Source organism: Haematobia irritans, chromosome 5 (assembly GCF_050003625.1).
Source record: "Haematobia irritans isolate KBUSLIRL chromosome 5, ASM5000362v1, whole genome shotgun sequence".
Lineage (NCBI taxonomy): Eukaryota > Metazoa > Arthropoda > Insecta > Diptera > Muscidae > Haematobia > Haematobia irritans.
In genome coordinates, this window is record NC_134401.1 from 67,589,322 (window position 1) to 67,661,410 (window position 72,089).

Sequence of the window (72,089 nt, forward strand, 5' to 3'; positions counted from 1 at the left end):
AGTTGCGGCTATTCTTGCCATCTTCACTTTCCCACTTACGTTGTAGGGTTCCGTTGACCAGACATAGACTGTCCCATTGAGCCCAGTATGATTTCATAAGTGGCCTTTCGGCTGCGATGTCTTTCTTGCTAGGTTTCTTATCTTCCTCCTTTGCCGAAATAATTTTTCTCAAGATTGGGTCTTTGTGTTGTTCTGTTGGCCAGTCCGCTCCAGATTCGACGTGCAACAGCCGGATATCAACGATTTCTTCCTTATGTTCACCTTTCGAGCAGTGTTTGCATTCGACATTACAAGGTCGACGTGACAAGGCGTCCGCGTTGCCATGTTTGCCACCTTTCCTATGCTCGATACTGAAATCATAGCTTTGGAGTCTTTCGATCCACCGTGCCAGCTGAGCTTCCGGATTCTTGAATTGAAGCAACCATCGTAGAGCTGAATGGTCAGTTCTTAGCAAGAAATTCTGTCCATACAAGTATTTGTGGTAATGCTTTACGCTTTCTATGACAGCAAGCAGCTCTCTTCTTGTTACGCAATAGTTGTTCTCGGGCTTGGATAGCGTTCGGCTAAAATATCCGATGACCTTTTCTTTACCGTCAATCTGTTGAGATAGTACACCACCAATTCCGTACGCACTAGCATCTGTATCCAAAACAAATTTTTCGCCAGGAATTGGATACGCCAGAACAGGAGTTGAACATAAAAGTTCTTTTAGATGATGAAATGACTGTTCCTGTTCTTCACTCCACTGGAACTTCGTACCTTTTTGCGTTAACTTATGGAGGCTTGCGGCGATGCTGGCAAAGTTTGGTACGAAACGCCTGTAGTATGTGCATAAACCAAGGAAGCTGCCCAACTCGTGTAGATTCCGTGGGCGTGGCCAATGCTTGAATTTTGTCTTCATCGGTGGATATGCCCTCTGCTGTAACATGATGACCCAGGTACTTAACTTCTCGCTGAAAAGCGAGCACTTCTTAGCGTTAAGTCGTAGACCAGCAGCTGACAGTTTCTGGATAAGGTGCTCGTCAAATGTCTTGCCCATAACTATGATATCGTCTAGGTATATCAAGCAGGACTTCCAATACAACCCCTTTAGCACCCGCTCCATCAATCGCTCGAACGTAGCCGGAGCATTGCAGAGCCCGAATGGCATTACATTGAATTGCCAAAGACCGCCATTAACGCCAAAAGCTGTCTTTCTTTGTCTTTCTCGGCGATCTCTACTTGCCAATATCCACTCTGCAAATCAAGCGTGGAAAACCATGTTGTTCCGGCTAATGTGTCCAACGTGTCATCAATGCGTGGAAGCGGATAACTGTCCTTTTTGGTAACATCATTCAATTTTCTGTAGTCCACGCAAAATCGGGTACTTCCATCTTTCTATTTGACCAGCACAACTGGTGTGCACCAAGGACTTGATGATGGTTCGATCACACCACTATCCGCCATTTCGTTAACGAGCTTTTGAACCTCATCTCGTTTTGCTAGAGGGACACTTCGTGGTGCCTGTTTTATGGGTCTTTCTTCTGTGGTATTTATTTCATGCTTCACCACAGATGTTCTCCCTTGATTTTTCTTCTCAATGGCAAAGGCGGAGGCATTTTTCCATAACAATTTCTTGGCTTTATTTTTCTCGGACGGTGATAGATGACGTGTCCAAGTTTCGACATAGCCTTCCAGATGTTTCATCACTTCATTATGCTTCTTTGGCGATTTGCTTTCCAAGTTGACTATTGCTTCGGCAGGAGTACATTTGCCAATATCCGAAAATTTTCCAATTTGCTCTTGATGGTCAGATAAATTCAAAACTCGAACTGGTATAAGTCCCTCTTCATTTGTTGTTACCAGGACATTTGCTATCAAGATGTTGTTGTTTTTATTTTCTGCTGGTTCAACAACCCACAATTTGCCGACTTCACAATCTTCATTCATAGAAACCCATATAATTGCTTCGGCATTTGGTGGTATTGACTCTTGCTGGCTCATTGTCAAACATCTGACAGGTGTATTCTCACTGTAGCCCACGTTTACCGGTATTTCGATATCGCACCAGGTCATTACACGGCGCTTCATATCCAAGTTGAGACCAAAAGCAATCATAAAATCCGCTCCAATTATAACTTCGTCCACTATATCGGCCACAATTAATTCATAATTAACGGATTTGTTTGCAATGGTTAACTTTACAGGAACCTTTCCATATACAGTTGCGAGTTCATCTGTAGCCGTACGTAGACTGACTCCAATTAGTGGTGTAACTTTTTCTCTTACTAAATCGGATCTAATAATAGATTTCGATGCACCAGTATCCAACGTCAAAGTTCGCTTGTATCCATTAATACCACCCGCAATAGTCAAATTGTTATTTTTCTGTTGAACTATTGCTATAGAGATTGTGGGGCCATCACATGTGGGAGCCAGCTCTTGCCCCGCTGAACTAGCTCGATTTAGTTTAAATGTGAATCACTGGACTGTGGGTTCACCCACATATGGCTATTGTTTGGTGGTGAAGGCGATTTCGATCTTGATCGCTTACGACGTGCTTTACATTCACGAGCAAGATGTCCAGGCTTATCACAGTTATAGCACTTTATTCTGGATTTAGTTGTCTCCTGCTTCATTTCTTGCATTACCTGCTTAACTGCTTCTTTCATTGAGTCAATCACGGAATTTGATTCATCTTGCTCGGTCTCCACTCTGCGTACCTTGTGAATTTGAGGTCGTGCCAACAATCTCGCAGTTTCTTGTGCAAGTGCAAATGTTACTGTTTCTGCGAATGTAGCCTTTTGTGACGCATATGTTGCACATTTTATATCAGGGTCTCTAATTCCATTCACAAAGCTCTCGATCTTGATGCGGTCCACAAGTGGATGACTTTCTCCCGGATATGTCAAAAGCACCAACCGCTCAACATCTGCTGCAAAGTCTTGTAGAGTCTCATTTGACTTCTGGACTCTTCCTCTTAATTCTATTCTGAAGATGTCTTGCTTATGTTCTCCGCCGTACTTACGTTGAAGTGCCGCTATTACTTCATTATAATTATTTCTAGAGACAGCGGGAATGCTTTGTATCACATCAGCGGCATTGCCCTTTAATGCCAATAGAAGTTCAATTGCTTTGTCATTGTCGTTCCACAAATTTCTACAAGCAACCATTTCGAATTGGAATTTGAAGACATCAAATGAAGTTGAGCCATCGAAAACAGGAGGTTTGGTTTTCGAGCCCTCGATAACGCGCACTGATCCACCTTTAATTTCCAGCTCTGACATTTTTCTTTCAAAGCTGATTAAACTTCATTGTAGATTTTTTCCGTTATTTCACTTCCGACACCAATTGTTACGTTTTTATATTGAGGCGTATTTAATTACCCGATAATTAAAACACAGTTCTTTTCAAATATCGACAATCTACAATTTATTTGTTTAACTGATTGGTTTCACTTATTTGCTCTACGATGTGTACTGTATAAACTTTAGCTTACGACTGACTTCACTGCTCTCTCCGCTAGGGGTTTATATACCGAGATATGACGATTTCGAATGTTCTCGCTAATTGGCCTACAACCTTCGAGATTAAGCTACTACCTTGGGGATGTCGCACGGCGACATTGCACATATTTATCGACTTAGGTTAGGTTAGGTTATGTGGCAGCCCGATGTATCAGGCTCACTTAGACTATTCAGTCCATTGTGATACCACATTAGTGAACTTCTCTCTTATCACTGAGTGCTGTCCGATTCCATGTTAAGCTCAATGATAAGGGACCTCCTTTTTATAGCCGAGTCCGAACGGCGTTCCACATTGCAGTGAAACCACTTAGAGAAGCTTGAAACCCTCAGAAATGTCACCAGCATTACTGAGGTGGGATAATCCACCGCTGAAAAACTTTTTGGTGTTCGGTCGTTGCAGGAATCGATCCCACGACCTTGTGTATGCAAGGCGGGCATGCTAACCATTGCACCACGGTGGCTCCCATTTATCGACTTATGTTCATTGTCTCGGCTATGTAGAACTTTCTATGGGGCGTTATTTTACAGGTTATATGGCACACATACTTTTAGGCTTATTCTTATCTTGGCTAGTGCATTCTGGTCATATTACCGATAATTATAACAGTAAAACAAAAGGTGTTACTTTTACAATGAACGATTGGAAAAACTAAGAACACAAAAGATGTCTAGAAAAGTAGTAGAAAATAAAGAAATGACTCTAACAAGTTATGACGTAATTTTATCGTTACAATTCGAAATTTAAATTAACGGAAACTAATTTAAATATACTTAAATCTAGAAATATCAAATTCGTAACAATATTTAATTTCAGAGTAACCCCAAATGAATTTCGATAACTGTTTAACCTCAGCGTACAGTTTAATAGAGAATTGGTAAGTTTTATGTTAAAACTTTGGCTTTCTTTTAAGAAGAATATTTATTGTATGAAATCTTATTCACGCACGATATTTTTTGGTAGGACTCACGCTCACGAAAAGGAAATTCACGACTCACGCGTGAGTCACGAAAATTTTCGTGAGTTACGACAATTTCGTGTCACGTGCACAACTCTAGTTAATATATTACATTAATTCTCTAATTGTTTCAGATACAAACTTTATGAGGTACGTTTATCTAAGAAAAGTTGAATTTCTTAGACCATTTAATAAAATGTCCCCAAATATGGTAAGTTCCAAGCTAATTTAAAGAGCTAAAAAATTATATTTTATTACATGTTAATTTTGAACAATTTTCATTATTCCTTCCATTTTTTTCAGCAATTTATGTGAAAAATATACTTACGATGAATAAAAAAACTAAGGAATAGTCAAAATGTCAAAAAAGCGAGTGTTAAATCACCATGATTTATTGTTTTTTCTTATGTTTGTTTGTTTCAAATAGTATACATGAATTCAAATTACCAATCATTTATTTATTTTAATTCAACATGAAAATTGTTTGAAATTACTTTGAATTCAAGTCTTGATATTGAATCTCTATTTTTTGTATCTCATACTGGCATCCCTACTACCAATATCGTAAATGTCATTCTTGATTCTCTACTTACAATATTTTCGTTTTTGTTGTTGGGGCAACATCACTTTGGGGCAACGATCAACATATACATAATGTAAACACAAGCTGACATACATACATATGTACATATATTATAACTGTCTCTTCTTTTTGTATTATTAGAAGTTTGAAGTTTGGCAAATAATAAATTATTATTGAAAAGTGTTGAAAGTGAAACGATCGTGTTTTATTACAGTGGAATAAAAAGTGTGTTGAAGACATTGTTCACATAGAGACATTCTATGTAGTTGGAGCAAATTATAAATGAATCGAGACAGTGAAAATAATATGGAAATTATTTTAAAATTGGTTAAATATTGAGCCAGTCAGTTGTGGTAAGAAAGAGACATTAACTTATTGGAAAGTGACATATCTGTGGGTCAAACAACAAGTAAAGTAAAGAAAACATTTGTGACGTAAAAATAAACTATAAGGGAAATTATTAAAGTGAACTGAACCACATTTCTAGAACCTTTAAAGATTTCTTTAGACATTTTTAATACAAATCAAGTGTAGTGTGGCAATTCATAGTGTTCCATAATAAAATTAAATTTTTGGAAAACGTGAAAGTTGGCTCGATTACCTGTGGTGTTTCAAAGAGTAAATATATGCAAGTTGTGTGCTCCCAGAAATTGTTGATGCTTGTAAGTTGGAACTTGGCCCAAATACAAGGTAACGTTTTCTTTCATTATTACTACAATTTGCATACCCAAACCGAACCATTGGGTACGGAATTTGTCCCATCGCATATTGGACAAATTCCAGGGCTGTCAAAACAGGCAGTCCTCAAACATTGGCGACCGTGACAGGACAATTATTCAGTGGCATTGGACCCTTTTTAAATATTCTTAATTTACTAAAATTCAATAGCGAGTGTCTCAATACCACGAAAAAGCATTTTTTACAATTCGTGTGGTTACATAATAGCTAAGAACACATTATTGGAATACATTTGTTTTTGCCCCTGGAAATTTTACACCATTTTTAAATTGCATTCTGTAATATTTTGTGCCGCGAATAAAATCATTTATGTTATTGGCCCACATCGAATTTCCACCATTTTCTTAATTTTGATTTTTCACATATTGGATTGTTGTTGGAATTTCAAAGGGCAATCACATCGCATACATTGCAATCCTCACATAGGAAATAAATTGCCTCGGTGAATTTTTTACAACAACATTCAAATTATCAACCATATTATATTGATTCTGTCTCAAAATTTAAATTTATTGGGAAGTAAATTTTCGGAGTTTTTGTATAAATAATTTTGAAACAAAAAATATACAATGCCAAACAGTGAAGAGATTACACAGCCAAGCCCATCGCTTGAAGAATTAAAACAGCGTCGTGCCTCATCGAAAGGTAGTATGACCCGGATCAAAAATGTTGTTGAAGGGAAAAATACATTGTCTCATACTGAATTAGAATGTCGATTGGGCATTATTGAGTCATACTACAAACAGGCTTCGTATTATCAGAACCAAATTGAAAGGCTGTCTCCTCTAGACGATGGTAGGGCTGATATAGACGAACTTTACATCACTATTAAGACTAAACTTTTAGATCTCATTGGTAGTGGCAGGCGGCATAGTATTACTGAACAATCTTTTTCTGTCCCTCAACACTCATCAAGTCGTCTTCCTAGCTTGAAACTTCCTAAGTTTGATGGAAAGTATTTAGAATACAAAAATTTCATAAATACTTTCAACAATTTAGTCCATAAAGACCCAAATATTCCAGTGACGGAAAAATTCAACCACTTGCTTTCGTGCCTCAGTGGTGAGGCCTTATCAACAATTAAAGCGTTTCAAGTCACAGATGAAAATTATCAAAGTGCCCTCGATAGACTAAAAGAGAGGTACGATAATGACACACTGATATTTTTGGAAAATGTGACATCAATGTTTGAAATTTCTAAATCAAGTAAACCTGTCCCAAAGCAATTAAGAAATATTGTAGACACTATATCAGCCCTTTATAGTTCTTTAAAATCACTTGGCCCATATGAACAAATTTGTGACGCATTCATAATTCATTTGGCGATGAGCAAAGTTGACCCTGAAACAAAACAGAAATGGGATGAGTTTATTGATTACATAAAATTACCTTCGTGGACTGATTGCTGCTCTAAGTTGGACAGACGTTGTCAACAAATCGATGCACAGTGCCGAAGAACATCCAAACAACAAAACCCATCTACCTCATCGAATTATTCGCATAATAATCAACCATCGAAGCAGCACTCATTGCTGGCGAAAAATATGGCTCAAGAAATAATTTGCAATCATTGCTCAAAATCTGGTCATTTTATAATAACTTGTCAACGATTCATTGTTTTGACTCCAAATCAACGAATGGAGCAAGCAAAGCAACAGAAACTTTGTCTCAACTGTCTGGCAAAGGGACACATGTATATGCAGTGTCCATCTCGATATTCATGCAGATTTTGTAAACAAAAACATCACTCGCTTTTACATAAGCAAGAGGAGCAAGAAGAAACTCCGACTACGTCATCTGCCTCAACTCACGGTACATTTCGACAAAATTCTGACTCACAAATAAGTAATGTTATTTTAGCGACTGCTTTGGTTTTAATTCGAGATTCTGAGGGGAATTTTAGAATGGGGAGAGCACTTCTGGATTCTTGCTCTCAAGTGAATTTCATAACGGAACCTTTCTCAAATTCACTCAATTTACGGAAATCGAAAAATACTATAGATATTTTGGGAATTGGTGCTTCTGGTGTAAAAGTGTCATACAGAACGCAAAGTACTGTCCGATCTCGATTAAATAATTTCGAATTGTCCCTCGATTTCTTAATTTCCCCAAAGATAACTGGCTATCATCCTAATGAGAATTTATCGATAACTGATTTCAATCTACCCAACAACATAGAATTAGCTGACCCTGAATTTCATCGTAGGCGTGGTATCGATATGTTACTTGGCGCCGAGTCATTTTTCTCACTTCTTTCTGTAGGTCAAATTCGTCTTGGAGAGAATTTACCAACTTTACAGAATACACTTTTAGGGTGGATTGTTTCCGGAAGATACACAAGTAATCGTTTAAATCGACCCTCAAAAACAAGTTATGTTGCCTCGGGGGATGTATTTTCGAAAATCAATAATAATGTCGAAATGTTACGGAAATTAGAATCTGTTGAAGGCAAACGCCAACCATTTTCATTGGAACAACAAGAATGCGAAAATCATTTCGTTAAAAATGTATCGGTAAAAAATGATAGAAAAATTATAGTGAGATTGTCTCTTAAGGAAGATCCAATAGTTCTTGGGGATTCAAGGGACATAGCTCTTCGTCGTTTTCTTTCTATTGAACGAAAATTAAATAAAAATTTTGAATTGAAAGAACAATACTCAAGGTTTATGAAAGAATATGAAGAGCTAGGACACATGTCTCCAGTAGACGAAAATGCGATTTCTCATCCAAATTATTACATTCCCCATCATTGTGTTTTACGACGTCAAAGTGTCTCGACCAAACTTCGTGTGGTTTTTGATGCATCGTGCAAATCTTCATCTCAATTGTCTCTCAACGATATCATGATGGTTGGGCCCACAATTCAAAATCAGTTACTCATAACTTTATTGCGCTTCGGCAGGTATTGGTCCATCCTGATGATCGACATTTGCAACTGATTTTATGGCGTGATAATTCTACCAATCCGATTAAAACATATACCCTGAATACTGTCACATATGGAACAGCATCAGCCCCATATTTAGCCATACGAAGTCTTCATTATGCCGCCGAACAGTTTCCGAATACTCACGAATGTGGAAAGGCTGTTGTCACAAAGGATTTCTATGTTGATGACATGATTACTGGTGCTGATGATTTGCATATATTGCAACTCATCAAAAAGGAAGTAACAGAAATATTGACTCATTCAAATTTCTCTCTCTCACAATGGCATAGTAACTGTCCCAATTTAAACTTGACTGATACTGGTATAAAAGAGGTTCGAATTGATGATGATTCTACTAGTACATTAGGAATATCGTGGTACACCTCAGATGATACTTTCCGCTTTGAATTTCGTCCATCAAAATCGTATTCGCATAATACGAATAGAACGATTCTGTCTCTTACATCTACGCTTTTTGATCCGATGGGCTTACTCAGTCTTCTAATAATTAAATCAAAAATTTTGCTACAAAAACTTTCGATTTTAAAATGCGATTGGGATGAATCTGTTCCTCAAGAAATTGATACAGCTTGGACTAATATTTTGGCCGATTACCATAAGCTGCCCCAATTAAAAATTTCTCGATTCATTCGTTTAACAAATTTGATTGATCTACAAGTACATGGATTTGGAGATGCCTCGACTAAAGCTTATGGTTTTTGTCTCTATTTCCGCTGCGTCGATTCATTCGGCAATATTGTTACAAAACTAGTAGCATCAAAATCTAGAGTTGCCCCACTAAAAACAAGATCTTTGCCCCGGTTAGAATTGTGCGCATCACATTTACTTGCAATTTTTTGGAATCAACTAAAAGATCATTTCAATTTTTCGATTTCAACAATAAATTTTTGGTCTGACTCGCAAATAACATTACATTGGATCAGAACTCATTCATCAACTTTATCAACTTTCGTCGGTAATAGAGTTTCTGAAATCCAAAATTTATCAAATGATATATATTGGCGATATATACCTACAGACAAAAATCCTGCAGACTTAGTGTCACGAGGTTGCTCAGTTATCGAACTGGAGAATTCTAATTGGTTTTATGGCCCATCGTTTCTACGATCTTCCGAATCTGAATGGCCACCGTTTGATGGTCCGAATGTCAGCGAAGAAGAAATGACGATAGAAAAAAGGAAAACAATTTTACTCGCGCAACAAGAAGATATGCCATATATAGTTCAAGCGGTTCACAAATTTAGCAACTATTTGAAATGCCTCAGAATTTTCTCATATATTTTCCGATTTCAGTCGAAAAAACTTAGAAACTGCCTCACTATATCTCCTGATGAACTGAATCATTCACTTCACCGGATTATTTGGGCGATTCAACAGTATTATTTTTCGAATGAAATTAAACAAATAAACAATTCTGGGACTTTACCCAACCATTTATCGTCTTTGCCTCTCTTCATACAAGAAGTTGATGGAGTCGAATTAGTTCGTGTTGGAGGTCGACTTCTAAATTCCGACTTACCTGAAGATATGAAGTTTACATTCCTCCTGCCTAAATGTGACCCATTCGTTAAAGTCATGGTAAACCATTTTCACCAATCAAATTACCACGCCGGCCCTAGAGCTCTGGTGTCATTAATACAACAACAATTTTGGATCATCAATTGTCGCTCGTTAGCAAAACAAGTAGTTTATTACTGCATACATTGCACTCGATATAAGCCAAAGCTTTTGACTCAGGTGATGGGAAATTTGCCAAAGGATCGTGTATCTGGCTCTCGTCCATTCCAGGTTGTTGGTGTTGACTTCGCTGGCCCGATTGCAACGTATCTCAGAATTAGAGGGAAGACGCCCTACAAATCGTGTATAGCTGTTTTTGTATGCTTTACGACAAAAGCTGTCCACCTGGAAGCTGTTTCCGACCTTTCGAGTGATGCTTTCATAGCAGCTCTCAAGCGGTTTATTGGTCGAAGAGGTCACAAACGATAATGCCACAAACTTCATTGGTGCTGAGTCTAAATTAAAGGAATTCCACAAACAATTTCACTTAGAGGAAACAAAATCCAAAATTGAATCATTTTCTGCCTCAAACCATATTCAATATGTATTTATCCCACCCAGAGCACCTCATTTTGGCGGTTTATGGGAGGCGGCGGTCAAATCGGCGAAAAGTCACTTAATTCGCACTCTTCCAAATGCACGTCTCACATTTGAGGAATTATCCACAGCTTTAGTGGAAATAGAGGCCATTATGAATTCTCGCCCAATTTCTCCAGCTTCAACTGACCCCAATGATCTTCAAGCCCTTACACCGGGACATTTTTTAATTGGTTGTCCTTTACTCAGTTTACCAAAAAAAACAAATTTTGACTCAGATATCTCTCATTTGCAATTATGGCAAAGAATTTCTGCAGTGAAATCCCATTTCTTGCGCAGGTGGCATAAAGAATATTTGGCTCAACTTCAACATCGTCATAAATGGCAAACCCCGCAGCAAGAGCTAAATGTCAATGATATGGTAATCGTCCATGAAGATAATGTCCCACCGATGAAATGGATCACTGGCCGTGTAACAAACATTGTCCCAGGTGCCGATGGTTATGCTAGAGTTGCTGTGCGGACTCCAACTAATCTACTTAGACGTCCGGTGGCAAAGTTGGCAAAATTACCAATTGATTGAAACCAAGGGTTTCAATGGGGCCCGGCATGTTAAATCACCATGATTTATTGTTTTTTCTTATATTTGTTTGTTTCAAATAGTATACATGAATTCCAATTACCAATCATTTATTTATTTTAATTCAACATGAAAATTGTTTGAAATTACTTTGAATTCAAGTCTTGATATTGAATCTCTATTTTTTGTATCTCATACTGGCATCCCTACTACCAATATCGTAAATGTCATTCTTGATTCTCTACTTACAATATTTTCGTTTTTGTTGTTGGGGCAACATCACTTTGGGGCAACGATCAACATATAAAGGGTGATTTGTTAAGAGCTTGATAACTTTTTAAAAAAAAAAAAACGCATAAAATTTGCAAAATCTCATCGGTTCTTTATTTGAAACGTTAGATTGGTCCATGACATTTACTTTTTGAAGATAATTTCATTTAAATGTTGACCGCGGCTGCGTCTTAGGTGGTCCATTCGGAAAGTCCAATTTTGGGCAACTTTTTCGAGCATTTCGGCCGGAATAGCCCGAATTTCTTCGGAAATGTTGTCTTCCAAAGCTGGAATAGTTGCTGGCTTATTTCTGTAGACTTTAGACTTGACGTAGCCCCACAAAAAATAGTCTAAAGGCGTCAAATCGCATGATCTTGGTGGCCAACTTACCGGTCCATTTCTTGAGATGAATTGTTCTCCGAAGTTTTCCCTCAAAATGGCCATAGAATCGCGAGCTGTGTGGCATGTAGCGCCATCTTGTTGAAACCACATGTCAACCAAGTTCAGTTCTTCCATTTTTGGCAACAAAAAGTTTGTTAGCATCGAACGATAGCGATCGCCATTCACCGTAACGTTGCGTCCAACAGCATCTTTGAAAAAATACGGTCCAATGATTCCACCAGCGTACAAACCACACCAAACAGTGCATTTTTCGGGATGCATGGGCAGTTCTTGAACGGCTTCTGGTTGCTCTTCACTCCAAATGCGGCAATTTTGCTTATTTACGTAGCCATTCAACCAGAAATGAGCCTCATCGCTGAACAAAATTTGTCGATAAAAAAGCGGATTTTCTGCCAACTTTTCTAGGGCCCATTCACTGAAAATTCGACGTTGTGGCAGATCGTTCGTCTATTCATGATGAAATGTCAAAGCATACTGAGCATTTTTCTCTTTGACACCATGTCTGAAATCCCACGTGATCTGTCAAATACTAATGCATGAAAATCCTAACCTCAAAAGAATCACCCTTTACATAATGTAAACACAAGCTGACATACATACATATGTACATATATTATAACTGTCTCTTCTTTTTGTATTATTAGAAGTTTGGCAAATAATAAATTATTATTGAAAAGTGTTGAAAGTGAAACGATCGTGTTTTATTACAGTGGAATAAAAAGTGTGTTGAAGACATTGTTCACATAGAGACATTCTATGTAGTTGGAGCAAATTATAAATGAATCGAGACAGTGAAAATAATATGGAAATTATTTTAAAATTGGTTAAATATTGAGCCAGTCAGTTGTGGTAAGAAAGATACATTAACGTATTGGAAAGTGACTGTGGGTCAAACAACAAGTAAAGTAAAGAAAACATTTGTGACGTAAGAATAAACTATAAGGGAAATTATTAAAGTGAACTGAACCACATTTCTAGAACCTTTAAAGATTTCTTTAGACATTTTTAATACAAATCAAGTGTAGTGTGGCAATCATAGTGTTCCATAATAAAATTAAATTTTTGGAAAACGTGAAAGTTCGCTCGATTACCTGTGGTGTTTCAAAGAGGAAATATATTCAAGTTGTGTGCTCCCAGAAATTGTTGATGCTTGTAAGTTGGAACTTGGCCCAAATACAAGGTAACGTTTTCTTTCATTATTACTACAATTTGCATACCCAAACCGAACCATTGGGTACGGAATTTGTCCCATCGCATATTGGACCCTTTTCCATTGCAAAATGAACTAAACTGTAGTAATATTGACCATGATTTAGCCCTTAAGATTTTTTTCAACTTGTCTAGTTTATAATTTTCTTAAATTTTAGTTAATCTATAACATTGTATTTTAGTTCAATTTTACAACACCGTAAGATTTATATACCCCTACCAAGTTAAAAAGTCAGTATTATTTTGGTTTACTTGCTTATTTTGTGGGAAACCCGATAATAAAAATTGGTTAACAGTCTCTTTAAAATGTCGACGACTGGACTATTTTTAAATCAATCATTCCACAGTACAGAGAAATTAAATAATTAAAGGAACAACAAACCGTTTTACTATTACGAAAATTTTCATACATTAAAATTAAACTCTCTTTAAACAAAAGTACTTTATTATAAAAACTTATGATGAAAGTTGTTAATACAATGTTTTTGTGAATAAAAATTATGACCACGTGGAACAGAGAGTAGTTCATTTGAACTCGCTGTTTGGATATTTTGACTTATCCTTTTTTTATTCATCGTAGGCAATTTTTTCACATATCTTGCTGGAAAAAATGGAAACAATAATGAAAATTGTTAAAAATTAACACCATGTAATGAAATATAATTTTTAATTCTTCATTTTAGCTTGTAACTTACCATATTTGGGGCATTTTATCAAATGGTGTAAGGAATTCAACTTTTCTTTGGAAAACGTATCTCATAAAATTTGTACCTGAAACAATTAGAGAAATAATGAAGTATTCTAAATAAACTCATAAAACTGTGTTGTTATCGATGTGAAGGATATAATAAAATAAATATTCTAGTTGAAAGAAAGCCAAAGTTTTAATATAAAACTTACCAATTCTCTATTAAATTGTAATTGTATTGTTGTCCAAATTTATTTGGGTTATTCTGAAATTAAATATTTATTTTTTACATTAAATAAAATTACTAAATAGGTTTTCAAAAAATCTAATGAAAAAATAATAATATGCATAAAAAACCAAATATTCTGGATAACCCTAGATAGTCATCATTCGTCAAAATGACGACACGTAATTTCATTTTCGATTTAAAATGCATTTTAGTCTATTGGGAAATGGTAAATTTAAGTTATACTAATTCGACCGTTTTATGAATTTTTGTTTTATACTACTTAAAACCAAATTGAATAAGAAAATAAACTCAAGTTTGGTTCACTTTTTCGCTCACGATGAAAATTATAGCGTCTTGAAATGAGCCGTAGTCAAAATGACGAAGGCTGACTTAATGTACAAAAAATAAGGATGACTGTGGATGAGGGCTAAAAGAAAGTTAAAGAATCCTTACCAATTCACTATTAAATCACAGGCAAAGGAGTACTAAAAATTTGTCCAAATTTTTAAGGGGTTATTCTGAAATTAAATATTTGTTTTTACATTAAAAATATTACATTGGTTTCCAAAAAATTTGATTAAAGAAATACTAAAATAAGGCATTAAAAACCTGTATTTTTGATGATAAAAAGGTCACAAAAACGTAAATATTCTAGTTGAAATAAAGCCAATTTTTAAAAGAAAACTTACCAATTCTCTATTTTTTCAATTTGTTCGAATCCATCTGGAGTTGCTCTGAAATTAAATATTGTTTTTACAACAAAGAAAAAACATTAAACTGGTTTCCAAAAAAATTAATTAACAAATAATAATATACATAAAAAATATTCTTTTTATAAGAAAGTCATATTAAAAAAAAATACTTACCAATTTATGAATAAACTATACGCTGAGATATAACAAAAATTTTCCAAATTCATCTGGAATTGAATATTAATTTTTTATATAGGATAATAACAATTTCAATACACTTTCAATTTCAACATATTTTCCTAAATATTCGTAATAACTTTTTTCTAAACTACCGATAAAATATTAATAACTTTCATTTAAAAGGTTTAATAAACAAACACAAATATATGTCTCAAAAATCCAAAATATTCCATGCCTTTATATTCCCTTGTTGCATACCTACTTAAAAGATGCAACAGCCCACGCCAACGCCAACTATACAACTGAAGCATGCCAAACAAAACCAAGCAAAGCCAAAACATCCCTACAACAACAAAAACATATGTGCCTTTATTGAAAACAACACCTCATCCAGCCAAATAAACCATCCACGAATAACAAACACACACACAAACCACTAAATGAACAAAAATAAAAACAACCCCACGCTCATGTATACACAACAAAACTCAAGTAACATCATCTTTACATTAATCACATTCCACTATTCCGATAAAGATCTCTGTACTATGCATTAGTTCATCGCATCTGCTGACAATTTACTCTAAGAATAATATTCGTAAAGGCACACCAGTTTATGAACGATGAAACGTTTAACTTAAAATTTGCAAAATTTTCATGAAATGTTATCTACCATTTTTGACGAAAATGTCTATAAATTTAATTACATGTGAACTAAAAATATTTCATTGGGTAATTTTTTACCAACAATTATTAACTATAGAAATTGTCAGTAAGAAATTGCTATCCACTTTCAAGTTCATTTTTCGTAAAAAAATATTTTCTCATACAAAAAAATCTTATAGTAAATTGCACTTATTATTTACAAAATACTTTACATTTTACAAGTAGTTGTACAGCATGACAAACGAATTTTTAACTACCATTTAAGAAATTTTTTAAGGAAATTTCCATCGTATTTTGTAGGCCATGAACTAAACGATTGCTACTTAGAATTTGTAAAATTTCCTTCCGAGTAGTTAATTTTCGTTGAAGATACGAAAACAACAATAGGTTTTATTATGGAGGTACCAGAACAATTAAAGAAAAAATTAGTTTTCATACAATATACATATTCTCAAAAGCGTACTTCGATATATATATATATATATATATATATATATATATATATATATATATATATATATATATATATATATATATATATATATATATATATATATATATATATATATATATATATATATATATATATATATATATATATATATATATATATATATATATATATATATATATATATATATATATATATATATATATATATATATATATATATATATATATATATATATATATATATATATATATATATATATATATATCGAAGTACGCTTTTGAGAATATGTATATTGTATGAAAACTAATTTTTTCTTTAATTGTTCTGGTACCTCCATAATAAAACCTATTGTTAGATTTCACTGCGCTAATGTGAGGTATATTATACGCTATTAATAGTATATTTAATAATGTAAAGTTTAATTTGAAATACCAATTAAATTTTTAAATTTATAAATCTTAGTTTTCTGCAATGGTTTTGTGAATATACCAGCTAACATATTTTCAGTTGAACAATACTCATATCTAATACTGTTAGATTTAAATAAATCTCGTACAAAGTAGTATTTAACATCAATATGTTTGCTCCTTGGATTAATCTTTTCTTCTTGAATAATGTTCTTGTGTTTTCGACTGGAATAGCTAATTGTAGCTATAGATAAATATAGATAAATCTGGGCGCGTATTGTTAGAGAGATATAACAAAGACCCAATCGCTTTTCGATAAAGATGATTATCAACCAACACGTTTTCTTCAAGAACATCCTTCAAATATCCGGGATCGAGGGGAATTGTTGACGGTTTTGCATCCGAAAGTTTAAATTCATTCAATAATTTATTTATACACCGAAAAAAAAGTTTACTATTGTTTACGAAAAATGAACTAACCCATAGTAAGAATGACCATGATTTGGCGCCAAAGATTTTTTTCATCTAGATAAGTTCATGATTTTCTTATAAATAAGTTTATGTATTGCATCGTATTTTAGTTCATTCTTACTACGCTGTGGGAAGAATGTACTTACACTCATTCAAAATATTCCTGCTATCCGGAAAAATGAACAAGTTTTTGGGAATCCTATATTTAGAAATTGGTTTCAAATAAACTGTTTATCAGTATAATTTTCAAAGAAGTAAATAAATTGAGGAATTAAAGGTACAACAAGCCTGTATACAACTAAGAAATTGTTCGTTCAATATAAGACAATTTTTCATAACTACCAGTATTTTATTTCAAAAAATTATTATTATATTACATAAAACTATGGCTTATGATATACAATAAAAGAAATGTTTTTATTCGTACACTGTATGCTGTTACTTTTCGGTAGTTAGTAATTGCTTCTTCAAAAGAGTAATATTCTATGTTAGTAGAATGAAACTAATTAATATGAATTTCCATTTTCTATCCATATGAAAGATATATGCCATAAGTTGCTATTTTCATTTCATTTTTGTCCAATTTCACCGATTTCGCTAGTTTTTGTTGTGTGGATTTGCGTCATAAGCCTCTGAAGTTAAAAAGCTATATAAAATATAAAAATATTATCAAATTCTATGGTATTTTGATCTTTAACTTACAAGAGAATTTTCTTAGAGCAAATAGGGATATCAGCTTAGTTAGCATTAAACAGTGAGAAGATTCCAAAAAATACCATTAGATTTGCTGTCATCCTGAAAATGAAAATTATTTGTAATAAATAGAAATTTTGGCTTTATTACAAATGGACGAAAAACTTACCACATTGAAAAAATCATCCAATTACTACATTAGTGGAATCATATCCATGCACAAATGGGTCATTTTTGAAATCCTTCTCAGAATATAAATGAAATAAAAATATTATAAAATTAGGTATAATTTCCACTTGTCAATATAGCATTTAGTATTTATGGTGGATATTAAGTTCGAGTTTAGTGGCTAAAATTCCAATTTTTCATGATTAGTTTTCTTTAGAAATACATGGGAACAAAATTGAACCGTTTTTGTGTTCATTTAAAATTTATATCAAATTTTTAGTAATTTCAGGTCGCTGAATCCAAATTTACACTTGTTTTTTTAAGAGCTCGACTTTTTGAGATATACGGTTATGTTCAAAATTAAGGCACTTCCGCTATATATATTGGAATAACTTGAAAACAATTCATCATATTAAATTAAAAAAACAGCGTTCTACATAAGCTTAAAAACGATTTTCTGTTCTTAATCGTGTAATCCATTTAAAGAATATAAACTTAATAAAAAACTTGTTTCGAGCTATTCTCCATCAAGTTATATTTAAATTTGCATCGAAGGCGTATAATTTTATACTTTTCTTACTGATTTATTTCTGATTTTAGCACCTAAACTCGAACTTAGTACACACCTTAAGGACTCGCTATAACATAAAAATATAGACTCAAAAAATTGTACTGTGATCCAGATGTAGAGTAAATATAGATCATTTTATTACCACTCATTATGAATATTTTTATGTAAACCAATTTAAAACCGCACTAATTTTAAATTATTAATAGAAATATACAGTTTCTTAATATGTGATTTATTTTAGAGTTATTTATTTTTTATCAATATAAAGTGTTTTTGTTTTCTCTAACATCACACCATTCACTTATCAGTTTCTAAAATGTTACGAAATAAATGTATTTTTATTAATAAACACAAATACCGCACGCAAGCACACCACGTGTGCGCTTCATAAATGCATCAACAGAACTGAATGCACCAATAAAACTCAAAGACACAAATAGTCATAAAGGACACATATGTAAAGAAAAACAACTCCACACACACATGATCCCTTTCTGATCTCGCTATTGCAACAAAACAACTATCACCACAAAAGATACCAACAACACACATTCCATAACATCATCGCAATAACAAACACAAACAACAAAAAAAAAAGATGATGCAATAATTTCATAATTTCTTCTCACTTCAATTTCCAGTATCACGTTTATTGATTAGTTGGTATTCTATCTATAGGATAAGGTAAAATATATTCAAAATTTACGAGGAATCCATAAAAAATTATATACACCCGTCAAGGATTAAATTAACTACTTTTTATTCTACTTTATCTAAAATTTTCAATGTGAGGAAATATACTCCAACTTATAGTAAAAACCGAAATAAGCAGTAGGAAGCCGCCATACGAATCGGTACTGTGGTTAAGTTAATTTTTACTACAAAAATTTTTTTCCATACAAAAAATTTTCTTAGTAAATCGTCCACATTTCGTAGTAAGATTTTTATATTGCCTATGTCTTTTTATAATACAATCAACGATGCATTAACTATTGTATTGGAAATTTATTTAAGGAAAAATCCGTCCCATTTCGTAGTTAGTGAACTAAAAAACATTTACTGAAGTTTTATAAGTTTTCCTTTAGCTAAGTTAATTTTCGCAGTGGTTACGAAAAATGAACTATATTACAGTAAATTTTTTGAACTATGTGGAAGTTAAACTGGTCCTAAAATTAACAAGACACCTTTTTTTCTGTGTATATTCTTTTTGAGATAGGTAAAACACTCCATTATCGTTGCGGTGAATTTTTATTCCCAAATATAACTTCAAGTCACCCATTTCGGTAATTTCAAAATTCTTTTTGAGAGTTTTGGTAACGTTCTTTATAGATTCATTTTTAACACTAGTTATAATTATGTCATCAACATAAATTAGTACATAGACAACAAAATCAGTCTCTCCTTTGACATAAAGGCATGGATCGGCTTTCCCCCTTCTGAATCCCGTATTAATTAATATATCATTAATGTGGAGATTCCAAAAGCGAGCCGATTGTTTGAGTCCATAAATACTCTTCTTCAATTTGCAGACAAAATGTTCTTTTCCCAGCTCTACAAATCCTTCTGGATGTCGAATGTAAATATCGGTGTCTATCTCACAATTTAAGAATGCCGTCTTTACGTCAATGTGCTTCACAACCATCTTTTTAAAGCTAGCAACTGCAAGTAGTGTTTTAAAAGTAGCTTGTTTCACAACCGGTGCAAAGACTTCATCATAGTCTTCTTCATATTTCTGTGAAAATCCTTTAGCTACTAGTCTAGCTTTGTATCGTTTGTCTCCGTTTACAATTTTCTTAATTTCTAGGCAATCTCTAGGAATTTCTACAAGTTCCCATGTCTGGTTTTCATGCATTGACTTCATTTCATCACGCATCGCCTCCAACCATTTATCATTGTCAGGTCTTGTAATTGATTTTTTTATAAGATACCGGATCTTCAGCAAAACTCACTTTATAACCATATTTTTTGTGGAGGTACTCCTATGTTGCTTCTTGACGATTTTCTTATAGTAACAAGTTGGTTTGAGTCAGTATTACCTTGGATATCTTTCTCGGAAAAACTTAAATCACTTGACGAAAATGATGAATTCAACACAGAAAAAAAAGTGTCTCGTAAATTTAAGAAAATTTTTACAATAATTTATTACAAGAATTTTAGTTCATTTTTCGTATCTTCAACGAACATTAACTACTCGGAAGGAAATTTTACAAATTCTAAGTAGCAATCGTTTAGTTCATGGCCTACAAAATACGATGGAAATTTCCTTAAAAAAATTCTTAAATGGTAGTTAAAAATTCGTTTGTCATGCTGTACAACTACTTGTAAAATGTAAAGTATTTTGTAAATAATAAGTGCAATTTACTATAAGATTTTTTTGTATGAGAAAATATTTTTTTACGAAAAATGAACTTGAAAGTGGATAGCAATTTCTTACTGACAATTTCTATAGTTAATAATTGTTGGTAAAAAATTACCCAATGAAATATTTTTAGTTCACATGTAATTACATTTATAGACATTTTCGTCAAAAATGGTAGATAACATTTCATGAAAATTTTGCAAATTTTAAGTTAAACGTTTCATCGTTCATAAACTGGTGTGCCTTTACGAATATTATTCTTAGAGTAAATTGTCAGCAGATGCGATGAACTAATGCATAGTACAGAGATCTTTATCGGAATAGTGGAATGTGATTAATGTAAAGATGATGTTACTTGAGTTTTGTTGTGTATACATGAGCGTGGGGTTGTTTTTATTTTTGTTCATTTAGTGGTTTGTGTGTGTGTTTGTTATTCGTGGATGGTTTATTTGGCTGGATGAGGTGTTGTTTTCAATAAAGGCACATATGTTTTTGTTGTTGTAGGGATGTTTTGGCTTTGCTTGGTTTTGTTTGGCATGCTTCAGTTGTATAGTTGGCGTTGGCGTGGGCTGTTGCATCTTTTAAGTAGGTATGCAACAAGGGAATATAAAGGCATGGAATATTTTGGATTTTTGAGACATATATTTGTGTTTGTTTATTAAACCTTTTAAATGAAAGTTATTAATATTTTATCGGTAGTTTAGAAAAAAGTTATTACGAATATTTAGGAAAATATGTTGAAATTGAAAGTGTATTGAAATTTTTATTATTCTATATAAAAAATTAATATTCAATTCCAGATGAATTTGGAAAATTTTTGTTATATCTCAGCGTATAGTTTATTCATAAATTGGTAAGTATTTTTTTTAATATGACTTTCTTATAAAAAGAAATTCCTATTCAACCGTCGAACGGAACGGACGTGTTTTTTCAATAGCGGATAAACTCATAGTAATAGGTACCTACTACGAATTTCAAGTGTGGTGGGATATTAAGCCACCATGCAGCGAAATTCCAAGTCATCCACTGGGTTGCTAACTTCAGGGCCCAGTGGACGGGTATCGACTGGAGTTATAAATCTGGGCAATGACCAAGAGTTAGGCCCAATTAGTCGACCTGTAGACGGGTCGACAGGTGGCGACACACTGACAAGTCGAACTTTTTCTAAGGTAACGACATCAAAAGGAGGTAATCCCTCACGAAAGAGATTCAAGGAACGCAGAAATGCTTTGTTTATCCTAAAGAAGTTAGGATCAGTCGACCCAAGCACGTTGTCGGCTAAACAAAGCGATTCCTTAAAATGGGCTCAAGGAATTCTTGAGACTGGAAAAAGGGAACGATCGCCGGATGAGCTGCCATCCTCCAAAAGGGATCAAAGATCGTTTGCCTCAGTTGCTAAAGATAGCCTTGTGATGGCTATCATTAATAAAGGAGCATTGGACGGTATGGTTCCAAAGCAAAAATGGGGGGAAATTGAGAATGCTCTATCTGTCGTCTACTCACAGGTACTGGAAAAGTTTCCCGGCCCAGATCCTCGACACCAAGAGGCTGGTTGGTATCAAGGACGATTTAAGCTAGTCGCATTTGAGGACCAGAGGTCTATAGAATGTTTTAAAGCTGCTCTGATACTAATTGGTGAAGTTTGGGAAGGAGCTGCTCTAGAGTTAGTCGAGAAGAAAGACATACCGGCTAGACCTAGAGCACATGCCTGGATACCTGCAAACCCTTCTGACCCTGAATCTATTTTAAATAGACTGAAACGATGCAATCCAGATCTTCCAACAGCTGATTGGATGAAGTGGATGGACCAAGACGGCATGCAGTGTTTATATTGAACACTCAGTCTTTGCCACATCTGGCAAAGTCCCAGGGCCGTGTATGTTATGGCTTTCATTATATCCAAATGAAGGTGTATAAAAACGATCAGCTAAAGGATTCAGAAATGGACAAGCCTCTGTCTGAATCAGAAGTAAGCGGATCCTCTTGCGAAGTCGAGGGAGATACCAAAGTTGAAGACATGGATAGATACCGTATGCGTGAGGAGGCTTCTATTGCCTCAGAACTCAACAAAGTCGAACCTATGGTTATTGCGAGAGTCACCGATATCTCTGAAGAGGACATTCTTGATGACTCGATCGAAGCGGCTGATGTGACGGTTGTTGAAAATCTCGATGGTCCTACGGATCCTCCAGATAAATCTTCATCATTGTAAGGCTGCATGTGCTGCCTTAAAAGTTCTCCTGATGAAAGGGGACATAGATATAGTTCTTATTCAAGAACCATATGTTTACAAAAACAAAATATGTGAATTAAGTACTCCGGGGTTCAAACTATTGCAGTATACTGGTAATGATGTAAATCGAGCCTGTATAATTGCTAAAAACGAGCTCAATTTGTTTCTGCTTCCCTCAATGTGCAATACAGACACTGTCGTTGCAAGTTTAGAAATAGCAAATTGCAAATATTGGGTATCTTCGGTCTACATGGGACATGACAGGGAGATGCCTCCATATGCCGTTAAGACCTTAGTGGAGGAGTCACTGAAAACAAAGGCGAAACTCATTATGGGATGCGATGCGAATGCACATCATAGTATATGGGGAAGTAGTGATACTAATGCAAGGGGAGAGTCGCTAATAGAGTTTATTTTGCGTACTAATCTGGTAGTTTGCAACAAGGGAGATGTCCCAACCTTTGTCACTAAAAACAGGCAAGAGGTTTTGGACATCACCTTGGCCTCGCAAGAACTAAATGAAATGATATCTGAGTGGCAGGTTTTAAGTGAAGACAGCTTCTCAGATCATCGCTACATCAGTTTCAAATTTGATGTTCATATCACCAAGATCATATTTCCGCCAAATGTTAGGAAAGCTGACTGGAATAGGTATAGGGAATCGTTCAATATGATGATACCGGAAATAACAGAGACAAATATGAGAAATGTGCAAGATATCGAACACGCAGTGGAGCGGATTACTAAGGCCTTCAACATCTCACTGAAAACTGCATGCCCTAGAGGAAAGCCAAGGGGGAAACATCGACCACCATGGTGGTCTACGGAATTAAGTAATATGAGGAAATCCTGCAGGAAGCTCTTTAACAAGGCAAAGTCCACCAGAGCCCCTGAGGACTGGGACGCTTACAAGAAGAATCTGAGAGGATACAAGCGAGAACTGAGAAAGGCTCAGCATAACTCTTGGAATGCTTACTGCAGCAGTATTGAGAATACGTCCGAGGCTTCCAGACTACGGAAGGTTCTAGCATCCACCAACTCCGCTCCAGGTTTCATTAAAACATCGGAGAGCAATTGGACAACGTCCAGTAAGGAGACGCTGGAGGTACTATTGGACACACATTTTCCTGGAAATCAGACGGTTGAACCATGTACTGGCGGTGCCACAGTTGCTCAGCGGTCGTTTCCTGTCGAGGAAATTGTATCGGAAACTAGAATAAGATGGGCGCTAAATAGCTTTGGACCATTCAAATCCCCTGGACCTGATGGAATTACTCCGGCGGAGTTACAAGCTGTAACCGACAAAATTATCCCCTGGTTGTCGGTGATATATAAAGGATGTATCAACTTATCATATATCCCAGGAAAGTGGAGGGAAACAAAAGTCGTTTTCATACCTAAAGCGGGAAAAGCCTCTCACTCGAGGGCGAAGGATTTCCGACCAATCAGCTTATCCTCATTCCTACTTAAGACTCTGGAGAGGATGATAGATATTTATCTTAGAACTAGCATCGATTCAAGTTTGTTCTCGAAACGACAGCATGCATACTCGAAGGGCAGGTCTACTGAGACCGCACTACATGAACTAGTCAGCTTTATTGAAAGCTCACTATCTGTCAAAGAATACACAATCGTGGCGTTTCTAGACATCGAAGGGGCGTTCAATAATGTCCATCCGAGCTCGATATTAAATGGACTGACAACTCTGAATGTTGATCCATGTATACTCAGGCTGTTAGACGAACTGCTAATGAAGAGACGTATTTCAGCCACACTAGGACAAGCAAACATACAAAGGTATGTGAACAGAGGCACTCCCCAAGGAGGAGTCCTATCACCTCTTCTTTGGAATGTTGCTAAAAATAGCCTTCTGGTTACTCTAGAAAAAGAAAGGATAAAAGTGGTGGCATACGCAGATGATGTGGCTCTGGCAGTCAGGGGAAAATTCCCATCCACAATCAGAGATATTATTCAGAGGGCCCTCCGGATGACTGAGAAATGGGCGAAAGACAATGGTCTTGGGGTAAATCCTGCAAAGACAGAATTAGTCATGTACTGCAACGATCGCAAAACTCCCACGGTTAGGCCTATTTCCTTAGGGGGTATTGAAATTCCCTTTGGTGAATGTGCAAAATACCTTGGCGTTATTTTGGACAGGAAGCTGAACTTTAAGCTTAATATTGAAGAAAGGGCGAGAAAGGCAACTGTAGCTTTGTACTCGTGCAAAAAGGCAATAGGAAAAAAGTGGGGACTGAAACCAAAAATTGTGCATTGGCTATACACGGCAGTGGTTAGACCTATAATGCTATATGGTGTTGTAGTCTGGTGGCCGGCACTTCAGAAACCGACTTGTTTAGATAAAGTTCAGCGTATGGCGTGTTTGTGTATTTCAGGCGCATTCAGCAAGACAGGAACAAATTCCCTTAATGTCGTGCTGCATCTATTGCCTTTAGACATTTTGGCCAAACAGTCAGCTGCAACAACGGCTGTGCGGTTGCGCGAACTATCGCTGTGGTCGGAAAAAGGTTACGGTCACAGTTCTGTCCTCAAAACAATGCCAGATGTGCCTAACGTAGTGGATTACACTTTGGCGAGTAGACTTTTCGACAAAAAGTTTGAGACTCTAATCCCCAACAGTGAGGCGTGGTGCACACAGACCCCGGGGAATAAAGAATATATAGATTTCTACACTGAAGGCTCCAAATTGGATGGACAAGTGGGGTTCGGAGTATATTCTAATGATCTGGAACTTCGAATAGCGAAAAGATTACCTAATCACTGTAGTGTTTTTCAGGCTGAAATATTAGCAATAAGAGAGGTGGCGAATTGGCTGAGAAGTAATGTTCCAAAAAATGTGGGCATTAATATATACTCAGACAGTCAACCTGCAATAAAATCCTTGGACTCTGTGTTCCTCAACTCGAAAACGGCCATCGACTGCCGCAAATCTCTCAATGAGATGGCTGAGCAGTACAATATTCACCTAATATGGGTGCCTGGCCATAGGAACATACCGGGGAACTGCGAAGCGGATGAGTTGGCAAGGCTAGGGACTACCTTACATATTCCAGGGGAACTAGAATTTGTTGGTATGCCCCTAGCTACCTGCAAGCTCATGCTGCGTGAGAAGGCTGTTATGATGGCAAATGTTCGATGGGAGAATTGCAAGGGTTGTAACGACACCAAGCAAATATGGCCCCATTTCGACTTAAACCGCACACTAGATATGCTAATGTTCTCGAGACGTCAGATATCACTCCTGATATCTGCTATAACGGGTCGCTGCCTGATAGGCGATTTTGCAAAAACTATTGGCGCGAAGTATAATGACTATTGTATGAGCTGTCATGATGCGGAGGAAAAAGAATCAATTAAACACCTCTTGTGTGAGTGTCCTGCATTTTGTGTAAAGCGCAAGCAACTTTTAGGAGCATATAGCTTCAGATTACTGGCGGATCTGGAAAACGTTAACTTAAGCAGTCTGCTACTGTTTTTGGAACAATCTGGTTGGTTCAACAAAGAAAAATAATCAAGAAGGTTCAGCGGTTAAAACTAGAAGTGCCCATATGTAATAGGTACTTTTAGTTAATGTGGTATCACAATGGACTGAATAGTCTAAGTGAGCCTGAATCTTAATCGGGCTGCCACTTTAACCTAACCTAACCTAACCTTATAAAAAGAATATTTTTTATGTATATTATTATTTGTTAATTAATTTTTTTTGGAAACCAGTTTAATGTTTTTTCTTTGTTGTAAAAACAATATTTAATTTCAGAGCAACTCCAGATGGATTCGAACAAATTGAAAAAATAGAGAATTGGTAAGTTTTCTTTTAAAAATTGGCTTTATTTCAACTAGAATATTTACGTTTTTGTGACCTTTTTATCATCAAAAATACAGGTTTTTAATGCCTTATTTTAGTATTTCTTTAATCAAATTTTTTGGAAACCAATGTAATATTTTTAATGTAAAAACAAATATTTAATTTCAGAATAACCCCTTAAAAATTTGGACAAATTTTTAGTACTCCTTTGCCTGTGATTTAATAGTGAATTGGTAAGGATTCTTTAACTTTCTTTTAGCCATCATCCACAGTCACACACACAGTCCTTATTTTTTGTACATTAAGTCAGCCTTCGTCATTTTGACTACGGCTCATTTCAAGACGCTATAATTTTCATCGTGAGCGAAAAAGTGAAACAAACTTGAGTTTATTTTCTTATTCAATTTGGTTTTAAGTAGTACAAAACAAAAATTCATAAAACGGTCGAATTAGTATAACTTAAATTTACCATTTCCCAATAGACTAAAATGCATTTTAAGGTGGGTACTATGTTTGTTGGCACGAAAAAAACTTCACTTAACCATTCTTTCGCGTTGAAAAATGAGAGTGTTGACAATAGATTTCGAACGAAGAAAGAAGGGTGTGAAGTTAAAGTTGTTTTCTAAAGTTGTTTTAGCGAAGACACAAACCACTTTAATTTTTTTTAATCTTCTTTTTTGTTGCGGATTTAAGACTTTTTTGCAACAAATTAAATATATTTTGCTTCATGACACATTTTCTGAACGAAAACGCGTGTATACTTAACACAATTTTGAGCAAAAAGTTATTTAGAGTAATAAAGGGTGATTTTTAAAGGCTTAATAACTTTTTAAAAAAAAAAACGCATAAAATTTGCAAAATCTCATCGGTTCTTTATTTGAAACGTTAGATTGGTCCATGACATTTACTTTTTGAAGATAATTTCATTTAAATGTTGACCGCGGCTGCGTCTTAGGTGGTCCATTCGGAAAGTCCAATTTTGGGCAACTTTTTCGAGCATTTCGGCCGGAATAGCCCGAATTTCTTCGGAAATGTTGTCTTCCAAAGCTGGAATAGTTGCTGGCTTATTTCTGTAGACTTTAGACTTGACGTAGCCCCACAAAAAATAGTCTAAAGGCGTCAAATCGCATGATCTTGGTGGCCAACTTACCGGTCCATTTCTTGAGATGAATTGTTCTCCGAAGTTTTCCCTCAAAATGGCCATAGAATCGCGAGCTGTGTGGCATGTAGCGCCATCTTGTTGAAACCACATGTCAACCAAGTTCAGTTCTACCGTTTTTGGCAACAAAAAGTTTGTTAGCATCGAACGATAGCGATCGCCATTCACCGTAACGTTGCGTCCAACAGCATCTTTGAAAAAATACGGTCCAATGATTCCACCAGCGTACAAACCACACCAAACAGTGCATTTTTCGGGATGCATGGGCAGTTCTTGAACGGCTTCTGGTTGCTCTTCACTCCAAATGCGGCAATTTTGCTTATTTACGTAGCCATTCAACCAGAAATGAGCCTCATCGCTGAACAAAATTTGTCGATAAAAAAGCGGATTTTCTGCCAACTTTTCTAGGGCCCATTCACTGAAAATTCAACGTTGTGGCTCGTTAGTAAGTCTATTCATGATGAAATGTCAAAGCATACTGAGCATCTTTCTCTTTGACACCATGTCTGAAATCCCACGTGATCTGTCAAATACTAATGCATGAAAATCCTAACCTCAAAAATCACCCGATATAAATGCAATTCAAAAAAATATGGAAAGATGTATTTTACATTCATTGGACTTTTTCGGGCATTTCTAGGAAGAGTTAAAAAGCAAAAGTGGGTATAGGGCATTAGCTCGGAGATAGGAGAACTCCCCCGCAAAGAGGGCAGAGGCGTAGGTCATCTAGTTAATGAGATAAAGGGGGGCAAATTCATGTAAGTTCTAATAACTATAAAACCTTTCTGGGACATAGTTTTTAAACAAATTTAACTGATTCTATTAGCTTTAAGGGCGTAGAAGACTATTCTGGAGATTCCATGAGCGTAGCTGGGCTTTAAGTCAGAGGGGGGTCAATTATATTTAGGCCAATTTTGTAGGTCGATTTTCGGGCATTTCTAGGAAGAGTTAAAAGGCAAAGGTGGGTATAGCATATTAGCCCCAAGCTAGGAGTATCTTCTCCCCCAAACGCCAGAGGCGTAGGTCATCTAGTTAACGAGATAAAAGGGGGGACATTAATGTATTTTCTAAGAGCTAAAAACATTGATGGGTCGCAGTTTTAAAAAAAAAATTCAATTGAATCTATTAGCTTTAAGGGCGTAGAAGACTATTCTGGAGATTCCATGAGCGTAGCTGGGCTTTAAGTCAGAGGGGGGTCAATTATATTTAGGCCAATTTTGTAGGTCGATTTTCGGGCATTTCTAGGAAGAGTTAAAAGGCAAAAGTGGGTATAGCATATTAGCCCCAAGCTAGGAGTATCCTCTCCCCCAAACGCGAGAGGCGTAGGTCATCTAGTTAACGAGATAAAAGGGGGGACATTAATGTATTTTCTAAGAGCTAAAAACATTTATGGGTCGCAGTTTTTAAAAAAAATTCTATTGAATCTATTAGCTTTAAGGGCGTAGAAGACTATTCTGGAGATTCCATGAGCGTAGCTGGGCTTTAAGTCTGAGGGGGGTCAATTATATTTAGGCCAATTTTGTGGGTCGATTTTCGGGCATTTCTAGGTAGAGTTAAAAGGCAAAAGTGGGTATAGCATATTAGCCCTGAGCTAGGAAAATCCTCTCCCCCAAACGCCAGAGGCGTAGGTCATCTAGTTAACGAGATAAAAGGGGGACATTAATGTATTTTCTAACAGCTAAAAATCATTGCTGGGGCATAGTTTTTACAAACTTTTAATTGATCCTATTAGCTTTAAGGGCGTAGAAGACTATTCTGGAGATTCCATGAGCGTAGCTGGGCTTTAAGTCTGAGGGGGGTCAATTATATTTAGGCCAATTTTGTGGGTCGATTTTCGGGCATTTCTAGGTAGAGTTAAAAGGCAAAAGTGGGTATAGCATATTAGCCCTGAGCTAGGAGAATCCTCTCCCCCAAACGCCAGAGGCGTAGGTCATCTAGATAACGAGATAAAAGGGGGACATTAATGTATTTTCTAACAGCTAAAAATCATTGCTGGGGCATAGTTTTTACAAACTTTTAATTGATTCTATTAGCTTTAAGGGCGTAGAAGACTATTCTGTAGATTCCATGAGCGTAGCTGGGCTTTAAGTCTGAGGGGGGTCAATTAAAATTTTAACTTTTCAACGAAAATTCACAAAAACTCAACCAAATTTCGTCGTGATTTGTTGCTGATAGACTAAATGCAATCAAATATGAACAAATTTTGTTAATTATTTTATATTTACGACTTTAAAATAGAGTGAGTTAAAACCCAATTATATGCCTAAACTATTCAAGCCTCTTTTTGGCTATTTCTGATAGACGAGAACGAACCAAAGGGGGTACACGTTGGTAACCCCAACTGTGGAGCGTACCCCACTGAAAATCCCATGGGCGTAGGTCATCTGTGAGAGAAGAAATCAGGGGGGTTCAAGTCAACTTTTATGTCCGTTTTTGAACGCATTATGGATACAATTTCTTTTAAATTTTGAAATAAATAGAAAGCCCCGATTGACAAGAAAGCTACCGTTATATTTCCATAAACGTAGCTTATTTCAATTTTAAAAGGGGGCTAAGTAATTTTATCAAAAATTTCGATATGGATTTTCACCTATTTACAACCCACAACAACGAACTAAAGTGGGTATACGTAGAAAGCTGCACCCTTGGAGCATCCCCCAGTGAAAGCCCCATGGGCGTATCTCATCTGTGATAAGAGAAAAGTCAAGGGGGTAAAAGTACTTTCTGTTACAATTTCAACTATTTTCAACACCGATTTTCACCTATTTACACCCCACGACAACGAACTAAAGTGGGTATACGTAGGTAGCTGCACTCGTGGAACATCCCGCAGTGAACGCCCCATGAGCGTACCTCATCTGTGAACGGAGAAATGTTAATGGGGGTAAAAGTACTTTTTGTTAGAACATCAACTATTTTCAACACCGATTTTCGCCTATTTAGACTCCACGACAACGAACTAAAGTGGGTATACGTAGGTAGCTGTAACCTTGGAGCATCCCCCAGTGAAAGCCCCATGGGCGTACCTCATCTGTGAACGGAGAAAAGTAAAGGAGCGCTAAAATATTTTTCAGTACTCTATAGCGGCTAATTTTTTTAACAAAGGTTTCATATGTGTACCAATAATATTCGTGTTCGCTTAGTCATGATTTTATCGAATCTATATATTATTATCCTTGAATCATTTATTTAAAAAAAAAATTTATATATATTGTTGAAAGCTTCATATTTCTACTCGATCATTTTTGCTAAAAATGTTCGCGAACAGAACTATTGTCACTAGATTTCATACACGGTGTAGATGCCAAGTAAGAAGAAGATTATTAAAATTGCGCGCTTTTGATACTGCGTGAAGTTTAATATAATTTTAAGCGTAAAAGACAAGGATGGCAATATAGAGCACCATGCCGCCCTTTTTTGTTTTGTAACATTTCAATATATCCAATGTGCAAAACAAGGACGGAGGTATAATTATAGCATTTTGCCGCCCTTTACACAACCCTACATTTTAATGCGAATGCCAACCCAGTAGAATAAATATACTTTATCTTTCCTAATGAAACTAATATTGTAATATTGTTTATGTAGTTGTTTTGTATAGGACTTCTATTATGATTCAAAAAAATTTCATTAGCAAAATAAGGTATGCATTTTTTATGGGCAATGGTAATTTCGCAAGACATTCGACAAATCTGTGGCGTCTGAACGGCACATAGTAAATATTTGATTGTCTAAAATTTTGTCTCTTTAAGTTGGCAACACTTTTCACATGAGTGTAACCTAGGGCACAAATATGCAAAGATAATCGAATTCTACTGCAAAACACCAAAAAGCTCAAAAAAGTATATATTTATTTCAAGTATTCTACATAAAAAGCCAAAAATACAAGTAATTGAATTTTATATGCAGAATTATTAGCACGTGCACAGCGTTATGCGCTTTACATATTATCAGTTATTCCGTACGGAATGTCGGTGTTTGTAAAGAATCTTACAGTGTGTCGGATCGATACGACTTGTCGGCGATGACTAATTAATCGTTAAATGTGTTATCGATCCCATAAACATGCAGCAGTATCGATTATGCCTTCGGACTTAACTTATAATGTGCACAATATTTGGGATATGTTCGACACGAGCACTGTCGTCCGGAATAACTGATAGTCTGTAAAGCGCATTATACGGAGGCAAACATGTATATGAAGAAGCGTTCATTATAGAAGATTAGTTGTACAACTTTTTTTAATTAACATGTGCAGAGCAGAGAATGAAGCCGCCGGGTCGCGCCGCCGATTTCAGTCGCCGCCGGCCATTTTTTGCCAGTCGACGCCGCCGCCGAATATGTCGGCTCATCTCGACTCAAATTTAGCCGCCAATTAATCAAAAATATTAGTTTAAATCAAAAACTTTATTAATAATTGTAGTAATTTTAGTCAAAATTTTGAGCCTTTCACCCCCAATCAATCTATTTCAAAGTGTTATAATAATTTTGCAAAAATTTACCTCAGAAAATTTGAATGAAATGTAAATTTGATTGTAAGATTGGTTGTACAACTAATCTCATTACCATTCGAATAACTTCAAATTGATTTTGTAATGGATAATTGTCCGCCGCCGAAGAGACTTATTTATATCGGCTTAGCCGTCAAGCCGCCGCCGCCGGATGCAAAAATTTAATGTTAGCCGCCGCCGACAAAAATGGGTCGGCTTCATTCTCTGGTGCAGAGAATGAAGCCGCCGAGTCGCGCCGCCGATTTCAGTCGCCGCCGGCCATTTTTTGCCAGTCGACGCCGCCGCCGAATATGTCGGCTCATATCGACTCAAATTTAGCCGCCAATTAATCAAAAATATTAGTTTAAATCAAAAAACTTTATTAATAAATGTAGTAATTTTAGTTAAAATTTTGAGCCTTTCACCCCCAATCAATCTATTTCAAAGTGTTATAATAATTTTGCAAAAATTTACCTCAGAAAATTTGAATGAAATGTAAATTTGATTGTAAGATTGGTTGTACAACTAATCTCATTACCATTCGAATAACTTCAAATTGATTTTATAATGGATATTTGTTCGCCGCCGAAGAGACTTATTTATATCGGCTTAGCCGTCAAGCCGCCGCCGCCGGATGCAAAAATTTAATGTCAGCCGCCGCCGACAAAAATGGGTCGGCTTCATTCTCTGAACATGTGCATTATACCGCGTCCAGATTATAAGTTTATCAGGACGGAATGTTGTTGTACAGAATGACTAAAAAATCGATAAATATTTTGTCAGTTGTTAATGTGATCTACAACAAAAAAACAGGGCTGTGTACACAAATTTTAAACCAGCTAATCGCTTTTAAGAATTGTTATATATGTTCCAAATATTCCTCAAATAAATTGTTTATTATTTACAGACCTTTTAAAACTCTTACGCACACAATGATTGTAATAAATTAAATGTTTGCTGCCAAAATATGCTTTTGACAACCCTGTTATTTTCATTAGAGGTGCGTACCAGCCTACGAAATTGAACGCTACCGAAAATTTCGTTAGCATAAATTGCTATTAATGGGAATGAAATTTTTCGCTAGAGGTGCATACCGGCATTAACGCTGTGCGCGTGCTAATAATTCTGCATATAAAATTCAATTACTTGTATTTTTGGCTTTTTATGTAGAATACTTGAAATAAATATATATTTTTTGAGCTTTTTGGTGTTTTGCAGTAGAATTCGATTATCTTTGCATATTTGTGCCCTAGGTTACACTCATGTGAAAAGTGTTGCCAACTTAAAGAGATACAATTTTAGACAATCAAATATTTACTATGTGCCGTTCAGACGCCACAGATTTGTCGAATGTCGTGCGAAATTACCATTGCCCATAAAAATGCATACCTTATTTTGCTAATGAAATTTTGTATATATAAAGTATATTTATTCTACTGGGTTGGCATTCGCATTAAAATGTAGGGTTGGTAAAGGGCGGCAAAATGCTATAATTATACCTCCGTCCTTGTTTTGCACATTGGATATATTTGTGGCAACTCCAGCCGAGTCAATGACAGATTGTCAAAAGTCTGGCATTGCGGAAAAACGACAACAAAGAAGAAAACAAAAGTTAGTTCCTCGTGAAGTCTTCACCACCACATCTGTAGCTAAATCGTGTTTCTAAATTAAACTGAATTTTTATGTTTTTATTAAATAAAAGAATTTAAATAGTTATTTAAGTTAAACAGTTCGTGTTTTAATTCACACAACCTAAATAACTATAGTGGTGACCTCGTCAAAGAACAGTTAAATTTATAAAATTGCAACAAGCAAAAATTTATGTTTCGCGGAATTTCACAACGCCGGCGTGCATAGTTTTGCACATAAAGACATACAACGAATTTCATGAAAGACAATCGTACGACTTATGGTTAATACAAAACGCGAGTTAAGGCAACACAAACCAGTCAACTATAAAGAAGCTGACACAGATAGCAGTGAAGACGAAGCTGAATTTTTCGAAAGCAGCAGCATTATAACGGACGACAGCATGGCTGAGGCATTGCAACAGCAAATTCAATCACTTCAAGAAGAACTCGCATTACTAAGAAATGCTCAACGACATGAGGAACCACGGCCAAATTTACAGAAAGTACACATACCAAAGTTTAATGAGCGCAACCCTCATTTATGGTTCGCGCAAGTTGAACGTTCTTTTGCTTTGTACGGTATAGTTTCTGACAGCGATAAATTTGACCTAGTGAGTGTTCGACTTGAAGATGAAGTGCTTTTATCAGTTGAAGACCTCATCACAAATCCACCCGACTCAAATAAATATTTAGCAATTAAAGAGAGACTAGTTTCTAAATTTGCTGAATCGCCTGAGTCAAAATTGCGACGTTTGATACAGGGTGGTGAAACCAGCAGCATGAAACCAACATCGGTTTTAGCACACATGAAACGTCTTGCGCCTGGTAAAGGTAACGAAGCTATTATTAGAACACTGTTTCTTGGACAAATGCCCGAAAACATGAGACCTTTTCTGGCTGCCTGGGAGGAGGAAGACTTGGAGAAGTTGGCTAAAATAGCTGACAAGATGTTTGAGGCCAACAACAATACAACCAACATAAACTTAGTGTCTACGACCCCACAACAACCAACAGTACAAGTTGATGCAGTTTCGCAACGAATGTCTTTCAGTGACATGTGTCAAGCTGTAAAGGAACTCTCGATAAAGGTTGACAAAATCCAACAAACACTTGGCAGAAACTCACGACATCGTTCCAAATCGAGAAATCGATCTCAAAGTGCCCAAAATACCAACCAACAAAATCTGTGCTATTTTCATCGCAAATTTGGTGACAATGCTAGAAAGTGCAAACCTGATTGTTCAAAGCACACGGAAAACTAGATGAGCTGTCGTCAGTCAATTCGGTTGGCGGCAGCAGCAAAATAAACAACACATATGAAAATCGTCTACATATTTACGACAAATCAACAAGTTCACAATTTCTTATTGACTCTGGATCGTCGGTATCAGTTATACCCCCGTCTATGATCAAACATAAACTCAACCCTTCCAAGTTAACTCTTTTGGCGGCAAATCAAAGTGTTATTAGGACTTTTGGTGATTGTGTTTTGAAACTTGACCTTGGACTTCGCCGAGAATTCAAATGGTTGTTTGTGATTGCTGAAGTACACACACCAATAATCGGTGCTGATTTTCTAGTCAATTTTGATATACTTATTGATCTCAAACAAAAACGTCTTATCGACAAGAAAACCAAATTAACAAATCGTGGTGAAATTTTACAAACCAAAGAATTTGGAATTTCAACACTTGATTCAAAATCAGCATTTGCAGACCTTCTAAAAGAATTTGAGGACATAACGAAAACCTCTACTCTTCGAAATTCAAAAACTGAATCGATTGTTGTTCATCATATCGAGACTACAGGTACCCCTGTAGCAGATCGTCCACGTCGGCTATCGGGTGATAAACTAAAATCAGCTAAAGCCGAAATGGATTTTCTCATCGAACAGGGTATTTGCCGTCCGTCAAAGAGCGCTTGGGCCAGTCCCATCCATATGGTTGCAAAAAAAACTGGTGGTTGGCGTGTCTGTGGTGACTATCGTAAATTAAATTCACAAACAGTTCCAGATCGCTACCCCATTGCACATATTCACGATTTTGCTGAAAATCTTTATGGTAAGTCAATTTTTACAACCCTTGACCTCACAAGAGCCTACTATCAAATACCAATGGCTGAAGAAGACGTCGCAAAAACCGCCGTTTGTACACAGTTTGGACTTCTGGAATTTCTTTATATGCCTTTCGGTTTAAGAAATGCCACTCAGACCTTCCAACGCTTCATGGACAACGTTTTCAGAGGACTTGATTTCGTTTTTTGCTACATCGATGACATTATCATCATGTCTGATTCACAAGAACAACATCAGAAACATCTACGAATTGTTTTCGAAACCTTATGACAACACGGACTCACCATCAACGTCAGCAAGTGTCATTTTGGTGCTCCAGAAGTAAGATTTCTTGGATATACAATTAACGCAAATGGTTGTTGTTGGTTGGAAACTCCAAGAAAAACGACAAGCGAAAAGTTCCATGGACATCTGCCGCAGAAAATGCTTTTGAGATTTGCAAACAAAGCCTTTGTGAAGCCACTATGCTAGCACATCCAGCTCCAGACCTAGAACTAGCATTGGTAACGGATGCATCAGACACAGCAATCGGCGCGGTATTGGAACAAAACTTCAATGGCGAGTGGAGACCATTAGGATTTTATTCATGTAAGTTGTCAAAATCTGAAAGAGCATATAGTACATATGATCGAGAATTACTTGCTATATACAAATCTGTAAAATATTTTCGACATATGCTGGAGGCTCGACATTTCGTTATCAAGACAGACCATAAACCTCTCGTTTATGCATTTTCGCAACGACCTGAAAAAGCATCGCCTAGACAACTTAGAAATTTGGATTTTATTGCTCAGTTTACTACTGACATAATATATCTATCTGGACCTGAAAACACAGTAGCGGATGCATTTTCAAGACTAAATGAAATTTCAATGCCTTCTAATATAACCAATGATGACATTCAAACAAATCAAGAATCTGATGAAGAATTGAAGTCTATTCTTGACGGAACCAATTCTTTGAAACTTCAAATTATCCACTTTGGCCAGACATCGATTTACTGCGACATATCAACCGGTCATGTTCGACCTTACATTCCAAATACACTGCGACAACGAATTTTCAACTCTGTACATGGACTTTCTCATCCTAGCGGTAGATCGACACTTCATCAAATCCGCACAAGATACATATGGCCGGGAATGAAAAAAGACATCATGAACCTATGTCGGCGTTGTCTGCATTGTCAAAAGGCAAAAATCACAAGACATAATCGGTTGACTCCAAATAAAATCGACGTTCCAGATAGCCGTTTTGATCATGTACATTTAGACATAGTTATAATGCCACTTGTACAAGACTACAGATATTGTCTTACAATGATTGACCGTTTTTCGCGGTGGCCGGAGGCTGTACCATTAAAGAATATGTCCGCTCAGACGGTAGCAGACGCATTTTGGTCGACTTGGGTATCTAGATTTGGTTGCCCAAAGACCATTACGACGGACCAGGGCACCCAATTTGAGTCTATTCTTTTCAAATCTTTAGCTGCATTCACTGGAGCTAAGCGCGCCCGTACAACAGCCTACCATCCACAGTCCAACGGTATGCTTGAACGGTGGCATCGGACTTTCAAGGCAGCGCTAATGTGTCATCCTACCGTCTCTTGGGTTGACATATTACCTACGGTTCTTCTTGGACTTCGAACTGCATTTAAAGAGGACCTACGAGCTTCACCTGCAGATTTTCTATATGGTGGCCAGTTACGACTACCAAATGAATTCTACGAAGACAATAATCAACCAATTGATTCTTCAGAATTTCTTCAAAAACTTCAGAAACATTTTAGAATTCTTCGTCCAACTCCAACTTCCCATCATGTGAAAGCAAAAATGTTCAAGCTAAAGGACATCGATACTTGTACACATGTATTTTTAAGGAACGATGCAGTACGAGAACCACTACAACCGCCATACACCGGACCGGACCTTTTAAAGTTATCAACAGAATAACGGATCGATTATTTACAATTCGAATCAAAGATAAAGAAGTCAACATTTCAGTCGATCGTCTCAAACCAGTTTTCGATCTAATGGATTCAAATTTAAACTCAACATCTAACAGAAATCCTATGACATCAACACGACTAGGAGATACAACATTGAATATTAGTCAACAAACATCAGAATCTTCAATCAAAAACTCAACTCCACCTTCAAGGAAGAAGATATCTTTCGAGGGTAATCGTGACTGTGTCACTGAAGGGGGAGTGGTTGTGGCAACTCCAGCCGAGTCAATGACAGATTGTCAAAAGTCTGGCATTGCGGAAAAACGACAACAAAGAAGAAAACAAAAGTTAGTTCCTCGTGAAGTCTTCACCACCACATCTGTAGCTAAATCGTGTTTCTAAATTAAACTGAATTTTTATGTTTTTATTAAATAAAAGAATTTAAATAGTTATTTAAGTTAAACAGTTCGTGTTTTAATTCACACAACCTAAATAACTATATATTGAAATGTTACAAAACAAAAAAGGGCGGCATTGTGCTCTATATTGCCATCCTTGTCTTTTACGCTTAAAATTATATTAAACTTCACGCAGTATCAAAAGCGCGCAATTTTAATAATCTTCTTCTTACTTGGCATCTACACCGTGTATGAACTCTAGTGACAATAGTTCTGTTCGCGAACATTGTTAGCAAAAATGATCGAGTAGAAATATGAAGCTTTCAACAATATATATATAAAATTTTTTTAAATAAATGATTCAAGGATAATAATATATAGATTCGATAAAATCATGACTAAGCGAACACGAATATTATTGGTACACATATGAAACCTTTGTTAAAAAAATTAGCCGCTATAGAGTACTGAAAAAATATTTTAGCGCTCCTTAACTTTTCTCCGTTCACAGATGAGGTACGCCCATGGGGCTTTCACTGGGGGATGCTCCAAGGTTACAGCTACCTACGTATACCCACTTTAGTTCGTTGTCGTGGAGTCTAAATAGGCGAAAATCGGTGTTGAAAATAGTTGATGTTCTAACAAAAAGTACTTTTACCCCCATTAACTTTTCTCCGTTCACAGATGAGGTACGCTCATGGGGCGTTCACTGCGGGATGTTCCACGAGTGCAGCTACCTACGTATACCCACTTTAGTTCGTTGTCGTGGGGTGTAAATAGGTGAAAATCGGTGTTGAAAATAGGTGAAATTGTAACAGAAAGTACTTTTACCCCCTTGACTTTTCTCTTATCACAGATGAGATACGCCCATGGGGCTTTCACTGGGGGATGCTCCAAGGGTGCAGCTTTCTACGTATACCCACTTTAGTTCGTTGTTGTGGGTTGTAAATAGGTGAAAATCCATATCGAAATTTTTGATAAAATTACTTAGCCCCCTTTTAAAATTGAAATAAGCTACGTTTATGGAAATATAACGGTAGCTTTCTTGTCAATCGGGGCTTTCTATTTATTTCAAAATTTAAAAGAAATTGTATCCATAATGCGTTCAAAAACGGACATAAAAGTTGACTTGAACCCCCCTGATTTCTTCTCTCACAGATGACCTACGCCCATGGGATTTTCAGTGGGGTACGCTCCACAGTTGGGGTTACCAACGTGTACCCCCTTTGGTTCGTTCTCGTCTATCAGAAATAGCCAAAAAGAGGCTTGAATAGTTTAGGCATATAATTGGGTTTTAACTCACTCTATTTTAAAGTCGTAAATATAAAATAATTAACAAAATTTGTTCATATTTGATTGCATTTAGTCTATCAGCAACAAATCACGACGAAATTTGGTTGATTTTTTGTGAATTTTCGTTGAAAAGTTAAAATTTTAATTGACCCCCCTCAGACTTAAAGCCCAGCTACGCTCATGGAATCTCCAGAATAGTCTTCTACGCCCTTAAAGCCAATAGAATCAATTAAAAGTTTGTAAAAACTATGCCCCAGCAATGATTTTTAGCTGTTAGAAAATACATTAATGTCCCCCTTTTTATCTCGTTAACTAGATGACCTACGCCTCTGGCGTTTGGGGGAGAGGATTCTCCTAGCTCGGGGCTAATATGCTATACCAACTTTTGCCTTTTAACTCTTCCTAGAAATGCCCGAAAATCGACCCATAAAATTGGCCTAAATATAATTGACCCCCCTCTGACTTAAAGCCCAGCTACGCTCATGGAATCTCCAGAATAGTCTTCTACGCCCTTAAAGCTAATAGATTCAATTGAATTTTTTTTTTAAACTGGGACCCATCAATGTTTTTAGCTCTTAGAAAATACATTAATGTCCCCCCTTTTATCTCGTTAACTAGATGACCTACGCCTCTGGCATTTAGGGGAGAGGATTCTCCTAGCTCGGGGCTAATATGCTATACCCACTTTTGCCTTTTAACTCTTCCTAGAAATGCCCGAAAATCGACCCAGAAAATTGGCCTAAATATAATTGACCCCCCTCAGACTTAAAGCCCAGCTACGCTCATGGAGTCTCCAGAATAGTCTTCTACGCCCTTAAAGCTAATAGATTCAATAGAATTTTTTTTAAAAACTGCGACCCATCAATGTTTTTAGCTTTTAGAAAATACATTAATGTCCCCCCTTGTATCTCGTTAACTAGATGACCTACGCCTCTGGCGTTTGGGGGAGAGGATTCTCCTAGCTCTCGACCTACGCCTCTGCCCTCTTTGCGGGGGAGTTCTCCTATCTCCGAGCTATTGCCCTATACCCACTTTTGCTTTTTAACTCTTCCTAGAAATGCCCGAAAAAGTCCAATGAATGTAAAATACATCTTTCCATATTTTTTTGAATTTCATTTATATTACTCTAAATAACTTTTTGCTCAAAATTATGTTAAGTATACACGCGTTTTCGTTCAGAAAATGTGTCATGAAGCAAAATATATTTAATTTGTTGCAAAAAAGTCTTAAATTCGCAACAAAAAAGAAAATTAAAAAAAAAATTAAAGTGGTTTGTGTCTTCGCTAAAACAACTTTAAAAAACAACTTTATCTTCACACCCTTTTGCCCGATAATGCTTATGATGCCATTGAGAAAATTGGAGGTTTAGGACTTGAACTTGAAATGAATTTCCCTATCATGCACGCAAAGAACAATGCCGCTTCAATACATAGAAAATCCATGTTAAAGTAAAAGGTCATGTTGATTTACCCAAAAACTCATACATGTGGTGGCTGTCTGTACAACTCTTTGAAAGGGTTTTGTGCAGCCATCATGGAAATACAAACCATACCATTTCTCATACTTAATACCACCACTCCATACCCAATAAATTTTCATCTAGTTTTTTTTTTCTCACATATATATTTTTTTCTTCTTCTTACGATATTGTTACTTCCTTATTATTTTTTTGTCAAACGAAAGTATAGTGTATAATGTAAAGTTCATATTCAAATTCAATAAACTGAAACCTTGAACTCACGTTCAAGGGTAGTTCCTAAGCCAAAGTCACTGTTCCCGACTTATAATTCGTCACAAAGGGATGTTAGAGTTCTATACCAGAGACTATCTCAGTCACGTAATAAAATTGAATTGATAAAATGCAAGATATATGGACAATGAATGTCGCTGAGTGAAATTGAAAGCAAAGTCCAAGTCCAAAATGATTGCAATACATGAAAATTATTTTGCTATTTAAATAAAAACAAGTTAGAAAAGTCTAAAGTCGGGCGGGCCGACTATATATGCACCACTTTGTGATCTACATTTTCGATACCATCTGAAATCCTCCAAATTTGTTGGTGATATATATAAAGGTTTATGTTCCCATATACATACTTTTAAATATGAACCGACAATATATTTAAGACTTCTTAGAAATTATTTGACTTAAAATTTAAGTCGGTTAAATCGGTTAACGCCCCATGGCGATAGATATTTATTAGAAATAAAGTTCAATTTGAGTTATTTTTACAAGTTTTCGACTAACAGTGACGATTTTACAATGTATTTTGATCATTTTTCTCGAAATCAGAAAAAATATATATGGGAGCTATATCTAAATCTGAACAGATTTCAACCAAATTTGGCACGCATAGCAACAAAGCTAATTCTACTCCCTGTACAAAATTTCAACAAAATTCGAGTAAAAACTTGGCCTCTTTGGTCATATGAGTCTAAATCGGGCGAAAGATATATATGGGAGCTATATCTAAATCTGAACTAATTGTTCTCCTAGTGCAAAATTTTAAGCAAATTGCGCTAAAACTATGGCTTCTGTGATCATATAAGTCGAAATCGGGACTTAAATCTGAATCGATTTCAATAAAATTTAGCCCTTTACTGCTAATTGTAATCCTAGTGCAAAATTTCAACCAAATCAGAGTAAATCTCAGGCGTCTGGGCCCATATAAGTGCATATCGGAAGAATGAAGAATGGGAGCTATATCCAAATCTGAACCGATTTCAATAAAATTTGGCACACTAGACTATACTACTATTTGTTCTCCTAGTGCAAAATTTCAACCAAATTGGGGTAAAACTTTGGCTTATGGCCCCATATAAGTACATATCGGGCGAACGATATATATGGGAGCTATATCTAACTCTGAACCGATTTCTTCCAAAATCAATAGGGTTCTATTCTGATCCAAAACACATAATTGTGTCAAATTTGAAGTCGATTGGGCTTAAATTGCGATCTAGACTTTGATTATAAAAATGTGTTCATAGGCAGACGGACATGGCTATATCGACTCAGGAACCCACCCTGAGCATTTTTTCCAAAGACACCATGTGTCTATCTCGTCTCCTTCTGGGTATTGCAAACATATGCACTAAATTATAAAACCCTGTATAGGGTATAACTTTTTATTTATGTGGCATAAACATTTACCATTTATTTTTGGTATAACTTTGTTCAGAACAACTAATTTTATTTTTGGAACATAGCAAATTATTCTTGTGATTACATTCGTTGCAACCATAGTACTGCATCATCAATAGTACTGCCTCCTTTATATTTACCATGAAATGACAGCATAATTTGTGTTTATTATCCCGATGCCCAGTAAAAAGAAACGATTGTAAAATGAACTTCGCTAAAGAGCGCTTTATTTCTTAACATTTTTCTATAAATTTCATGTTATATACATTATTTCTATTCAATCATGTAGTAGGGGGCGGCTAGATGGTGGTTGCTATTATTTATTACGAAAATACCACTCCATGTTATTTTTATTTCGTCAATCGATCGTATAACAATTTTAAATAACAACGCGAACCACTTTTGCATTATAATTTAACACAAATCATTTGAATAAATAAATTATTTCTTAATTCACATTACAAATGGCGCCATGTTTTCAAACTGACTAGTCTCAACATATGGAAGGATTTAACACGACCTAATTAGGGACTATGCGCTTTATGTCAGTTTTTCAACTCGAAAAAAAAACAAAGTACCACAAACGAAAAAATATTTCGGTAGTTTTTCGCATTTTTGGTTTTGTATGGGATTTCGCTGCGGAAACCGAACATAGTACCTACCTTTAAATCGAAAATGAAATTACGTGTCGTCATTTTGACGAATGATGACTATCTAGGGTTATCAAGAATATTTGGTTTTTTATGCATATTATTATTTTTTCATTAGATTTTTTGAAAACCTATTTAATAATTTTATTTAATGTAAAAAATAAATATTTAATTTCAGAGTAACCCAAATAAATTTGGACAACAATACAATTACAATTTAATAGAGAATTGGTAAGTTTTATATTAAAACTTTGGCTTTCTTTCAACTAGAATATTTATTTTATTATATCCTTCACATCGATAACAACACAGTTTTATGAGTTTATTTAGAATACTTCATTATTTCTCTTATTGTTTCAGGTACAAATTTTATGAGATACGTTTTCCAAAGAAAAGTTGAATTCCTTACACCATTTGATAAAATGCCCCAAATATGGTAAGTTACAAGCTAAAATGAAGAATTAAAAATTATATTTCATTACATGGTGTTAATTTTTAACAATTTTCATTATTGTTTCCATTTTTTCCAGCAAGATATGTGAAAAAATTGCCTACGATGAATAAAAAAAGGATAAGTCAAAATGTCCAAACAGCGAGTTCAAATGAACTACTCTCTGTTCCACGTGGTCATAATTTTTATTCACAAAAACATTGTATTAACAACTTTCATCATAAGTTTTTATAATAAAGTACTTTTGTTTAAAGAAAGTTTAATTTTAATGTATGAAAATTTTCGTAATAGTGAAACGGTTTGTTGTTCCTTTAATTATTTAATTTCTCTGTACTGTGGAATGATTGATTTAAAAATAGTTCAGTCGTCGACATTTTAAAGAGACTGTTAACCAATTTTTATTATCGGGTTTCCCACAAAATAAGCAAGTAAACCAAAATAATACTGACTTTTTAACTTGGTAGGGGTATGTAAATCTTATGGTGTTGTAAAAATGAACTAAAATACAATGTTATAGATGAACTAAAATTTAAGAAAATTATAAACTAGACAAGTTGAAAAAAATCTTAAGGGCTAAATCATGGTCAATATTACTACAGTTTAGTTCATTTTGCAATGGAAAAGGGTTCACTGTTTTTTCAGTGAATTCTACTGCGGATTCAAAACCGTTGAATTCTTCAGAATATTCCGTCTCTATATCATCTTCAACATTTTCGTGACTTGTATTGTCAGATTTGTGATTCTCCGTAGAAATTTCAAATAATGCGTTATCAATTGACCTGTTAATTTCATTTGCATTTTGTAAATTTCCTGATATTTTTGGCTCTATGAATTCTACATCCTTGCTGATAATTATTGCATTGGTATTTACATTAAGAAGTCTGAACGCTTTTGATTCTTCGCAGTAGCCAACTAAATTGCATTTCACACACTCAAAAAAAAGTGAACTATCTATTTCACTAAAGCCAATTTAACATTAGTTTAGTTCATGGAATTATTATGTTTGGAGAAAGATTCTTTTACTCTAATAATTTTTTGTGTACGTTAGTTAAATTAACTAAAACCGAGGAAAAAATATACTGAAATGAATCATAAAGATTAACTAAATTCGTGTCTTCCACAAAATAGTTCAGAATTTCTTTAAATTTGTAATTGTTACCAAAAATGCGTCCATCATGAAATTCGTATGTCACTAAAGACATTCTTGCAATTTTGAACTCCAAGTTTTCCCTTCAAACAACAAAATTTTCTTTAACAAGTGAAAAAATTTAGTTATGTCTAATAAATTTTCTTGAATTTGTCGAAAATTATTTACTTATTTTAATGACATCGGCGTGATGCCAGCGTTTGTAATACTGTTTAGTTAAAATTTTCTAAAAATGTTCAAAATTTTCTAAAATTAACCGAAAGTTTTCTTCCTGGTGGGTTCACTGTTTTTTCAGTGCAGCGACATCATCTAACTTTCTTCTCTTTTGTTTATTAATATGTGCATAGGCTGTTGAACCAAATATTCGAACATGACTTTCATCTGGTACTTTGTTAAACCATAGCCCATAAGGTGTAGTTTTTGTAGAGGAAGATGATAGTCTGTTTTGTATATAATTCGCTGTATTGACAGCTTCTACCCAGAATTTATTATCAATATTAGCTTCATTTAACATACAACGGGTCATTTCCATTAAACTTCTGTTTTTCCTTTCTGCTACCCATTTTTGCTCGGGTGTGTATGGAGCAGTAAGTTGATGTTTAATACCCTTAGAAATCATAAATTGTTCCATTTTCTTATTACAAAATTCACCACCACAGTCAGTTCTAATGGCTTTCAATCGTTTTCCAAATTGGGCTTCCGTCATCTCGATAAATTCTATTATCTTTTCGTAGGCCATATCTTTTGATTTCAAAAATTATTTGTGATAATAACGGCTATAGTCGTCAATTAAATTTAAAAAGCAACGATTCCCAGATGGGGTTGTAGTTTGCATAGGACCACACAAATCGGCGTGTATCAATTCTAAGCAACACTTCCCTCTAGTTTAAGATACTTTTGGAAATGGTTTTCTTGTTAATTTGGGTTTTAAACACACCTCACATTCCGATGAACAAGAACATTTCTTGATATTCATTCCTGTAACCAACCCTTCATTGTGACTCTTACTGATAGCTTGAATGTTTCTATGTCCCATATGGCGATGCCAAATATGGATACATTCCAGTTGGTTTCGACATATTTTATTTCCCCTTTGGCTTAGATTTAGTACACTGTTAGAAAAATATGTTTTTCATATGTTCCGATATAAACAAAATGTTTTTCGGCACAATTTTAAAACATAATATATTTAAGTGCAAACATGTAATGTTCCTAAACTAACACTAAATGTTTGGGACATCTATGTTAATATGTTAGAATATATTATGTTTGGGACATGAATGTTTCATAAAATTCATATGAGTGAATGCAAAAATATATAAATTTACAAATTTCGACTAAACATACATATGTTGTGATATTTTACTCAAAGCGACAGAGAGAGTATAGAGAAAAAAATAGAGATGGCAACCGTGAGAGTTGACGAAAGATATCAACATAATGCAGCGAAAGAATCAAAAGAGAACAATTTCTGTGAAACCGCTTGTATGTTGTTTCGGAAAACTGTTTTATGATAAGGCCAAAAATGTGATATGCTTAAGTCTAAATATTATTTAATTTGAATAAAGAGAATAGACATTTGAAAAACAAACAGCATATGTTTCCGCCTTCAGAGCAGCATTTTATGTATGTGTGGACATGTGTTTTGTTTATCATTTTGGCATTATGGGCATAATTTTTTTCTTGGTTCGTTAAAAGAAATCAGGGGTCTTCATAAAAATAACGAAAGGGCACTATACTCTTTTTAGAGTTGGGACAGTAAAATGAAATAAGGAGGAAATGGTGAAAAATTACACAGTAAAATGTATAAAAAAAGTTTAGTTCCTCTTTATTAATAAGTAGTCCACGAGGAGATTTTATATTTGAAGGTGTCCTTGACGGACACCTTCAAATATAAATGCGGGCATTAAGTTCAAGTTTTGCAGCTAAAACAATTTAAAAAGTTTATTTTCTTTAAAATGAATTATTAAAGAAAAATAAAAGGCATTTTAGAGCGATGGTGTTAAATGCTATTAAAAACTGTTCACGCCTAAATAAATGTATGTTTATATTATAAAATTATTTATGTATGTTTATACTCGACTCCACGTTCTTCTTTTGTTAGAGTTTTTGAATACCTTCCAAATTTTAAAGTTTTGTACCAAAAACAGTTTTTTGTTACAAAATTGTTATTTTTGCAATAAAAAAATAATATTTTATCCAAAAATCAGTCAATTTCGTTTATATCAAGCACTGTTACTGACTATAAATCTTTACTAACCAACATTTCGTAGTTTCATTACAAAAATTTAATATAGTATAAATATAAATGTGTAAATTAAACAAGTAAGGAAAGTCTAAAGTCGGGCGGGGCCGACTATATTATACCCTGCTCCACTTTGTAGATCTAAATTTTCGATACCATATCAAATCCGTCAAATGTGTTGGGTGCTATATATAAAGGTTTGTCCCAAATACATACATTTAAACATCACTCGATTTGGACAGAATTTGATAGACTTTTACAAAATCTATAGACTCAAAATTTAAGTTGGCTAATGCACTAGGGTGGAACACAATTTTAGTAAAAAAAATATGGGAAACATTTGAATCTAAAGCAATTTTAAGGAAACTTCGCAAAAGTTTATTTATGATTTATCGCTCGATATATATGTATTACAAGTTTAGGAAAATTAGAGTAATTTTTACAACTTTTCGACTAGGCAGTGGCGATTTAACAAGGAAAATTTTGGTATTTTGACCATTTGTGTCGAAATCAGAAAAACATATATATGGGAGCTATATCTAAATCTGAACCGATTTCAATCAAATTTGGCACACATGACTATATTACTAATTGTACTCCTAGTGCAAAATTTCAACCAAATTGGGCCAAAACTCTGGCTTCTGGGGCCATATAAGTCCATATCGGGCGAAAAATGTACATGGAAGCTATATCTAAATCTGAACCGATTTCAATCAAATTTGAACCGATTTCAATCAAATGACTATACTACCAATTGTACTCCTTGTGCAAAGTTTCAAGCTAATCGGGATAAAACTCTGGCTTCTGGGTCCATATAAGTGCATATCGGGCGAAAGATATATATGAGAGCTATATCTAAATCTGAATCGATTTCAAATTTGGCACGCATAGCTACAATGCTAAATCTACTCCCTGTGCAAAATTTCAACCAAATTGGGCCAAAACTCTGGCTTTTAGGACTGTATTAGTCTATATCGGGCGAAAGATATATATGGGAGCTATATCTAAATATGAACCGATTTCTTCCAAAATCAATAGGGTTCTATTCTGACCCGAATTAGGAACATGTGCCAAATTTGAAGGCGATTGGACTTAAATTGCGACCTAGACTTTGATCACAAAAATGTGTTCACAGTATGTTAGGCAATGAGCACAATCGTCTTTGGGAAAAAATCTTCCAAGCATATAATATTTTTGGGCTCAAAATGCTTCCAAACATAAAATATGTTGACATAAAACAAACATATTAATGTTCCGGCAGTATCCAATAATATATGTGCTTCCTGCAAAATATGTTTGGAACATATGTTAAAGAAGCGTTTTTTTAGGGTATACATATAAATTTCTCACCAACTTTGCTGTAGCGTGAACTTTACCATTCATCGAAATTGAACATGTACACCCATAGAAATGATTGGTTGGAATTCGAGTACGACAACAATTTGATAGTGGAGACCCACAATTTTTAATTGTGTGGAATAATTGTTAGTCATTTCTATTATTTGATGCTTTATATAACCAATAAAATAGCAGTGACCAAAAGTTGGTACACACGATCAAATATTGGTCGTTATTTATAAATTGAAGTAAGCAACCATTTCTATTTATTCCTCCCTGTTGTGGTAACTGATTTATTTTTCCAATCTATCACCAAACCTGATTGAAAGTCAGTCTAGCAAATAATTGGTTGGGCTTACCGATTTGATAGTTATAAAGTAAAATGGTTGCTATGGACTACTAATATTTAGACAACAAATAAGTTTTTTTTTGTTTCGTTATTGAGAATTTTTATAGAATAAAGTTTATTTAAGCCAATGTTTAATTTAACTCAAGTGATGATGTGCGATGTGAATTATAAGCTTGTTTCTAATTCTGCAGTTGCATTCTCAAGAGACAAGTAAGTATAAATATGAAATTACATTTTTACTTCTCACGACAGTTTTTTAATTTTTCTCCAATTTTATATAGATGCTATATATCAAGAGATATCTACTCAAATATGATGAAAACCTGACATGGTATGCTGCGTGAACGCAACTTTTGAGATAGGTACAACTAAAAATAAAGTGAATATTTGCAATAATTATTTGCTATTTTTAGCAGCTTTGCACGTCCATGGCATTGACATTCCTGAGTGGCTGCCTTTCTGTGGTATAGTACCATGTACTATTAATTTGTCGTATATTTAATATTTCCAATGGTTACACGTATATCTTTATTCAAATAAAAATAAAGAGGAAATTTCCCAAATGTTTTCTCCATAAGGAGTTAGCATAAAGGGCCCAAAATTGAGTTATCTCTCCCAGCCAGATCTATACTAAAGGCTGTGGAAAGGTTCATTCGCCCGAACCGAAACATGTACAGTCCAGGCGTGTATAGATTTGTATCTGGCGTTTTCTTTTCAATGGCTCTATTAACCATGTTCCTTAATCTATATCTGTCCATAAAGCTCGAATAATAATTGTATAATTAGATATAATGCATTTGGACGTCAATTGCCTGTTTCGGTATCAGGCTAACATGTAATATAATAAGCAACGATGAGCCCGTCGTAAAACTAGGAAAAACACGACTAATGTACGTGTTAGAATTGTTGTTGTTTCCTGGAAACCAGTTTCTGTTAATTGTCATATGTTGTAGTTGACTGTAGAAACAATAAGCATTGTTCGACTGTTCACCACTTAGGTGAATTCTAACAAATAAGCTTTCTAAAAATAAATTTCGTGTTGTTGCATTACTATGTAACAAAACGAAATAAAAATAAGATTAAGGGACTTGTAAGTTATATGAAAAGATGATGTACAGTGGGAGAAAAGATGATTCAATTTGTAAGAGGAAATTTCCCAAATGTTTTCTCCATAAGGAGTTAGCATAAAGGGCCCAAAATTGAGTTATCTCTCCCAGCCAGATCTATACTAAAGGCTGTGGAAAGGTTCATTCGCCCGAACCGAAACATGTACAGTCCAGGCGTGTATCGATTTGTATCTGGCGTTTTCTTTTCAATGACTCTATTAACCATGTTCCTTAATCTATATCTGTCCATAAAGCTCGAATAATAATTGTATAATTAGATATAATGCATTTGGACGTCAATTGCCTGTTTCGGTATCAGGCTAACATGTAAAAAATAAACTAAACTGAAATTTGCTCGTTATTCTTATTTCACAAATGGTAACGATAGCAAAATATTGGTTGTTCCGTTAAATTATCAGGTAGTTACGCCAACTAGCGAATGAAATTCTATTGGTTGTGATTACCAATATAATTGTCAATTGGTTATCACAACCAATTATGTCGGTTTTATTATGATAGTAGATGCAACCAAATAATTCGGTTGGCAAAAGAATTGGTTGTCCCAACAAATTTGTTTTCTGTGTGTACTTGAAGTGAAAAAAACTTCGAATCCTTCACTTGTCAATTTTCGTACAGATAACAAGCTTCCATCCAGTTCTGGAACAAATAGCACATTGGTAACACGATTCCACTAGATTTAAACTCAGTACCATCCTCCAAATAAATTGAATCATTCTTACCCTTTTCCAGCTTCTTGAAAAAAGTTTCATCGCAACACATATGACATGTTGCAGCGGAATCTATAAACCACTCACATTTTGATTTTTCTGTATTTGCCACAAAACAGAGGTTCTGATTGCTATCGTTTATTGCAATATTTGCATGATTTCCTTTCGGTTTTCTTTTATTATAATCCTTTGTCATATGTCCGGTCTTGCCGCATGAAAAACATTTGAGTTTGAATTTCTTTTGAATCTTGAATGCGGCATCATTTCCTTGCTCTTCACCAGACTTTCGTTTGAATTCCAGAATTAATTTTTCTTTAACGAAATCGACAGTTAATTCATTCTCTGGGCGCATTTCCAGAGAAGATATCAACGAATTGTAGTCCTCTGGTAAACTTCCTAGCAAAAATGCCACAGCTTTGAATTCTCCAATTTCCTCACCCAAATCATTCAGTTTATCCACAATGTTCTAGAATTCTGTTATGTGTTCTTCCATTGTTTGACCACCATTCATTCTTTTTGTTGAAAGTTGACGAAGTAAACTTACTTTATTTGTAAGACTTGCCTTTTCATGATGGGTTATTAAGGTGATCCAATAATCCCTAGCTGTTTTGAGCTTCTTGATGTGAATCTTTTGAGATTCTTCCACAGCCAAACCTATTGTAGCTCTTGTCTTTCCATCACGAAGAAGCCATTTTGCATCCGGCGTTGTTGGAAGTTCATGAACAATGATGTACCAAAGTTCCCGCTCTAGCAATAATAGCTCCATATTGAATTTCCAGTTATGATAGTTGGAATTCGAAAGTTTTGGAAATTGTATGCTTTGATTATTCATTATTACGACCGCCAAATGGTAAACGATTTAATGTAACGCGTATTCAAAAACTATAACGATTTAAATATCCCGATATCTCACGTAGCACAGGCCCATAACCTATTAGAAGAATAAATTCTCGCAGTGAAATCTAACAATAGTTTTTATTATGAAGGTACCAGAACAATTAAAGAAAAAATTATTTTTCATACAATATACATATTCTCAAAAGCGTACTTCTATATATGTACAATAACAAATATTTAAAACCAAAGTATAATATGCTGCACAGTGCATATCAACAACCTCAAACATGTTTTAAGAGCAAAATGTTATTTTTGGGTGGTGAGCATTGTAGTGTATTCGGTACATTAGTTTTAAGTCAGCTGTTCAATAGTTTAAGTAACATTGTATATCAAACAGCTGTTTAGTAATAAATAACATATGTTTAGGTATAAGGATTGTTGTTTATTTTTAAGGATATGTTGGAAAAATGAAAATAGAATTAGAAATGCCGTTATCTTAGTATAAAAGATCATCAAATTTCAAATAAAGCAACATTCAAGTTTTGAAGCCTTTAACTGGCATTTCAACATAAAAAGTTTTCTTTTCATTTTTATTTGAAAATAATTGCTGTGGCACTCAATTGTGCCTGCAAGGAATATAAGGACAAAACCCTTTTTTGCCAAGTGGCATCAGAAATGTGGTTGCGTATTGATGCAATTCAGGCTGAGATGCAACAAATAAGAAGCAACAAAACAGCTTGTGAACACAACACTAATAACCAATAACACAACACTAACAAAACATAAAGGCTGGCACTTTTTGTTTTTATTTTATTTAAATTGAATAAAAAGAATATACAATGGATTTACAATAATACACACAAATTGATAATATTTAATTAATTAATAATATTAAAATTGTTAAAAAAATATATATTCCACTGGGATTTCCAAGATGTCCGGCTATGTATGGCAATATGTCAGATGATATGACATTTTATACTAGTACTTGAGTAATCGGTAACCGGTTTGCATATGTATGCCAGGGTTGTATTTTTCATATGATGGGCGTATATACGATTTAAAAATCCGTTAATTTCAAATAGATATAAGGGAGCGTGTTCACATTGTGAATGTGATTTTTGAAATAGATTATATTTGTGTTTAAGTTTAATTGAATATTTTTAAAAGTTGTTTGAAAAAAAAGAAAGCCTAATAATAGTTGTAATACATTATTTATTTATTAAATTTTAGTATTTTATATGGAGTCGTTAAATGAGTATATAAATGAGTTAGAGAAATTGAAGAATAATTTGAGGAAGAGCGTAAATAGAACTTTCTCTAAGAAGTATATAGAAGAGAAGTTTGCTCGGTTGAATTTTCTGAAAGATGAAATTAATGAAGTTGTTGATGAAGAAGAGGTCAAAACCTTAAAATTGCAATTTGAGAAACTTGGAGAAATTGAGAACATTTTAAAAACTTTAAATGTAAAAGAAGAAGTTGTGGAAATCGAAAGTTTCCCCTATATGGCGTCTTTTGACATATCTATGGTAGGCAAAAACCTACAGGTATTCAAGGGGACTTTTAAATTTTTGGATGATTTTATTTCGCAAGCTGAATTGCTGCACGATTTGTTGAAAGAAGAAGATAGACCCATATTCGTTAAGTATGTCTATAATTTCAAGCTGTCAACCCAGGTGAGGAGTATTTTAGGTCGTTCCAACAAACCAACAACATGGCGTGAATTGAAGAAAAGTTTAGAATAAGCATTTCCGAATCCGAAAACGTTGCAACAAGTTTTAACTGAATTGGGTACGACGGTACAAGGAAGGTCGACTGTAACTGAGTTAAGGTAAAAAGTTTCGGAGCTTGCAGATCAGTTAAGTGCGTTTGAGATTGGGAATTTGTCGAACCCATCACATGAGACGAAGGAAGCAATATATAAAGTAAGTGATGGCATTAACGTTTTTGTTAAGGATGTTAGTGCTGAGTATCAACCTATATTATTATCGAACATGCCAAAAACATTGAGTGAGGCAGCACAGAGATGTATTACTGCCGAGAAGAATTTAGATTCGGCAGATAAGAACATGTTTTTCATAAATAGAGGTCATAGTAGGAATTTTAGAGGTGGAAGAAGTAGGAATTATAATGGTAATGATAGTAGGTATGGAAGTAATCGTGTCTGTTCTGGTACACACATGTACAAGTTACGTATGGTGTCACACTTAAAAGGTGTTTTGGCCAACACTATACACCGTCATAGACCTGAAAAATGTACACGAACATTTCTTTTGTGTAGGCTTAGTGTACAGCCATCGTACGCCAAGTTAGAAGTTTTTATAACAAATAAATAACAGATTCTGAAACTTTAATATGTTTTTTATAAATATTTGCAAATTTTATTGGGAAAGTCACTTATATATGGCAGAAACCACTATTTTAAAAATCCATCTTAAAATTTGAACCGAAATTTCCTCTGATTGGTGTATAAATTTTGGGGTTGTTTTAATCAGCTGGTTTTCAGTGTGTTCGAAAGTATAATGTTGCCACAATTTTTAAAAGTTAACACAAAAAAGTTTTAAGCAAAATTATCTTTGATTTTTGTGAATACTATCCGCTTTCCTAAACAAATCAAAGGTCTTTTTGAAAATATAAGGTAATTAAATTATAACTTTTACAAAATCAATGGGCTAAGAAAAGTGAATTTTACCAAATTTATTGCATGAAAAATATGGCGTCTTCAATTCTGCAAAGTGTTCTTGGTGCACAAATCACTGAGCAAATTAAAAAAAAACTAACGCCGCCAATATCTTTCTGCACATGGAGGCCGCCACGATAGAAAATTTGTATGCAATATTATTGTAAATATTTAAGCAATACAAATGAGAAAAACCTTAACAGAATAGTTAATTATGCCCACTATAATTAAATTTCCTTTAATGTATGGATGTTAAAAACTGTTTGACCAAAACCAAAATAAAAACTTCTCCGCCGTCAAAAACAAAAACGAAAACGACACGGCGATCGTTTGTTCATAAGTAACATTGAGGAGGGATAGAAAAAAACAAATCAAAACAGATTTGAAGCATCACGCAATTGTCTCTTTTTTCTTGATAAATTGCTCTTGTCCTTACATTATTCACTGCTAACAAAAATCCGGCAGGCATTTTATGGCTTTGAGTTACGCACTTACTTTTAATTTTTTATGTTTATACCGGCAAAATATGTTTTGTTTATAATTTCTGTCTGCAAATAATATGGCTTGCAGAAAAAATGAGCTGTCACATTTTTCGATTAAAAGTCCGAAAAAAGTGTTCACATGTGTGATTCAGAACAACTAACTTTGTGTGTGGTGTGTAGAAAGTGTATAGTGTGGTGCACAATGCGGTGTGACCCAGAACAGACATGAATAATAGATTTGGGAACAACAATATATATAATGGAGATAGTCAGTTTAGGCCTAGGGAGCGTTTCGACGATAGAAACAGACGCAACGAAAAACAGAATTACAATTAGCGAAAAACAGAGTTACTGGCGGTGACACTTTGGCAAGTCGAACCTTTTCTAAGGTGACGACATCAAAAGGAGGCAATCCCTCTCGAAAGAGATTCAAGGAACGAAGAAATGCTTTGTTTATCCTAAAGAAATTAGGATCAGTCGACCCAAGCACGTTGTCGGCTAAGCAAAGCGATTCCTTAAAATGGGCTCAAGGAATTCTTGAAGCTGGAAAAAGGGAACGATCACCGGATGAGCTACCATCCTCCAAACGGGATCAAAGATCGTTTGCCTCAGTTGCAAAAGACAGCCTTGTGATGGCTATTATTAATAAAGGAGCATTGGACGGTATGATTCCAAGGCAAAAATGGGGGGAAATTGAGAACGCGATGTCTGGTGTCTACTCAGAGGTGCGAAAAAAGTTTCCCGGACCAAGTCCTCGACGGCAAGATGCTGGATGGTATCAAGGACGATATAAGTTAATAGCTTTTGCAGACCAGAGGTCTATGGATTGCTTTAAAGCTGCATTGATGCTAATTGGTGAAGTTTGGGAAGGAGCCGCTTTGGAGTTAGTCGATAAAAAAGACATACCGGCTAAACCTAGAGCACATGCATGGATACCGGCAAACCCTCCTGATCCTGAGTCAATACTAGAGAGACTAAAAGAATGTAACCCAGATCTTCCAACCGCCGATTGGAGGGTTGGTCGTTTGGATGAGGTGGATGGACCAAGACGACATGCGGTGTTTATATTAAACATAGAGTCGCTGCCACATCTAGCCCAGACCCAAGGACGCGTAAGTTATGGCTTTCATGATATCCATATGAAGGTATACAAAAGCGATCAGCCAAAGGATACCGAAACGGACAAGCCTCCGGTAGAGTCAGCAGTGAAAAAATCTCCTAGCGAAGCCGAAGGAGACATAAAACCTACAGACTATGGCGAAAATCATATGCGGGAAGTTTCTACAGGCTCAAGCCTCACCAAAGCTGAACCGCGGATTGTTGCGAGAGTCACCGAGATCTGTGAAGAGGAAGCCCTTGATGACTCAATTGAAGCGGCTGATGTGACGGTGGTTGAAAATTTGGATGGTTCTACGGTTCCTCCAGATAAATCTTCACCATTGTAAGGCCGCTTGTGCTGCCTTAAAAGTTCTCCTGATGAAAGGAGACATAGATATAGTTCTTATTCAAGAACCATACATATATAAGAACAAGATCTGTGAATTAAGCACTCCGGGTTTCAAACTTTTGCATAATACCGGTAACGATATAAATCGAGCATGTATAATTGCTAAAAACGAACTAAACTTGTTTCTGCTTCCTTCATTGAGCAATGCAGACACTGTCGTAGCCAGTCTAGAGATATCCACATGCAAATATTGGGTATCTTCGGTCTACATGGGACATGATAGGGATATGCCACCCTGTGCCGTTAAGACCTTAGTTGAGGAGTCACTAAAAACAAAGACAAAACTCATTATGGGATGCGATGCAAATGCACATCATAGTATTTGGGGAAGTAGTGATACTAATGCAAGGGGAGAGTCGCTAATAGAGTTTATTTTGCGTACTAACCTGGTAGTTTGCAATAAGGGAGATGCACCAACCTTCGTCACCAGGAACAGACAAGAGGTTTTGGACGTAACGTTGACCCCTCCGGAACTGAATGATAAGATATCTGAGTGGCAAGTTTTGAGGGAACATAGCTTCTCAGATCATCGCTACATCAGTTTCAGATTGGCTGTTCGTACTTCAAAGACCATATTTCCGCCAAATGTTAGGAAAGCTGATTGGAATAGGTATAGGGAATCATTCAATTTGATGATACCGGAAATGCCGGAGACAAATATGAGCACTGTGCAAGATATCGAACACGCAGTGGAGCGGATTACTAAGGCCTTCAACATTTCACTGAAAGCTGCTTGCCCTAGAGGAAAGCCAAGGGGAAAAAATCGGCCGGCTACGGAGTTAAGTAATATGAGGAAATCCTGCAGGAAGCTCTTTAACAAAGCAAAGTCCACAAGAGCTCCGGAGGATTGGGACACTTACAAGATGAATCTGAGAGAATATAAACGAGAACTGAGAAGGTCTCAACAAAACTCTTGGGATGATTACTGTAGCAGTATTGAGAATACGTCAGAGGCTTCCAGACTACGGAAGGTACTAGCATCCACTAACACCGCTCCAGGTTTCATTAAAACATCGGAGGGAAATTGGACAACGTCCAGTGAGGAGAAGTTGGAGGTACTTTTGGACACACACTTCCCTGGAAATCAGACGGTTGAACCATGTTCCGGCGGTGTAACAGAGGCTCAGCGATCATTTCCTATCGAGGAAATTGTGTCGGAATCTAGAATAAAATGGGCTTTAAATAGCTTTGGACCATTCAAATCCCCCGGACCTGATGGAATTACTCCGGCGGAGTTACAGGCAGTGGCTGGAAGAATTATCCCCTGGTTGACGGTGATATATAAACAATGTGTAAACTTAGCATATATTCCAGAAAAGTGGAGGGAAACAAAAGTCGTCTTCATACCTAAAGCAGGAAAAGCCTCTCACTCGAGTGCGAAGGATTTCCGACCAATCAGCTTATCCTCATTCCTACTTAAGACCCTGGAGAGGATGATAGACATGTATCTTAGAACTACCGTGGATTCAGGTTTGCTCTCGAAACGACAGCATGCATACTCGAAGGGCAGGTCTACTGAGACCGCTTTGCATGAACTGGTCAGCTTTATTGAAAGCTCACTATCTGTCAAAGAATACACAATCGTGGCGTTTCTAGACATCGAAGGGGCGTTCAATAATATCTATCCGAGCTCGATATTAAATGGACTGACAACTCTGAATGTTGATCCAGGTATTCTTAGGCTGTTAGACGAACTTCTAATGAAGAGACGTATTTCAGCCACACTAGGGCAAGCAAACATACAAAGGTATGTGAACAGAGGCACTCCCCAAGGAGGAGTTCTATCACCTCTTCTTTGGAATGTTGCTATAAACAACCTTCTGGTTTCTCTAGCAAAAGAAAGGATAGAAGTGGTGGCATACGCAGATGATGTGGCGCTAGCAGTCAGGGGAAAATTCCCATCCACAATCAGAGATATTATACAGAGAGCTCTCCGGATGACTGAGAAATGGGCGAAAGATAATGGTCTTGGTGTAAATCCAGCAAAGACAGAAATAGTCATGTACTGCAAAGATCGCAAAACTCCCACGGTTAGGCCCATTTCCTTAGGGGGTACTGAAATTCCCTTTGGTGAGTGTGCAAAATACCTTGGCGTTATTTTGGACAGGAAGCTGAATTTTAGGCTTAATATTGAAGAGAGGGCGAGAAAAGCCACGGTAGCTTTGTACTCGTGCAAAAAGGCAATAGGGAAAAAGTGGGGACTAAGACCAAAAATTGTGCATTGGCTATACACGGCAGTGGTTAGACCTATAATGCTATATGGTGTTGTAGTCTGGTGGCCGGCACTTCAGAAACCGACTTGTTTAGATAAAGTTCAGCGTATGGCGAGCTTATGTATCTCAGGCGCATTTAGTAAGACAGGAACAGACTCCCTTAATGTCATGCTACATCTATTGCCTTTAGACATTTTGGCCAAACAGTCAGCTGCAACAACGGCTGTGCGGTTGCGCGAGCTATCGCTGTGGTCGGAAAAAATGTACGGTCATAGTTCGGTCCTCAAAGTAATGCCAGATGTGCCTAACGTAGTGGATTACACCCTGGCAAAACCACTTTTCGACAAAAAGTTTGAAACTCTAATTCCCAACAGTGAGGCGTGGTGTACACAGACCCCGGGGAATAAAAGATATATAGATTTCTATACTGATGGCTCCAAATTGAATGGACAAGTGGGGTTCGGAGTATATTCTAAAGATCTGGAAATTCGAATAGCGAAAAGATTACCTAATCACTGTAGTGTTTTTCAGGCTGAAATATTGGCAATAAGAGAGGTGGTGAATTGGCTGAGAAGTAATGTTACAACAAATATTGGCATTAATATATACTCAGACAGTCAACCTGCAATAAAATCCTTGGACTCTGTGTTCCTTAACTCAAAAACGGCCATAGACTGCCGCAAATCTCTCAACGAGATGGCTGAGCAGTACAATATTCACCTAATATGGGTGCCTGGTCATAGGAACATACCGGGGAACTGTGAAGCAGATGTGTTAGCAAGGCTAGGAACTACCTTACATATTCCAGGGGAACTAGAATCTGTTGGTATGCCTCTGGCCACCTGCAAGCTCTTACTGCGTGAGAAGGCTGTTATGATGGCCAATATTCGATGGGAAAATTGCAAGGGTTGTAACGACACCAAGCAAATATGGCCCCATTTAAACTTAAACCGCACACTAGATATGCTAGTGTTCTCAAGGCGTCAGATAGCACTCCTAATATCTGCTATAACGGGTCGCTGCCTGATAGGCGAATTTGCAAAAACTATAGGTGCGAAGTATAATGACTATTGTATAAGCTGTCATGACGTGGAGGAAAAGGAATCAATTAAACACCTCTTGTGTGAGTGTCCTGCTTTTTGTGTAAGGCGTAAGCGAATTTTAGGAGCATATAGCTTTAGATTACTGGCTGACCTGGAAAACGTTAACTTAAGCAGTTTGTTAATGTTTTTGGAGCAATCTGGTTGGTTCCACAAAAGTTAATAATAGAGAAGGTTCAGTGGTTAAGACTAGAAGTGCCCATATGTAATAGGTACTTTTAGTTAAATGTGGTATCACAATGGACTGAATAGTCTAAGTGAGCCTGAAATTTAATCGGGCTGCCACTTTAACCTAACCTAACCTACAATTAGCGACATAACAATACTAGTAACAGTAACCGGAGACAAAATAATTATCAGAATAATAATAATAGCACAAGAAATAATGGACACGACGACTATCGCGGCAATTATGCTCAAAATACCCGGAACCGTTCATATGATGGAAGGTCGAACCAACGTTTTCGAGCATTTCCTTATTCAACTGATGAGGGAAACTACGAAGGCCAGACAATGGAGGAAGCTGTTGTCCAAGAGGGCCAAATGTAAGAATTTTTAATATATCAGCAAATTATCTATAAAATGTGGCAATATTGATAAAGAATTAAGATTTTTGATTGACACGGGGGCTGATGTTTCAATTTGCAAAAAACCACAATTTTGGCAATATAAATCAAAGTGAAACCGTGAAACTCACTGGCATTACTGAAGACGCAGTACAGTGTATTGGTACTACAACATTGAATTTACATATTGAAAGATTTGTTTTGGATGACAAGTTTTATATTGCGGATGTGAAATTTCCAATCCCAACAGATGGCATTATCGGGAGAGATATTCTGTCAAGATACTTGTGTAAAATAGACTTTGAAACATACACTATTTCGTTTAACATCGATGATGATGAAGTCATATTACCAATGAATACGAGACCGATTAATCAAAGCGCCACCATTATACCAGCACGTTCAGAAACGATTTTTCCAATAAGTGTGGATGTGAGAGAAAATAGTATTGTATTAAATAAAAGGTTGGCAGAAGGAGTTTTCTTAGCAAATAGTATAATACCTGCTAAAGGCATGAAACATGTGAGGATACTGAATACTACAGATGCGGCAGTGAAGATTGGAAGCATTGATTGTGAAATACATCCTTTAAGTGAATATGACATTTGCTATGCTAGTCATTCGAAGTCACGTAATCCTGAAAAAATTGACACTTTATTGGCCAATGTTGATATTGGAACATGTGATCCTGATTTCAGGGAGTCAATTATTGAAATTTTTAAAGAATTTGAAGATATTTTCCATCTTCCTGAGGATAAATTGGGTATAAATAATTTTTATACTCAACAAATACAAACCATTTATGGTTCTCCAGTTTATATAAAAAATTATCGTCTTCCCCACACAAAGATGGATGAAATAAATAAGCAAGTCGAGCAAATGAGGAATGATGACATCATTGAAGATTCCACCAGCCCTTATAATTCACCATTGCTGGTAGTTCCAAAAAAATCTACAGATGGAACAAAGAAATGGCGTCTGGTAGTGGATTTCAGAAAGCTTAATAACAAGATCGTGAATGATAAATTTCCATTGACACGAATTGAGGATGTGTTGGATAGACTCGGCAGAGCAAAATATTTCTCAACACTGGACATGACGAGTTCTTTTCACCAGATAGGTCTGCACAAGGATTCCAGACCACTCACGGCTTTTTCGACGGGGAATGGGCATTTCCAATTTAAACGCTTGCCATTTGTATTAAAAATTTCGTCCAAAAGCTTTCAGAGACTGCTGACGATTGCTTTAAGCGGATTGGATGAATCAGCTTTTCTCTATGTTGATGACATAATAGTTTTTGGATGTAGCTTGAAGCATCACAATTCCAATTTAAGAAACGTGTTTCAGCGGTTGCGGAAGTCCAACTTAAAGCTTAATGCTAATAAATGTAACTTTCTTAAGCCTGAGGTAATTTATTTGGGCCACTTAATAACTGATAAAGGCGTGAAAACAGACCCTGCGAAGGATGAAGCAATAAAAAGCTATCCCATACCAATAAATGCAGATGAAGTAAGAAGATTTGTTGCGTTTTGCAACTATTACCGCAGATTTATTCCACATTTTGCCGATATAGCTAGACCCCTCAATGCACTTTACCAATATCATATGCAAGTGCTACACTGCAGAAACACGATTTTTTTTTTTTTTTTTTATTTTATTTTCTATAGTCTATAGATTACAATATCCTTACAGACTAAAATATAAACGTTATGGATACATATTTACAAATTCTAGATTTATTGATAACATAATTCATTCATTCAAATATAGTATAATTTTACGCTTTAAAGAGCATCTATTTTCAGAAAGATCAATAAGGTGGTAGTACTTGTTGAAATCATAAAAGAGAAGACGAAGAGAGTCATGGTTAGCATAGTCTCTCTGAAAGTATGGAATAGCCAATAACGTAAAGTTTCTTATTGGTCTTAATGGAATATTAAAATACATACGACTTAAAATGAATTCCGAGATAATCGTACCCTTTAAAATGTTCATGATAAAGGTTACATTTAACATTTTTCTTCGACTGCTTAATGTAGGTAGTTTAACGATGGCAAGCCTATCTTTATATGAGGGGAGATTGTGATAAGTCCAGCCATTGCTTCGCAGACAAAAGAGAAGAAATTGCTTCTGAACTGCTTCTATTTTATTCGAGTAGATATTATATACAGGGTCCCAAACCACGGATCCATATTCTAGCGTACTTCGAACTAGAGAGATATATAATTTTTTCGAAATGGAATGGTCAGAAAATTCCTTAGCCCATCTTTTCATAAAACCCAGAGAACTACACGCTTTGTTTATCATCATCAAAATATGTTGCTTAAAGTTCAATCTTGCATCTAGAAGTATACCTAGATCAAGAAATTGGTCAACACGCACAAGTTCCTTTTCATTTATATAATAACTTGAATCCAAACGTTTACGTCTATAGAAGGACATATGTTTGCACTTAAGTATGTTCAATTGCATGAGGTTTACATCACACCATTTACTGAAGACATCCAAATCAGATTGTAACAGAGTCTGTTCCAAAGGATCGTCGAACGTATGAAAAATTTTTACATCATCAGCATACATTAAAATATGAGAATGAGTAAAGATTGATGGCAAATCATTTATATATAAACAAAAAAGAACTGGACCAAGATGAACTTCCCTGGGGGACACCCGAAGTTACATTAATTCGCATAGAAATTGTATCTCCTAACTTGACTTTCTGAACACGACCACTTAAATAAGACTTTATCCAGTTAATTAAGGAGGGACAAAAACCAATTTTAGAAAGTTTCATTAATAGAAGGCTATGATTGACTTTATCAAACGCTTTACTGAAATCTGTGTATATCACATCAGTCTGTCTTCCCTGTCTAAAACCATCGTTAACGAGTGTTGTTAACTCTAGTAAATTAGTAACAGTAGAACGGGATTTTCGAAAACCATGTTGATAATTCGATAAAACTGATGAAACTTGATGTGAAACACTATCTGTCAATATTTTCTCGAGAAGTTTAGGGATTGCGCTAAGCATTGCAATGCCTCTATAATTGGACACCACGTGTCTACTACCAGATTTAAACAATGGCATAATATAAGATTCTTTCCATATATTAGGGACATAACCAAGTAATAAAGACTTATTAAAAAGCTTCGTGAGAGGAACTTTGAGAGAGTTTGCACACTGCTTTAAGATAATAGGGGGGACACCATCCGGACCGGGTACACAAGAATCTTTTAGAGATTTTAAATTTTGAAAAACGTTATCAATTGACAGGTGTGTCATAGTTATTGGAGAAGAACCACTAATTACGTAAGGATAATTCGATTCGGTATTATGACTGCAAGAATACGTGGAGGCAAAAAAGTCAGCAAACATATTACAGATATCGATATCATTCTCAGCCACAATAGACCCATTCTTGAGATAATTCGGTAAAGAGTTTGTTCTCCGCTTTGAATTTACAAAGTTGAAAAATGATTTCGGATTATGTCTAACCTTCTCTTTCATTGAATCCAAATACTGCCGGTAAAGGTATTTATTTTCAATGTTGTAGCGTGATCTCATACTAACATAACGAGAGAAATCAATTGAGGAACCAGATTTTTTGTATTTCTTAAATAAATTATTCTTCCTATTTTTCATCCTAGAAAGCACTTGATTATTCCATGGAGGGCCTGAAGATATAACTGATCTAGTCCAAGGGATTGATTTCGAAAAACAGAGAAATAAAACATCATAAAACTTTACAACTAAGGTTTCTAAATCATTTGAAATTAAAATTTCATCCCATTCTACCGAGGCTAATAGGTCGTTTAATTTCCCGTAATCAGCTTTAGGAAAACAATATTGTCTCTTGCTAATGGAAGTTCTAGCAGTTCGAGATTGAATTGGAAGAGAGATCTGTGTGATACAAGTTGGATGATATTTGTCTTCCGGCAATGCTAAAGGTGAAGAAGAACTCGTACATATTTCAGAAGGATAATTAACAAAGATCAGATCTAAAAGTTTATTTTGGATATTAAAGACGTTATTTACTTGAAATAGACCAAAGTCCAACAAAGGCTTAATTCTATCCATTACTATCTCATTAGATGGCACAGGGTCTAGAATATTCGAATCCGTAGAGTTTTCCCACAAAATTGAGGGTAAGTTAAAGTCACAAAAGTTAGAAGAAAATCAGACGGTTTCGCTGATGAAAAAACTGAAGAAATTGCTGAAATATGGCTGTCGTATGTAGTAGTAGGAGAATCAGGAGGAATATAAGAACACGTAATAAATATAAACAATTTTTTTAATAAATATAAACAATTTTTTTCGGGAGGTTCAAGTGTAGTTCACGTTGGGTTGAGTGAATTACCCGAATTTATTCTGATAATTGGTTGATAGTTTTGCTGCAAGTAGAGGATGCTGATGAGGAATGTGGTAATTCCGAAACAGCTGTACATCCAACCATCTTGCAGTCTATAGGGCTTTGCCCAAATAAATTTGACAAGCATACTTTTCCTCTGTTGGTTAAGCTACTCTTGTAGTTTAGTCAATGCATGGCTTTAAGCTGAGATCAAAAAACAAAAAAACAACAATAACGATTGAAGAGAAGCCAACAATAACAAACAAAACGAATGAAGATAGAGGAAGCACGCTCAAAAACAAACCCAGCCAAATACATACAAATCGATGATTTGAGTTTGGCAAAGGAAAAGAGATATGCTGGCAAATTTGTTTAGGCAGTAGCCGACTATCAAACCCTTTTTCGGGAGGTTCAAGTGTAGTTCACGTTGGGTTGAGTGAATTACCCGAATTTATTCTGATAATTGGTTGATAGTTTTGCTGCAAGTAGAGGATGCTGATGAGGAATGTGGTAATTCCGAAACAGCTGTACATCCAACCATCTTGCAGTCTATAGGGCTTTGCCCAAATAAATTTGACAAGCATACTTTTCCTCTGTTGGTTAAGCTACTCTTGTAGTTTAGTCAATGCATGGCTTTAAGCTGAGATCAAAAAACAAAAAAACAACAATAACGATTGAAGAGAAGCCAACAATAACAAACAAAACGAATGAAGATAGAGGAAGCACGCTCAAAAACAAACCCAGCCAAATACATACAAATCGATGATTTGAGTTTGGCAAAGGAAAAGAGATATGCTGGCAAATTTGTTTAGGCAGTAGCCGACTATCAAACCCTTTTTCGGGAGGTTCAAGTGTAGTTCACGTTGGGTTGAGTGAATTACCCGAATTTATTCTGATAATTGGTTGATAGTTTTGCTGCAAGTAGAGGATGCTGATGAGGAATGTGGTAATTCCGAAACAGCTGTACATCCAACCATCTTGCAGTCTATAGGGCTTTGCCCAAATAAATTTGACAAGCATACTTTTCCTCTGTTGGTTAAGCTACTCTTGTAGTTTAGTCAATGCATGGCTTTAAGCTGAGATCAAAAAACAAAAAAACAACAATAACGATTGAAGAGAAGCCAACAATAACAAACAAAACGAATGAAGATAGAGGAAGCACGCTCAAAAACAAACCCAGCCAAATACATACAAATCGATGATTTGAGTTTGGCAAAGGAAAAGAGATATGCTGGCAAATTTGTTTAGGCAGTAGCCGACTATCAAACCCTTTTTCGGGAGGTTCAAGTGTAGTTCACGTTGGGTTGAGTGAATTACCCGAATTTATTCTGATAATTGGTTGATAGTTTTGCTGCAAGTAGAGGATGCTGATTAGGAATGTGGTAATTCCGAAACAGCTGTACATCCAACCATCTTGCAGTCTATAGGGCTTTGCCCAAATAAATTTGACAAGCATACTTTTCCTCTGTTGGTTAAGCTACTCTTGTAGTTTAGTCAATGCATGGCTTTAAGCTGAGATCAAAAAACAAAAAAACAACAATAACGATTGAAGAGAAGCCAACAATAACAAACAAAACGAATGAAGATAGAGGAAGCACGCTCAAAAACAAACCCAGCCAAATACATACAAATCGATGATTTGAGTTTGGCAAAGGAAAAGAGATATGCTGGCAAATTTGTTTAGGCAGTAGCCGACTATCAAACCCTTTTTCGGGAGGTTCAAGTGTAGTTCACGTTGGGTTGAGTGAATTACCCGAATTTATTCTGATAATTGGTTGATAGTTTTGCTGCAAGTAGAGGATGCTGATGAGGAATGTGGTAATTCCGAAACAGCTGTACATCCAACCATCTTGCAGTCTATAGGGCTTTGCCCAAATAAATTTGACAAGCATACTTTTCCTCTGTTGGTTAAGCTACTCTTGTAGTTTAGTCAATGCATGGCTTTAAGCTGAGATCAAAAAACAAAAAAACAACAATAACAATTTTTTTAATTTAAGCTAAGAATTCACTGTTAAAAATATTTTGCAAGCTGATTTGTTCAGAAGGATATGCGGATAAAACTGCTATAAGTACTCCACCACCTGTTTTTTTAGAAATACAAGCGCGATCACATCTAAAAATATTGTAATTCGAACAAAGGATTTCTGAATTGAAGACATTATCTTTTAGCCAAGTTTCCGTAAAGATTATAATATCATAATTAAATGAAAAACTATTAACATAAAGACAAGTAAGTTTAGTGTTTAGGCCTCTAACATTCTGATATAAAAGCGAAAATTCCCTTATTGTTGATGGCGAAACTAGTTTTTTGTCAATTCACTACTGCGTGTCGGCAAGCGAGCCATATCATTTTTCGGATTTGCTCTGAAGATATACTCATGAACAACTGCCTTTGGAGGCCAAAACTCAGGATGAACTATATGATCAAAAAATTCCTCTGGAACAATAACTTTAAAGGACGCAGATCTACGCTTCTCAGCAAATTTAAATTTATATACTTCTAAATCAATTTCTTTCTGTAGTTTCCATTTAATATATGTTGAAATGTCATCGGACGAGGTTTCATCTGCAAATCGCGATATAAATATAGTTTTCATAGGAGCAATCACTTTTAGTTGATTCATCGCATTAATATCAGGGGTACCAGATGGAGAATAAAACGTATTTGTTATAGATGGAGATGAGTTTGCAGGATTTTCTCTGTTAACAGTGAGATTGTTTGATTGGGAAGTTGTATTAACCGGTTCTTGTATAGAAATAGATGGCAACAAATTGCGTGATGTGCCAGGTGTTGGGGTATATTTAGGTGTAGTATCATTGTTTGCCACAGATGTTTTCTTTCTTTTCCTAGAAGAGTCTAGGGGTGAATGTAGAAATTTCTCCAAACATAGAGCGTTGTTAAACATTTCTTTATACTTTTCAAATTTCTCTACGACTGAATTAAGCCCATCACTTATAGACTCAAAAGCCAACTTCGTATTTTTAAAAAATGAAAAAAACTCGGCATCATAAATCTTGCATTTCGAACAGCACCAACGAAGACCCTTGTCTTCATTAAGATGATCCACCGTACGTGCAGTCAGTCCAATACATTTCGAGTGGTATAAAGAGAGACAGAGCCAACAAGACACCATCGGCTCATTTTCCTTATTAACTTTGCAGTTTAACATACAAGTCATTGTAGATATTTAGGTACTAATCCCTAGTGGGGTTGTATAATTTGAGGTGAGCTAATGAGTAAATACTTAGTTTGATCAATAACCAGCTGGTATGGTGAATTAATATTGGTAACAGCTGAGATGGTGAAAATGACAGTGTAGCAGTTTGAGACAGATCAATTCTTACACGAACAGAATAACACAGCAAAACAACTGAAGAGAAGAGAGCGTAACCAAACAAATGATGTATTACAGCAACAATTCTTCGACAGCAAACAGCAACAACAGCTAAGCAGGAACCAAAGGTGAAACACCAAATAATTTTGTTTTGTACTTTTTTATAATTTAAAGACAAAGCAACCACTGGAATTCGACGAATCGAGACGTAGAAACACTGTGTGAATGTATTTAAGTAGGTGTCATACACTTTAAATTTGAGTAGAAATTAAAATACTGATAAAAAAGAGAGCTGTGTGAAAACACGACCGCACAGTGTGAAGCTATTACGAGTTTTAGCAAACCAATTATCGAAAAGGAATTGTTGGCCATTCATTGGGGAATAAATTTCTTTAGACTCTATTTATATGGCAGAAGGTTCTATGTGGTCACAGATCACAGGCCTTTGGTATCTCTTTTTACGCACAGTAATCCATCGTCAAAAATGACACGGATAAGAATGGATTTGAGCGATTACGATTTTGAAATAATTTACAAGAAAGGAAAAATGAACACAAATGCTGATGCGTTATCTAGAATAGTATTAAACAGTGACGCACTAAAAGCTATGATTCCTGATAAGGCTGAGAATGAAAGAAGGATATTAGCTATCACAAGAAGCATGCAGAGGAAAACTGCACATGAGAAAACACTGATATGAATACTGCAGCAAGAACCACGATATTAAAGCCTGATCAACTTTATATTAGGGAGTGTACTTCTGTAGCGGATATAAAAAACTTGATGAAACTTAAATTTGTACCTCTAGAGGAAAATGGAAAAACACGGATAGAAGTTGGAAAGTATGAAATTATAGTAAGATGCAGCGATAATCCATCTAGCATACGAGTGAGTTTGGAGAAGCTGACGTTATTGATGCGTGATCATAAGATACGCGAATTAGCTCTGAGCAGAAATGATAATTGCCCATGTTCGCAAATCCACTTCAATGTTAATGTGAATCAATTGCACGCCATTGGTGTTCTACTCTCCATATTCGCCGGAATTTTCGTGAAATTAATTCACTAGCAGAAGTCATGGTGAAAGTTGAATTATTTCCGTAATGGATGCATTTCCGCTTAAAAAAAGTACTGACATAATAAATTTGTAGTGTTTTGTTTTATTATACATGATTTTTATTAATTATTTACTATATTTATTTAAAAAAATAGTGATTTAAAAAAAGTCTCTTGATTCCACTTAGTTTGACTTCCACCCTCGTGATTTTGTTGGTGATTTGTATAACCCAGCTGACGACTGATATGTTCGAAAAAAACAGGGTTGCCAACACACGAGATGTTTTACATAAAATTCAATACTTTTTACTATTTTTCTCAATTTTCAATAAATATAGAAGTAGAATTTAAATCAGTATTATGTTTTCTATCTATTTTAGCGAAGGGTTTTAAGTTAAAAGCTTAAAAAATATATTGCGTTCGTTGTATATTTTAAAAGTGAAAGTATGGCAACCCGGTATATATAAGTCAGCTGTCATAAATTGGTAAGCAGACGCAGTTGAAGACAGTTTTTTTTCTTTTTTTTTTGTATTTGGCGGGGCAAAAATGTAAGTATTAAATGTAAATCAATAAAATTTACATATTCTAACATATATGGCATACATTGAAAAATAGGGGCAAGCACAGAAATTGTACCCAAGACGAGATGATATTGAATTACATGCGCGACCACCCAGGCATAGCAAAGGGCTTTCCCAAGTGCGACAAAGTGGTGCAAAACAATTTTTGGTCGGAGTTGTCTCAAACACTTAACTCCTGTGGCCCCCCAACAAAAGACATTCCAGGTTGGAAAAAGGTAAGTACATGGATACAGCTGGGAATATGCATAGTTTAATTGGTTCATTTTTTCAGGCTTGGACTGACAAAAAGTTACACATTAAACAAAAATTAGCTCACAATCACAAGGAGAGTCGGAAGACTGGAGGTGGTAGATTCAATAAATATGTATTGACTGCGCAAGAAGAAGATATATGTGGTATTTGTGGGTTATATACTACTGCCGAAGGCATTCCACAAACAAATAGTTATGGTATAAAGAGAAAGCAAACTGTTAAATCGACTCCAGATTCATTGGAGACTTTAAATTCATCACCTAATTCTGAAAGCGATGAAAATCAATCGCTAAAACCATCGGTTTGAAAATCATATGCAACAAATTCCGAAGATCCCGAGAGCCCACCAACCTCTTCCACTAAACGCAAACCTCTTCTACAAATGCCACAAACGTCGAAGCGTAAATCGCCCATGGCGTTGGAAGATGTCATGAATGAAGAAAGTGCAAATTTTAAATTAATTTCTGACAAATTAGATGTTTTGTGCGAATGTGAATAGAAAATGTTTTGAAAACATAACCGCGGGCATTCAAAACATTGGAAATATTTTGACCGACATTAAAAGCATAAATCAGGAGAAATTGGATGAGATTAGGCGACATCATCGCGAAATGGAAAAGTCTTCCATAGCACGTAATAAGTTAAAGGTACAATTTTTAGAAATAGAGAAAGAGAAGCTCCATCTTTATGAATAATATGTTTAATACAAAAAAAAAACTTGATCTCGTTGTTCAACAACATCTTCATATATAAATAAATTTATAATTCTTAGTTCATGTCTCGAAGCTTGTGAATTGTTATGCTTCGTAAAGAGCATGTTATTTGAACACCAAATTTTCACGTTCGTGGATTTGACGTGAATAGTTGAAGTGGAATTGAAGTGGATATCGGAACATGGGTGAATATTTTTAAAACCATGGCCATGGATGAATTTAAAATAATATTTACGAAAATGCAGAAACATATGAAAACGGATTTGAAAATTTTAATATACGATGAACCAAAAAGAATACATTGTAAAGATACACAGCTGAAACTAATAGATGAGTTTCATAACTCGGCACATGGAGGACACTTAGGTGTTAGAAAAACGACCCTATGGAAAATATGTATAAGATGATAAAGAGCTAAGTCCTAAAGTGCCCGCAATGCAAAATGAATAAACAAACGAGACACACGAAAGAACAATTTACACTGACCAATAGACCAACAACGAGTTTTGAAACTGTTTCCATTGATACAGTAGGACCGTTGAGGTTATCGAATCGTTATCGGTATATTCTCACGATTCAATGTGATTTGACAAAATATATTGTAGCGATTCCAATGGAATCAAAGGATGCAAAAACTGTAGCAAGAACGTTAGTCGAACACTTCATACATATTTATGGGAATTTCAAAGTTTTGAAAGCTGATAAGGGCAGATATGTAGTTTGTTGAGGATAAAACAAATATTTAGTGCTCCATATCACCATGAAACTTTAGGTTCGATAGAAAGAAATCATAGGGTACTTAACGAATTCTTATTAAATTTCTCCAAAAATGATGAATGGGATACTTGGATTCCTTATTTTACTTTTGCCTACAATACGTCACCGCATATAGATACAGGTTATTCGCCTTATGAATTAATATTTGGGAAACTTCCTTCCTTACCTAACGATGAAATAAATAAACCTAACCAATTTTACAACACTGATGATTATGTTGCTGAATTGAAGCACAGGTTAAAATTTTCTCTCGAAAGAGCTAAAGATTTATTAGAAAAAATTTAATAAAAAGGGTACTCCAAGATGAATCATCAAATTCACTAAATTTGAAAGTAGGAGACCTCGTTGTTTTGAGAACAATGAATAGAAAGAAAAATCAACCACCATATCATGGCCCATATAAGATACTAGTTAGAGATGGAGTAAATTCAATTTTAGATATTAATGGAATAAAGAAGAAGTACCATAATAATATGTTTAAGAAATGGAATGTACAGAATGAATTTAATTGATTAAGAAATTGAATGTACAGAATGAATTGAATTGATAAATATTTGAAATGTTTGTA

At 35.5% G+C, this 72,089-nt stretch overlaps 1 protein-coding gene and 1 long non-coding RNA gene across 2 annotated transcripts; both read left to right on the top strand.

Annotated features, from left to right (window-relative positions):
• The first annotated feature begins 6,352 nt into the window (after nt 1-6,352).
• Nucleotides 6,353-11,410, top strand: LOC142239775 (uncharacterized). The gene is made up of 4 exons (XM_075311546.1): nt 6,353-8,381; nt 8,457-8,632; nt 8,686-10,688; nt 10,852-11,410. The coding sequence occupies exons 1-4, from the start codon at nt 6,353-6,355 to the stop codon at nt 11,408-11,410; spliced, it is 4,767 nt and encodes a 1,588-aa protein (XP_075167661.1).
• Nucleotides 11,411-49,359: 37,949 nt separating this feature from the next.
• LOC142239137 (uncharacterized) lies at nt 49,360-49,782 on the top strand. The gene is made up of 3 exons (XR_012722925.1): nt 49,360-49,450; nt 49,522-49,602; nt 49,657-49,782. It is a non-coding gene; the product is annotated as an uncharacterized LOC142239137 (long non-coding RNA).
• The last annotated feature ends 22,307 nt before the right edge of the window (nt 49,783-72,089 follow it).

What these genes read in the sequence shown, in the direction of transcription:
- LOC142239775 (XM_075311546.1), top strand. Translation starts at nt 6,353, where the DNA reads ATGCCAAACAGTGAAGAGATTACACAGCCAAGCCCATCGCTTGAAGAA. An exon ending in CTCTCAACGATATCATGATG is followed by an intron (nt 8,633 to 8,685) that starts GTTGGGCCCACA and finishes GCGCTTCGGCAG; the next exon opens with GTATTGGTCCATCCTGATGA. An exon ending in TTCATAGCAGCTCTCAAGCG is followed by an intron (nt 10,689 to 10,851) that starts GTTTATTGGTCG and finishes TATCCCACCCAG; the next exon opens with AGCACCTCATTTTGGCGGTT.